Source organism: Rutilus rutilus (assembly GCF_951802725.1).
Source record: "Rutilus rutilus genome assembly, chromosome: 4".
NCBI lineage: Eukaryota > Metazoa > Chordata > Actinopteri > Cypriniformes > Leuciscidae > Rutilus > Rutilus rutilus.
Window position 1 is genome coordinate 10395436 of NC_140212.1, and position 71812 is coordinate 10467247.

At 37.6% G+C, this 71812-nt stretch overlaps 6 protein-coding genes across 7 annotated transcripts in view; all 6 read right to left on the reverse strand.

The window, feature by feature from the left end:
* Positions 1–1903, reverse strand: part of mgst1.1 (microsomal glutathione S-transferase 1.1) — a 2355-nt gene extending 452 nt beyond the window's left edge. The window contains exons 1-4 of the mRNA XM_084406207.1: positions 1878–1903; positions 1104–1230; positions 924–1018; positions 1–826 (exon numbers count right to left, since the gene is read on the reverse strand). The exon at positions 1–826 is cut by the window's left edge and continues 452 nt beyond it. Of these exons, the coding sequence (XP_084262333.1) occupies positions 580–826; positions 924–1018; positions 1104–1229 (468 nt within the window). The 5' untranslated portion in view covers position 1230; positions 1878–1903 and the 3' untranslated portion in view covers positions 1–579. The remainder of the gene's footprint in view (positions 827–923; positions 1019–1103; positions 1231–1877) is intronic.
* A 560-nt stretch (positions 1904–2463) lies between these two features.
* LOC311288691 (microsomal glutathione S-transferase 1-like) lies at positions 2464–5194 on the reverse strand. Of its 2 annotated transcripts, none has more exons than XM_084406208.1 (4): positions 4874–5194; positions 3761–3890; positions 3477–3574; positions 2464–3396 (listed from the first exon to the last, which is right to left on the reverse strand). In XM_084406208.1, the coding sequence occupies exons 2-4, from the start codon at positions 3875–3877 to the stop codon at positions 3150–3152; spliced, it is 462 nt and encodes a 153-aa protein (XP_084262334.1). In that variant the 5' UTR covers positions 3878–3890; positions 4874–5194; the 3' UTR covers positions 2464–3149. The 2 variants fall into 2 exon arrangements, with proteins under 2 accessions (XP_084262334.1, XP_084262335.1); XM_084406209.1 differs by lacking the exon at positions 4874–5194 and adding an exon at positions 4581–4680.
* Positions 5195–25383: 20189 nt separating this feature from the next.
* On the reverse strand, positions 25384–32377 carry dera (deoxyribose-phosphate aldolase (putative)). The gene is made up of 9 exons (XM_084408362.1): positions 32210–32377; positions 31641–31738; positions 31412–31559; positions 30002–30097; positions 29761–29895; positions 28875–29003; positions 26064–26176; positions 25831–25980; positions 25384–25556 (listed from the first exon to the last, which is right to left on the reverse strand). The coding sequence occupies exons 1-9, from the start codon at positions 32238–32240 to the stop codon at positions 25500–25502; spliced, it is 957 nt and encodes a 318-aa protein (XP_084264488.1). The 5' UTR covers positions 32241–32377; the 3' UTR covers positions 25384–25499.
* Positions 32378–32927: 550 nt separating this feature from the next.
* On the reverse strand, positions 32928–46115 carry helb (helicase (DNA) B). The gene is made up of 13 exons (XM_084407396.1): positions 45757–46115; positions 44507–44860; positions 43570–43799; positions 42415–43461; positions 41657–41834; positions 41404–41545; positions 37627–37763; positions 35847–35931; positions 35692–35751; positions 35355–35571; positions 35077–35223; positions 34357–34989; positions 32928–33765 (listed from the first exon to the last, which is right to left on the reverse strand). The coding sequence occupies exons 1-13, from the start codon at positions 45968–45970 to the stop codon at positions 33634–33636; spliced, it is 3576 nt and encodes a 1191-aa protein (XP_084263522.1). The 5' UTR covers positions 45971–46115; the 3' UTR covers positions 32928–33633.
* Positions 46116–47085: 970 nt separating this feature from the next.
* Positions 47086–55815, reverse strand: irak3 (interleukin-1 receptor-associated kinase 3). Its single transcript, XM_084406464.1, has 13 exons — positions 55603–55815; positions 53339–53521; positions 52723–52769; positions 52470–52536; positions 52127–52278; positions 50409–50473; positions 50213–50324; positions 50007–50125; positions 49728–49926; positions 49450–49512; positions 47993–48160; positions 47473–47917; positions 47086–47372 (listed from the first exon to the last, which is right to left on the reverse strand). Exons 1-13 carry the CDS (start codon positions 55715–55717, stop codon positions 47245–47247), a joined length of 1863 nt encoding a protein of 620 aa, XP_084262590.1. The 5' UTR covers positions 55718–55815; the 3' UTR covers positions 47086–47244.
* An 844-nt stretch (positions 55816–56659) lies between these two features.
* On the reverse strand, positions 56660–59167 carry b2m (beta-2-microglobulin). The gene is made up of 4 exons (XM_084406463.1): positions 58894–59167; positions 58004–58276; positions 57869–57911; positions 56660–57742 (listed from the first exon to the last, which is right to left on the reverse strand). Exons 1-3 carry the CDS (start codon positions 58955–58957, stop codon positions 57898–57900), a joined length of 351 nt encoding a protein of 116 aa, XP_084262589.1. The 5' UTR covers positions 58958–59167; the 3' UTR covers positions 56660–57742; positions 57869–57897.
* Positions 59168–71812: the final 12645 nt, after the last annotated feature.

Sequence of the window (71812 nt, forward strand, 5' to 3'; positions counted from 1 at the left end):
AATACAAGCACTGGTTTCTTGCACACTTGCAAGTTTAAAAGATTAATCGCAACCATTTGTCAGAAAAATTCTCATTTTTATTTTCAAACTTTATTTAATCCATTAATAACCTTTTTTTGTTGTTGTTGGCCAAACCTTCTTTAAACCTGCTGAAAATAAAATGCTAATTGAATATTTCCCCGTGCTTTTCTTTGCAAATGGTGTGAAAATACATGCACAAACTTATAAATGCCTAATTATCTGACAGAATCTAAAGCTGTTATTCAAAGTCTGTTGCTCATGATTAATAAGTAACAAAAAACAAATGTCTCTTCAATGTACAATCCAGGTCAAAGCTCATCCTCGAATGTGTGCCAGGGGTTTAAGATCATATTAAGTATTATCAGCAGTTTAAAGGCATAGTTTTAGCATTACACTATAAAGTGCATTAAAGGGGGTCTGGCACTGAAAACCAATAGAAAACACACTAAAAATTCTGTAAAAAAAGAAAGAAAAAAAACGGGCATTTTCTTTCACGCAAAACTGCAAAAAGCATGTAAACGAAAACTCAATTATTTTAAATGAAGTGAGCGCTATCCATTAGAGAAAAAGAGAGGTGGTGAGCACCCTGTAGGCCATAGACACGGTTGCACACAACCCCACACCAAAGGACAGACCTCTGCTAGGCTGGGGCAGAGCCATAACATAGGTCACTGTGTGGATGAAGCGTGACCCCACGAACACCCGGAAGTGCAAGAGAGCCGAGGAGAGATCCGGCCCAGTGAGTGAATACAGAAGACCGATCACCACAAAGGGAACAATGTTTTCCAGGTCATTCTGATGGCATCTGTGATTCAAGAACAAAGGCATCAGAAAGAGACAACATCATTCGAACCTTCATCGCTCACCCAGTGATATTGTCATAAAACGGTTTACAAGTTTACCGTCGCACTCTTTCCACATCCGGATCAGACCTGACCAGTTTCTTCCTGTCTTCTGTGGTCTTCGCCAAGGTGGTGTCCTCAATGTTTGCAAAAACCTAAAAGAGGAGTCATTAAATCTGTAAAAATAAGAAAATATAACGGTTTGTATAAGCTGTAAGTTGAGAACAATACGTAGTGTACCTGTTTTGTCAAACGATAGTATGAAGTCATGGGGCTCAAAAACATCATTTTGAGGATGACTATGGTTGCATATGTGGAGAAGGCCAGGAAGACCTCGCTGTCAATCATGTGCACAACTTCCGCCATCTTTATTCAAATTTACAAATGGGAAAAAACAAAAAGTAAACATACATAAAAACATAAACAAAGCAAAAAGATAATTCTCACAAAAGCATTACTAGTTATTTTGATAGAAAATGTATTATATCACCCTAACTAACCAATTTATACCAGCTTTGACTAGTGTACCATGTTCCAAAACAGCTCCCAGTTTAATCTTGTCAGTATCATAAAACCAAGTTTCAAATTTCGTATTCATAGAGTTTTCTTTACAGAAAGTGGACAAAAATCCCACCAAAAACAGTTATGGAAACGTAAGCAAATATTCCTTTAAAAGCATTGAGTCGTTAGTGTCCTTTCTAAGTTGGTATTAGTGCAGTTAAGTTACATGAACAGAACAAAATATGCCTTTCTCGACTGTTCATATAGCACAATTGAAAGGTTTTCATATTATAAACGTTTAACATTGTAACACCATGCATTTTCATGCAATGTGTCGTTTGTTTACGAGTTGGAAACAATAGAGCAAACTAGGACGCCGAAGGCGGTCTCTCTGGAATGTCAAATGAAAGGCACTTAATAAAACATAAGAAAACTAAACAAAACTACAAAAGCAAGAGGTTAAAATGAAGTCTGAGCATTCTAAATGTTGGCGCTTTGACGCGTTTCTCACCTTTTTTTTTTGACTCCACTCAGTTTCACAGCTCTTCTAACGTCAGATGGGTGGTAGAGTTTCAAGCCTCGCCCTCGCATGCAAATAACGTACACATTCAGACGAACTCTTACATTAATGCAACTGTCTGTTGCGCAATTTGGTGACCTCCTCAGGCACGTTGCTGTAGCTCAAACAATGGAGCATGACGGTAGCAAAGCCAAGTATCTCATTTTTATTAATATTTCTCATGGGTGAGTTTGTTTTTACTCTATAAGCACATACCTTAAGGTAATTAAAATTTCTCCAACAAAATATGTCCCAAGAAGAAAATACAGCTGACTGAACACACATTGCTCTTACATGCACCAGTAGTGTCTCCTGCCCTGCCACACTGCATGGGGTAAGTTGTGCCACATTATAGTCTATTTCATAGATTTTTTTTAGCTCAATTTAAACATGGAAACAAATATGGAACAAAACTTATGAAACAGCAAAAATGTTGCACACTGCATCGTTTGGCATGGCAAACTGTAATCGTACTGATTTTGTAATGTCTCTCAAAGTGTTCTTTGCACCCTCGAGTAGACCAAATAAGACTGTGATAGATATGTTGCAAAATGTTTAATAAAGAATCCTTTAAGTCATACACAAGTCATCCTTCAAGTCATTACAAATGATAATATATATTAATATATATTACAGCCTGGTTTCACAGACAGGGTTTAGATTAAGCCAGGTTTGGGCATTATAGTTTAAGTAGCTTTTATAAAACATGCCTAAGAAAAAATAAACATTACTGGTGTGCATCTTGAGATAAAACAATGGCACTGACATATTTTAATACACGCCGATGCAAGTTGCTTTCAGTTAAAACAGCTCAAACATGCATTTTAGTCTGGAACTAGCCTTGTCTGTGAAACCGGGGGTACAAATTATAAAGTTGAAACCTAAAATAAAAAGGTTTCACAAGTATTGAAGAAAAGCAGGTTTGAGCACTTGGAATGCATCCTAAACAGACTGTCAGCATTGATAACCCTCCTTTGAATGCTGAGTCACTGTGACAATGACTTGTTGACTGATAACAAAAATTGGGAGTTCAGCAGTGCCATTAGCACCTTTATAGACAGACGAATACGTGAATACCTGTAGTTTGGGAATTGCAAATTCCTCAAAAATAGAGATGAATTGTTGACAGTTTTCATTATGAATTGCATACAGTGTATCAAAAAATAAAGCAGGGACAATAAAAGATATGAAACAAGCCTCTCCCGTTCTGCAGAGCAACGGCGTCTTTAGAGATTGAGTGCTGTTGTGAGAACCCTGTAGGCCATTGAGAAAGTTGTGATCATTCCCACCATCCAGGACAGAGCTCTGCTAGGCTGGGGCAGAGGCATCACGTAAGCCACTGTGTGGATGAAACGTGAACCTACAAACACTCGGAAGTGCAACAGAGCCGTGGAGAGATCCGGCCCCGTCAGTGCATACAGGAGACCGATCACCACAAAGGGAATGATGTTCTCCAGATCATTGAGATGGCATCTGTGATTAAAGAGCAAAAATCACTGAGAATATATGCAATTAACAGGTTAAATGAGGATAGATCTGTCCTTTTCTATTACCTTCGGACACGTTCTACATCAGGATTTGTCTGGAGCATCTTCTTTCTCTCCTCTGGATCTTTTTTGGCCATCCAAGTGTCCTCCCAGTTTTGAAAGGCCTGTATGATGAACAGAAAGACATTAATTGCTGAGGAGCAACACGATAAAACCTTTACACTATAATTAGTGCTTTAGATCCAATGTTCAAGTTAATTGTAACATAATGCAGAATCAGTCAGTCTTTTTAAGTCACTTATTTCTTTATTGCAAATCATATCAAACTGAATTTTCTAAACCAACTGCACCTTTCTGGTCATCCTGAAGTATCCAGTCAGAGGAGACATGAGCATCATTTTGAGAATGACAATAGTAGTATATGTGGAGAAGGCCAGGAACACATCGCTGTTTATCAGGTGAGCCATTCTGCTAAATTTCCTTCAGAGGACAACATATAGAAAATGACAGAGCAATGACAGACATTAAGATATCGTAAAACACGCACATGCACGTAGACCTATAGCTTATTAGGCCTACTATTTTGTTCAGGTAGGAACATTTTATTTTCTGCTTTTATTCATTGAAGCCTAATAAAAGTTCCTAGCAGCATGTTATGTCTTGACCAATAGATGTGAGAACTTGTAGGAACTCATTTTTCTGTGAAACGGTTCTTTTGAACAAATCTTTTCAAATAACTGGTTCATAAAGCAAGTCTGCAATACAGCAGCCTATTACTTGCACGCTTTGTTCTGCTACAGCATGACATACAGTCAGTTACACTGTTTAGGCCTATTAAAAACCACTTTGTTTGTAGGCTATGTTTAAAACTGTCTGTCATCATAGCTACAATCATGATTTGTTTGATCATTTCTGCAGTTAGATTTTCTGCTAAACTTTATTCCCATTCGGATCGATTCGATTCGTAAACAAGTCCGGTTCAACCGGTCCATTAAAAGGATCCGATATCGTGAAAAATATATTCACGATTTGGACATCGTTATTATTCGTTATTGAATGAACATTTGAGGAAATACCACTACTGTACTTATCAAATAAACAAGTTCATTACAGATGCACATTATATCAAAGCCCTTACTTTACAAACACTGTAAAATTTTATTACCATACCATATTTTGCTCACTATCTATTTTTTACATCCCATCCACCCTGTTGCGCCGTTCACGCTGCATGCGAGCGACCCGACACAACATCGCCTCCATTTTAATCAACCTGTGCACTGAAACTAATAGAGTTTCTATTATAATACATTGCGCCGCTTCGTTTAGTATAATAATGGGAGTAGGCTATTCGATTTCGGTCCGCTCGATTCGAAAGCTCGCATGCTTTCACGCACACCCTATCAAATGCAGCAATATCAAACAAAATTGGGGCAACAAGGGAAATGTTGCTCCGTGCTTACCTGGTACAATTCTTGCGGATGACAAGTGTCACAGCGCTTTGAATCAATTGCTCAGTTATGGTGCAAGTAGTTCCGTATAGGACAGCCTACTTGGACCAGAGCCAGATCATTCCTTGTAGCGTGATTTTCTTGTCAAGTTAACATCTTAATTCTTTGGAGCTTTGTGGATCAATGACTAATCCTAGATTACTTTGATATGTACAGTAAGGTCTTCCAGCCAAATCAAACACAACAATTGCTGTTTCTTTTGTGTTTTGTCTTTTCTTTTTGCTGTTGGCAAGGCTTGCATTCTCATGGTGACTCCCTAAGCCTGTTTGTCACGTTATGTAACAGTGAGGGGTTGCAAAATATGTTGATTTCACTCCATAATTTATCTGTAATATTTTACCCAGGCAGTGAAATTGTGTGAATAGTCACTGGAACAAAATAGGATGTGTTATTCCCCACGTATTCAAAACGTATGCTTTTCTGACCACTTTTATACACTTAGATTGGTCTTAATACAGGTGCACAGGTCTTCTTGAAAAGTTTTATTTCAATTTAGAATCTACACAATGTTTTCTAAATAGTGTTTTTAAGCATTTAAGTAGGCTAATCATAAAAGTTATGTACATTTTCATTATGATCTGTATGCTACATCCAAACTTAATACTGTCATAACTGAGCACTTCATATCACAAAACTCTTCTAGAAATTAAAGTGTTATAGGTTCCAACCCGGTCTCATGAGAGTTTGTACAAGATGGCAAACTCATAAAAAAAAAAAAGTAGCCATTACCATAAAGCCCAACCTCTAACCCAAATTTAAACATAGGCTACTTGGCATTGTAACAGGACAAAAAAAAAACCCCAAAAAAACAAAAGTTTGAATGGTTGATATAATACCATGACTTCCATCTCCTACGAATTATTACAAGTTGTCATGTGAGTTTTTGTGAGTTTACATCTCGCAATTCTGACTTTTTCTCGCAGTTGCAAGTTTATATCTTGCAATTCTGAGAAAAAAAAAAAGTCGCAATTATCTTTTCAATTGTTTTTTTCAGTGGCAGAAACAAGCTTCCATAAAAAGCTTGTCAGCTTAACAAATATAGGTGTTTTTCTTCAACTTCTAAATAAAAGAGCTTATTTTTCAGGTGTTTTCAGTCACGCTGAACGCCGCATGGTGCATTGGCACTTAACCATTGCTATCTAGAAGGTATGTGTTTAAGGTATCCGCTTCGTTAGGCCTTATTCTGTTGACTGCACACATAAGGCATCATGCCATGTAAATTGTAGGCACTAAAGAGATCTAGTCATTCTCCGCTCCTGTCAATTTCCTCAGCAGAGGATCTCGAAGCGAGAAGTTGGTCTTGTCTCAAGCTGAGTGAAGAGCAAGACGTCTTCTCCCTCCTCACAATTACACCACTGTCACGCTAAACAGCTGCACGTCATGTCGCCATTGTGCTCGTGTTTTTGTAAGGCATTGCAGGTGCGAGAAACATCCTTATCGCTGCTGGAACATATTCTGGTCTTTACATATGGATGAGCTGCACGAGAAAGTGCGGCGCAGAGAACTAGTTGATAAAGAATGTGGACTGATGAGACATTCTCCTACTGACACGTCGCATTTGCCGGCTTCTCCGACTAATATGCTTTACCTCGTGTTTACCATTCCAGGGAGAAATGTGGGACTGTGCTGCTTTGCCAGAGGAGCACATGAGAGATGTCAATCAACGTGTCGGGACAAGGGATTTAAAGATGTCGTGCCGCAGTCAGAGATTTAACAGTGTGGTCTGTGTCAGGTGTCAACAACTTCACCATCAGAATTGTAATGCTGTAAGACACATATCATTAGTGTTTGATTTGCACCTCACCTGAAGAACGCTAACTGCTTTTTCTTCAGACTTGGAAGTAGTTTCACATTTAATCAAATATTTGACTTTGAACACTGCAAGCTGCACGGCTGCCTAGTGTTTCAACACTTTTGCCAAGACTTATGAATTTCAATTGAATTGGGTAATCTTTCAGTGGTGTACATAACATGAATTCAGAATAAATGCATTTCATTTAAGTAATCAGGTATTTAATTTTAAACAATTATGCACTTTTACAACTTTTGCAGTACAGTTGGTCAATGGCAAAGCGACGTTTATTAACATAGTCAGCTGGTTGGGAAGCTTGATCTATCTGTTTGTCCAAACAATGGTAGAAGGGTGAGTGTTCAGGAAACGGTCGGTATTCATTACTTTTTGCTACTTTGAACGTGGCTCGTCCAATCACAATTTAGAGTCAGAACGAGAGTCATTTTATAACTAGCATTTTCTTTTTTTCTTTCAAAATAAGTCATAGTAATTGAATGTCTTTCTTCGTAAGTGACATTTTGCATCATACATGGCTTGTAGGCCATAGCACACAATGCTAACAACATAGCCTACATGCTATTGCGAATCACTGATGTCAGGGCTGCACAAAGCAAAGCAAAACAAGGTAACTGGGTCTTTGGCTGTACAATCTCTTGTTGATTTGTATAATTCACAGTTTTAGAGCGAGACAGGGAAGGAGAGCGCTTCTACGAGACAGAACCGAACACAAATAATGCAGTATGATTTCCCAAAAGGACCTGTTAATGGCCAACACATGAATTGATCTCTCACCAGTCTCACCAGTAATTGGGATGCCGACTGTGGTGTCACTTTATTGATTTTTCACTGGTAGCCAACTTGCTCCCGGGTTGTAGGACAACGATGACTAAATAACAGCCAGACCAATGATCTTAATGCTAGGAGCCAAGCACAGCTATTGATTTCATTACTGAATGCCTCCTAGGCTCCAAGCACATACATTTTTTGTATCGACCCAAGGCGGCCTCTACATTTCTTCCTGCACTGTCACATGCACTGTGCCTGGGCATTCAAAAGCAGAACGCTGAGTAGGCCTATGTACAAATACTTGCTTGGATGCATGTTTACACCATAAATTTGCATCATGCAATCAGCATGTGAAGGTGACCCGCTTTGACAGGGTTGGCAGTTTTATGTCTGCAAAAACGCGTCTGAATTACCTCAGTTTACTACATGGCTCTCTGGATAATAAAGTGCATCATCCGGGTGTTTGAAGTGCACTTTTTCTTTTTGGAATTTTCAGTGTGAACACATTACTCACGCTATTTATACTACAAAATGGGATAGAATAGTGCACAAGTCTGCTGTGAATTGGGATGCACATATAGGATATCGTTTCTATGTCAACCAGAGCTTAACGGCAACCGCAGCCAAAAAAAAGTCATAATTATGACAAAAAAGACAATAAATCATAATTACAGTAAATAAGATAAGATACAATAAGATCAAAAAGTTGATATATTAAACCATAATCATGAGATCAAAATCCAAATTATTAAATACTAAGTCATAATTATGATAAAAAGTTAAAATTATTACATAAAAATTTGAAATTATGAGAAAAATGCTAAATTATGACATTAAAATGACATAAAAATTTCAGAAACATAATTTCATAATTTTGACTTTTGGGCTTCCATATAAAACCTTAAATAAATGACAATAAACACCGTAATTTAGATCAGAAGAACAACAAACCAGTAAGAGATACAAAGAATGAAAAAGTTAGGGAAAAAAGGTTTATTTTAGTGTCCTTGTTACACGTTACATGTACTTACTATAGTAACAACAGTAAATTATGCATAATTACATCATGCAAATAACCCTAAACCAAACCTAATTCAAACCCTATAGTAAGTATATGTGCTGTTAATTATTACTCATTACTTAAATGTATTAATAATTAGTGATTACATTGAAACAAGGACACCTTAAAGGTATAGCGGAGGATTTTCTTTTTCCGGGTGGATCATCAAGACTATTGGTCCTCCTAAGTGTCAATCATTCTGGTGATATGTTTACTCGTGCACACGATTCACACGATGGCGTGCGCTCAAAACACAGGTTGGGCTTCCCACTGATGCCTCAGTCGCGAAGTTTCTACTTGACAGGTAAAGTTTGGCATGCTATTTGGAGAAATCCATTTAAAATCACTGCTAGTAAAAGTTAATGTAAGCTATTATTAGCTCGTGCATGCTCTCTCGTGCATACGTTTAATAGGCGTTCCCTCTCGGGAGCAGGTAGAGTGTTGCGCATGTGCATTTTTTCAAAAAGTGGAGAGGGCGGTTCTTTTCTAAAATTCGGGAAAATCCTCCGCTATACCTTTAAAATAAAGTGTAACCAAAACATTTCATTATTTAAAGTGCCCCTATTATAATTTTTTTTAAGCATTATCTTTCATGTAGTGTGTAATATAGCTGTTTGTGAATGTGAAATGTCTGCAAAGTTTTTAAAATCAAAGTGCACGACAAATAAGTTATTGCTTCCTAAACGAAAGAATCGATTCTGAACTGGCGAAACGAGTCTTCAGCAATTCCAGTCTCGCTTCCTGTTACATACCTATGTAACTGTAACAATTTGCATAATGCCAGCCTACAGTCTTCATTGTGAACAAAGTCTACCTTGCCCCGCCCTCAAACACTAGTTGGCCTGGAAGAATTTGGTTCGTGTTGCCGACATTTCGAGAGACGCCGTTTTCAGCGCTGTGTATCAAGCGCTGAGGAAGCCTCTGGAGCTAAAAATCAGATATGGTAATAGCCATTTCATTTCTGACATGAGCAGTAAGCGGTCGACCAATCACAACAGGGCCGTCTGACCAATCAGAGGTATTGGAAAGGAGGGGTTTAGAAAGACTGTTTTCATACTCTTTCAGAAACGAGGTGATGTGCGATGTATTTATGAAAAAATGAAAGTGTTTTTTGATCTTGGATGCATGTAAACTTATTATAGGAAACCTCCAAAACAAAACTAGGATCCTTTAAAATAGCATAATAGGGGCACTTTTTACCTTGCTTAATGTTAAAGATTCTCTTAGTCCATCAGTACTTTAACTGCAAACAACAATGTTACCTAAGGTTACCAAAAGATATATCACAGAAACAGCATGACAGCTTCTGGTTAAAGGCCTCCTTGTGAACACTTGAAAGTTGTCTGCAGCTCCTGTAGGCGTCTGTTAAGTTCTTTCAGTCTTTAATAATCTATCCATCGACAATGACCCTTAACTAGCAGAGCCATTAAGAAAACAGGCTACTTGATCTGCACTTAATTACGGCAAACACTGGTGCTCATTATCGTAAAGAGCTTGATTCCCCATAAGCTTCACCTAAACTCTGAGTTTAATGACAAAATTAGTCAACCTGTACAATTGCTAATGATCTATTATGAAAATCAAACACACAAACAACAGTTAAGTGGAGACTCAAAAATCACTTTCAGAAAACATTACCATCACAAATCCACTCAAAATATGTCCAATGCATTTGGAAGAGGATGGCACTGGCATCAGGGTTGTGAGTTCATATCCCCTCTCAACTGATTAAATGTATAGCTGTAAATGACCTTGGATAAATGCTTCAGCCAAAAGTAAACGTTCATGGGGATTCACTAAGAAACAGAATCATTTGATAATCCATATAGCTTCTGTTCCTCATGGTTTTAAATTCAACAAACCAGTGCAGGTTAACAGATAAGTCTGGTTCAAGCAAGTTAATAGTCAAATTTTCAAAACTGTATCTACAGGCAAAGTTTTGCAAACTAAATATCTCCAATCTCAGTCAATGATCTCTCTCTGTTAATCATCTCACATTCCCAACAGTAGCTTGACACCTTTTTCGTGGCACGGGCCTACGAGTGAGTTACGTCAGAGTAGTCATGGGCGGAAGGTCTCATATCGGATATGGCTCCGGGGTGCAAATTAAGATAATTACGTACTGTGAATTCCTCGATAAGTGGCCCTCCAAACTCAGACGGTACCGTGTTCACGCTTACTTAATGCACATCTGAACAAAAGCTCCTGCTCCTGCTAGGCGTAACTCTTGGGCCTCGGCGCTCTGCAGGAGGGCTCGTCTCATTAGGATGCTTATTTTAACGAAGCGTCTCCACGCTGCAGATCACTGCGTGGCCCCATGGATCCGCTCTCCTCCTCACAAAGGGAAATAAATCTCTTTTCGGCAGGATAATTACCAAGATAATTTTATCCGTAATGATGCTTGTCAGTCAGGAGAGCTGATGAAATTAGAGATGTTCTTGTGTAAGGAAAAAAAAGAGAGAATCCCAGCAGATTTATCTGTCAAGAATGAAGAGAGATGAATAAAGAAACTAACGAAAGAACTTTCTTTTCTTCAACCTTACATATAATGGTGTTCAGACGAATCTCACACAAACATCAGTGTGTTGTTAAAGAAACGGTTCACCTAAATAGGAAAATTCTGTCATTATTCACTCACCCTTATGTTCCAAACCTATATGATGTTATTATTTCTGTGGAACACAAAATAAGTTTGTTTAAGAGTCACTATGTAGCTCTTACCATATAATAATAATAATTTGATACATTTATATAGCGCTTTTCTCAGCACTCATAGCACTACATATGGAAGAGGTGAATCTCCTCAACCACCTCATGTGGAGCATCCACCTGGATGATGAGACGGCAGCCATATTGCGCCAGAACGCCCACCCAATACCAGTTTATTGGTGTAGAGGAGACAAAGTGATGAAGCCAATCAGAACATATATATGGGATTATTAGGAAGCCATGATGGATGGGGGCCAATGGGCAAATTTGGGATTTTTAATCACCACAGACAGTCAGGACCTCGGTTTAGGATGATAGAATAATAATAATAATAATAATAATTTGTTACATTTCTGGGTACTCAAAGCGCTTTACATAAAAGGGGGGTGGGGGGGGGGGGGGGGGGTATCTCCTCAACCACCACCAATGTGCAGCATCCAGCTGGATGATGCGACGGCAGCCATATTGCGCCAGAACGCCCACCACACACCAGTTTATTGGTGGAGAGTGATGAAGTCTATCAGTATGTATGGGGATGATTAGGAGGCCATGATGGACAAGGACCAGTGGGCAAATTTTTAATGACCACAGAGAGTCAGGACCTCTGTTTAACGTCTCATCTGAAGGACGGTGCTCTTTTGGCAGTATAGTGTCCCCATCACTATACTGGGGCGTTAGGACCCACACAGGCCACAGGGTGAGCGCCTCCTGCTGGCCTCACTAACACCTCTTCCAGCAGTAACCTAGTTTTCCCAGGAGGTCTCCCATCCAGGTACTAAACAGTCTCAGCCCTGTTTAGCTTCAGTGGGCAACCAGTCTTGGGCTACAGGGTGATATGGCTGCTGGCAAGAATGTCTGGAAAGATCCAAAATGGACCAAAAAAAAATCCAAAAAATCTCCATAAATGGCTCAACACGACTACTGCGTTATATTTCAAAACTTTTGAAGTCATCCGACAGCTTTGAGTGAGGAACAGTTACAACAATGACACATCAACACCATTGGCAGCAAAATGGCATTGGCAATGAACTGGAACATTATGCAATCTTAATTTAATCTACAAATATTTTTATTTTATTTGTACTATTTTTGCATAAAAAAAAAAAAATCACTGAACTGGAATAGTACAGCGCTAGATAATAATTGATTTTTTAATGCAAAAATAGTAAAAACTATTTTTAAAAAGTCTATATTTTTTATGTTTGTAGCTGCTTACAATAATTTGGTATGGTACTTATATTGTGTCATACACATGGTTAATTGCTTCTGCTTGTATCCTACAAGTGGATTTGGATAAAAGCATCTGCTAAATGAATAAAAGTAAATTAAAAACTTGAAATATAGCACACAAAGTCATACGGGCTACTTTTATTCTGGTAAAAAGTAATTGCGACTTTATATCTCACAATTTGATTTATTCTCAGATTGTGACTATTTCTTATTTTCTAATTATCTCAGTATAACCTTTTTTATTAGTTATGGGTTCAAACACTTCCACACTTGACAGATAAAATGTCAAACATAAAAGAGAAAATTAAATATTTCTCATTTTGTGTTTCATGAAAGACAATAGAACATACAGGTTTGGAACAAAATGAGTGAGTAAATGATGAACTTCTTTTCTTTTTTTTTTGCACTAACCATTTAAATCTATCTAAAGTCCGCTGAAGTGTTGACATTTACATTAACGTTGGTGTTAGAGATAAAGCAATCTTTTGGCTGGTACATAATAAACGCCTGCTTTCCATTGGTGGACATCATATCTTGACACTTCATTAGCTGTTCACACACACACACCTGGATGTAAACATGTAGACATGCTCAACTTTATAGTCGGTGCTAGGAAAAGCTAGCACAGCCTTTTAACCACAAAAAAAACAGCACTTGATCGCAACATAGAAAGCTAGAGAGCCAATACTTACTCCAGTGGCACTGCAACTGCACAGCTTTGATCTTAGATGTGAATTCTCTTAACTTGTCTGGGCTTTCAAAAAAGGGCTACTTAAATAATTTCAGAGATGCCGCTTTTCTTCGACGTGGCAAAGGTAGAGCCCTCCTGTGGATTTGGAAAGATAAAAGGTGTTCAAACAGACATCACGACAGGTTTATTATATTACTTAGCATAAGCACTGCCAAGCATCCCTTAAAGGAATAGACATCTTGTGTTTTTTCCTTTAAACAACAAAAAATTAACAGTGAGGAATTGGGACCTTGCTCTTGTGTTGTATCACTCAACAAAGGCGCGTGAACAATCGCTTATTATGTCAAACTTTGACAATGACAGAATTGGAACAGGGCTTCTTCAGCGCTCTGTCCCCCACGGGGAGCCCCCCCCCCACCACACACACACAACTCTGGAAAGAAAGTTTACTTTCCCTGTCATATGAAATTACATTCACATTTGTGGAGCGTAACAGACCATCAGAACGGAAACAAGTAACAGTGTTGGGCGTAACGCATTACGAGCAACGTGAGTTACATAATCAGAATCAGAATCAGAATACTTTTCTTCAAGTAACTAGTAAAGTAACGCATTATTTTTTAATTTACAACAAAATATCGGAGTTACTTTTTCAAATAAGTAACACAAGTTACTTTGTTTTCCCATTTATTGACTAATTTGCATTTCCTTCAGTCTGAGGCTTCTTCATTTCACTTTTGGCATGAAAGGGCAAAAAATAGAACTTTTGTTTTTGTTATTAACGCATTGCTTTCTATAAAAATTAACCAAGTAACGGAAATGAAAGCTTTAGCGTAAGTTCTGCCAGGAAGACTCAATCAGTGCGTCATGTATTACCTCACTTCTAACCAATCATATGTTAACACTCGCAGTATAAAAGATTGGTACATACATTTGTCTGAGTTCGCAGATGCCAATTACCTCCATCCTCCCCAACCACCACCAAGATGGTACCTTCCCCTTCATCCTCCCCACCACCACCAGGATGGTCCCTTCCTTTACCTCCAGGGGGTCGGCTGTGCCCTTCGTCTTCAGGCAGGATATGCAGCTTTCGCTACCCTCGCATTGCGCGCTAAGGACGGGGCCTACGCCAAAGAACTTTAATACATTTATGCTTGCTGGGCTGTTAATAAATTTGCGCTTGTTATATCAATTTATCTCCCGAGTCTTTCTGGTAGAACTGATTTCTTTCTTTTTTTTCAGACATTTGAGTGGATATTCTCTTATAAGTACATTAGCATTAAAGTTCAACAGCCCCAGGCCGAGTATCCATGCTGATATTCCACACAATAGCAATTGTGATATTGTTTTTATGCAAAAGTTCAACTAACAAGTTAATACCGAGCAACTAATATTTTAGACACAATATTTATTGTTCTGCAAACTAAAAAAGTTACACACAAAACCAAAGCAGCAACAACACTGTTTTTATTCCGATTTGAGTAGATTGAGTGAATGATCCAATGACTTACTAATAAATAAGTTAATAAGTCAATTGTGTGTGTGTGTGTGTTTGTTTATATATATATACTGTATATATACACTTACCTAAAGGATTATTAGGATCACCTGTTCAATTTCTCATTAATGCAATTATCTAATCAACCAATCACATGGCAGTTGCTTCAATGCATTTAGGGGTGTGGTCCTGGTCAAGACAATCTCCTGGACTCCAAACTGAATGTCAGAATGGGAAAGAAAGGTGATTTAAGCAATTTTGAGCGTGGCATGGTTGTTGGTGCCAGACGGGCCGGTCTGAGTATTTCACAATCTGCTCAGTTACTGGGATTTTCACGCACAACAATTTCTAGGGTTTACAAAGAATGGTGTGAAAAGGGAAAAACATCCAGTATGCGGCAGTCCTGTGGGCGAAAATACCTTGTTGATGCTAGAGGTCAGAGGAGAATGGGCAGACTGATTCAAGTTGATAGAAGAGCAACTTTGACTGAAATAACCACTCGTTACAACTGAGGTATGCAGCAAAGCATTTGTGAAGCCACAACACGCACAACCTTGAGGCGGATGGGCTACAACAGCAGAAGACCCCACCGGGTACCACTCATCTCCACTACAAATAGGAAAAAGAGGCTACAATTTGCACGAGCTCACCAAAATTGGACAGTTGAAGACTGGAAAAATGTTGCCTGGTCTGATGAGTCTCGATTTCTGTTGAGACATTCAGATGGTAGAGTCAGAATTTGGCGTAAACAGAATGAGAACATGGATCCATCATGCCTTGTTACCACTGTGCAGGCTGGTGGTGGTGGTGTAATGGTGTGGGGGATGTTTTCTTGGCACACTTTAGGCCCCTTAGTGCCAATTGGGCATCGTTTAAATGCCACAATGCCTACCTGAGCATTGTTTCTGACCATGTCCATCCCTTTATGACCACCATGTACCCATCCTCTGATGGCTACTTCCAGCAGGATAATGCACCATGTCACAAAGCTCGAATCATTTCAAATTGGTTTCTTGAACATGACAATGAGTTCACTGTACTAAAATGGCCCCCACAGTCACCAGATCTCAACCCAATAGAGCATCTTTGGGATGTGGTGGAACGGGAGCTTCGTGCCCTGGATGTGCATCCCACAAATCTCCATCAACTGCAAGATGCTATCCTATAAATATGGGCCAACATTTCTAAAGAATGCTTTCAGCACCTTGTTGAATCAATGCCACGTAGAATTAAGGCAGTTCTGAAGGCGAAAGGGGGTCAAACACAGTATTAGTATGGTGTTCCTAATAATCCTTTAGGTGAGTGTATATATATATATATATATATATATATATATATATATATATATATATATATATGTATATATATATATATATATATATATATATATATATATATATATATATATATATATATATATATGTATATATGTGTGTGTGTGTGTGTGTGTGTGTGTGTGTGTGTGTGTGTGTGTGTGTGTGTGTGTGTGTGTGTTTGTGTTAATAATAGTGTTTTCTTAGGGGAGGTTTGTATATACTGTCGTTTTAGGCATACAATATATACAGTATAAACTCAGACCATTTGAACTCATTGACGGACCTCAACTGTTGTAAAATAAAGGGAACATTTCTATAAACTGCACAAGTTAGTTTCACTCAAAATATTCTGTAATGTTTTGCTTGCAATTCGTACTAAACTTAACCTCCGTGGCAGCAATAAAACTTGAAATGACTTCAAAAGAGAAAAGCACAGACAGGATGAAGTCTGCTGTGGTAAAATGAATACACCTCAAACAGAGTCATTAGCAGGAAAGGGTTCACAAATTAAAGCAGTAAAAGAGACTAAAGATCGATTGTTGAGGATTTCGGCTGGCATCTCGGCGTGAGAACGGCATCCGGATGGTTGCGTGCAGTAAGGAGGGGTCTGGATCATACGCTAACCTCCATTCAGCGTGCTAGCTGGCGGCCCCAGTCATTGACAGGAAGGAGTGGGCCGCCAGGGCATTGATTGATTAATCAAAGCTAATGTGCTTTTGATCAGCGGGGGCTGCCCTATTAACCAGCGAAGGAAAGAGGGGGAGAAATGCTCCATCTTTTATTTACCCACTTGCAAGGTCCCTCGTTGGCTTCCATCGCTGACTTCAAAGGAGACTGTGACAATTCTGTCACAGTTTTGACTGATAGAAAAAAAAAAAGTTTTTTACACATTTTCCCTCGACGGTAGATTTTGTTTAATCGTTTCCAGCCTCGCTCTGTTTTAATATGTGTCGAGGAAGAGAATACAAGTCTCATGTTTTCTTCATGACTGTTTCCTTTCTCGTCTAGTTGTCTAGTGGGTTGTCCTCTTTTTCGCACTGTGCCATTTAATGCCATGCACTGCCTGTCACAAGGACACCCAGGGAAACTTCATGCAACTTTTTGTTGTTTGCTATAATTTATCCCCTTGTTCCAGGTTGGAGTGCACACACTTTTCGGTGTCAAGCATGTGTTGTGCGAGGCCTACAACGACAGTATATAGAAACCTCCCCTAAGAAAACACTATTATTCATTTGTTTGCACATCAAATGATGGATATTTAGAAATAATTTCAAAGTGAATGTAAAATAGACCTTTATTCTAACAGAAAACCATTTATTTATTTAAATACTATATCGTTTTTAGATTTTTTTTTAAATTCTTTTTTGTGCAATGGCACAGTAGTTTTCTGACCTCATACATCCACCAGAAAATTACTTTGGAACCAGTTTGTTAATTAATTGCAAAAGTTTGGCTAAGAAAATGAAGTTAGATCATAGAAAAGGTCTGACATTTGTATTATATTGTATACACACTTTTATCAAGGCACAACTTTATATAATAATTGACCAATAATAATAACTACCTACATGAGGCCTCACAAACAATTTTTTTAAGTCACGTGGCTCACCTTATATGCGTAATATACGCCATATAATAATATTTAGGCTATAGCTGCTACAAAGAGCTGTGCAAATATAGTGCTGGTAGCACAATTTGATAGGTAGCATTATTCGGAAGAATTTATGAGCGGCCCATCGGGAATTCTCCCGATTCCCCCAATGGCCATTCCAGGTCTGAGGACGTGAATAGTCATCACATTATTATGGTAATTCTGACATAGCATACATTTTCACAATACACTACAGCCTTGCGCCTTATTAAAACTAAGAGTAGAGAAGTTCAACTAAGAGAAACTTACAAATACATCAACTTCAAAACTGAAGGGCAACTTCTTGGCCACAGCATGCTTTTGTGGACACAACAAGACAAACCCACCCCAGAAGGCACGTTTGCTAGCCTTGTGGCGTTTCATATCATGTTCAAAGTTCCTAAAAGTACACTTGTTTCTTTCTTTACATTCAGATGAAGGGAGACCCACCTGAGTGTAGACTATAAGTGAGGTATCCTTCTACATCTTGTTTCATGTTGGGTGACTCTCAAAGTCAAGGAAAACTCAAGGTCTTTTTGCCGGGTCCTTCCGAGGTCTCTGAGGGAAATACATCTCATATTTAATAAAAGAAAAAGTTCAGAAGCAACTCTCTCAACACGTATACAAACACACACAAGCAACTTATTACACAAATGGCACTTTGTGTGAAGCCGCCTTTGTCTTTCCTCTCTAGTTCTCGTTCCCTCCCCTCCCGTTCTCATTTGAGAGCCTGTTTCCTGCTCAACCCCTGCCCTTGAGTTTTTCCCAATGTCAGTGCACACTTCAAACACCAGCTGACAAGCTCAGAGGAGTCTGCTGAGAATCCCTATTCGAAACAATTATTCTGTCTCCTTGCATGCTGGCAGATCTCTTCCCAGAGCATTACGCCTTATCAAAAGGTCCCTTTGACCCATCAACAACTCCACGGACGTGCTGATAAATTTGCCCCTCGCCGGTAGGTTTAAATATAGTTACGCTCATAATGTTTAATATATAAAAACAAGCAGTGCAGATGCTGATTTCTTCACCGGGAACACCTGGAGAACATGTTTGGGTCTCTCAAACTCTCTCTCTTTCTCTGTATCTTGAACCTTCAGGCAGTCACTGAACCTAGGAAAGGTTTTTTAAACAAACAACGGGCTTTCATCTTGTGAAACTAAATCATTTAATATTTAAAGCTGGGGTAAAACACCTCAGGAAACTTGTTCGTATTCTGGATGCGGAAACGCAGCTCACACAAGATACAGACGCTCCTGTGAGGAACCCTCTTTACCAATGTAATTCTCAACCTTTACAGTCCCGTTTGATTTTACTTTAGGATAAGAGTCGTCATTGGAATTCCAAAATAGCCAAACTGGTCCAATTTGACCCTAAATCACGATGTGCAAACCTGCATTTTAAAACGGCATTTATAAAATTCCCCGTACAGCCTCACAGGAGTCAATAATTACACTCCCTGATTAGAAACAAGACGATCAATAAAGATCACCGCCATGTTTTTGGAGTATCCATCAAATGTTGTAATCTGCGAATTCAGTGCCCCTCCCTCAAACTCATCTTCACCAGCTGAACCTCCTTTGCGAGCTTTTTTCATTTATTTGGAGTATTTTCATATTGATTGTGCTGCAACTGTGGCCTTTTGTAAGGTCTGAAATATGGCCTTGTTAATGTACATCAGATTGCAGAGGATCAGTTTCACCTCTCAAGAAGCTGAAGACTTGAATTCGGACACTGCAAACACCAACTAGTAGTGGGTTCAGGGATTTCAAAAGGGATCTTATTACCTATTGATATACTATTAATCAAATGAAATAAGCTTAATCAACAACCTTTAGCTGTGAACATTAGCCACTTAATTAAGCTTAAAAAACTAACTTTTTCAACTTTTACAGTTTTCTATTGTCGACATGCATAACCTTTTACTTGAATGAGGATTTATTGATATCGGGTAAATGCCAACAGTTAAGCTCACGTTAGTCTTTGTAAAAGCCATTCACCTTCCATTTCATCAGCCCTGTAGCGTTTTAATGGATTATAAATACTTGGCTGATCTGTCAATGACAAATAATTTATCCACTGCAGATCTGAGAGGGATCAAAGCTAATTAACTTTTCCTCGTTAATTTCAGCAGTGGGGTTTGACAAGTGTGGCTGGAGCAAAGGCTCTTCGGAGAGTCAAACATCAGACCGGCAGTGCCAGGTGAGGCCCGAGCGCATTTGATCTCGTATACATGTATTCCTTCACTACTCGGTCGCAAGGGAGCTCCGTGCCAAGGTCAACATTCAAAGACATTCAACTGCACGCAACGAGAGACGCTCCTGCAGTGGCTTTCTTTTGTTGCGCGCATCACAGCAGCATCAGAGGGTGCGGACTGACACTAGTGAAGTCCCTGGATAGCATCGCTACCGGTTTCCGTCCCCTTCACGGGAAAAGCTGGTATACCTTCTAATTGCATCATTAATATCATTAGGGATTAATTGTCTTCTCCGCCTTGTTCACTCCCACTGTGTTGATGAGGTGCAAAGTGTGAGTTTTGATGACCTTCAACCCAAAGTGAATAAAAGAAAACTTGTCTCCTGTGGCTGAATGGAATTTCTTGATGTGTAGTGAAGGACAGCTTTTCTTATGTGCAGGATTCATTTTCCCAAACTATTATTCATTCTAGCTCTCCCTTTAACCTTTCTGGCAGATCTGACGCTTTTGAAGGAAATATTGAGTCTGAGAGTGTGAAAAATGTAAGATTTAAAATCGAATTTAAACCTGGAAATACTGACAGATTTTTCAAAACAAAACAAACAAAAATGAGCTTATATAACTGAAATGAAAATAAAGCAAAAAAAATTTGCTCAAATAAATACAAATAACAAAAATAAAAATAAAACATTGGCTCATATAACTGAATTTTTGAAAGCTTATATGACTGAAATGAAAATATAAATAAAATATTTAAAGCAATAAAATACAATATAAAGTAAAAAGTGTCACAGATAGAGTAGCTCAGGTGGTCAAAATTAAAATAAAATGTGAATCCTCAAGCAAAAAAAAAAAAAAAAAAAAAAAAAAAATTCATAAAGAAAGAAAGAAAGAAAGTTTATTTTGAACTCCTCACAGGAGAAAAATAGATAAGCAACAAATTGATAGCTATTTCAGCAAGAGTAACTTGACTGTAGCTAAACTATATTAGATTATGACAAGCATGTAGCTTGGAAAGTTCCCCAACACTGTGCACATACCATACGTGCATACATGGACAATATCTGTTTTGTCAAGACTCCTAAATCGAGAATGTCAAAACAAGCATGTTAACATGCAATTGACACAAAACTGTCAGGCTTCACTGTCATATGCAGCTCAATAAATGCAGCCAATTATTCATAATCTCACCGGCAGCGTTTCGAAGACAACTTCTGACATCCTGTCACAGATCTTTTTGCAGTCGTTTTGCTCTCTTTTGTCTCCGAGCATGTTAAAATTCAGCAGCCGAGAGATGACGTGCCAATGATAAGCAATGGCACCCTATCAGAATGAATGCGGCACAGCGCTGGATGTTTCTGTTTAAGCACCCTTGAACAACTCTCAGACAAATGAGAATAACATAAGATGTGTGTATGCTATTAATCACACAGAATAACATGTTTCCATAGCAATTGATTACGAGGTAGGCTGCTGTTGCCGCTGGGTAATATGTGAAAAGCACACACACACACACACAAAACCTCCAACACGCAAAAATCCTGACCTGTGATGATGTAGTTGACAGGTGACGCACGTGTCATTAAAAATGATACATATATTTTTTTTTTTTTTTTTGCCTGGAAACGCCACCCTGAGCGCACCATTTTTCACAACCGCTTCAAGGAACAAAGAGAAAGAAAAAACATTTATGAATAAAACAGCAGAAAAGCAATCAATCTGAAAAAAGACATTTGTCAGAGAGTGAGTGAGTGAGTGGCGACCGGTTCAGAAACCGGGTTACAAGAGCGTTTACATAACGGCATACACACTGAATTAAAAATATACGACAGATTGACTCCTATAAGTTTATTGTTGAATCAGGGCGCAAATGTACTTTTTGCCACACATGCCAATAACAAGTGAATTAAGATTTATGTTCAGTCTAATATACCCGTAAATGTTTATTATTTATGATTAATTAATTAATTAAGAATAAATTAGTAAAATGCATATAAATAATTATAATCTTACATAATCTCTAATTATACCGTATTTTTTTCATCTTTGTTAATGTTAGATAGTAAAAATAGTCGTTATTGTTTGTTCATGTTAGTTCACAATGCATTAACTAATGTTAATAGATACAACATTTTATATTAGTAAATGTTGAAATTAAGATTAATAAATGTAGAAGAGTTGTTCATTTTTAGTTTCATGTTAACTAAAGTAGTTAACTAATACTGTAAAGTGTTACCATAATAATTTAGCATAATTGTTTGTATTCATTTATTCAGTTAGTCCTCATATTATAATTTTGGCATTATAAGAATATTCTACATGTTGCCACAAGTCTTTGATTTTCATCGATCGCATCATAAGGGTCAGATACCGCTCTTAAGCCATGTATTATGTCAAAGCTCAAAATAAAGTTACCAGCCAACTACAGCGTAGGTTTTATTTACTCGGCAAAGGCAGTTTTGACTTGCATTTGGCACGTTTTGGACCCCATTGGGAATGCTATTGTGAACCACAAAGTTTTCCCATTACAAGATTTCCATGGGATGTTAAGAATTGTATCAGATTGTATGTCAAATGTAATGAAACACTTCAAATGCAAAACAGCGCCTTGAACAGCAGACCTACATATTCTAATGAATAATTCACATGTAATTCAGTCATTCCCTTTGGCATTTCAGCTGTTTCCTTGGTTCATTTACATTTCATTCACTGCATGACCTCATAATCAAATTAGACTGCTAGAACAAATGGATGTGTTCATAAAGATTTGAAAGAAAGAAAATGTGATAAAGGGTGGAAACGGATGCTAAAACTTAACTATGGCTGGCTGATATATCACATATTCACAATATATTCACAATACTTTTGCTAGCAATACAAAATACAGAAGACAAACTTGGTGTTAAAGGTTGATAAGTTTCAATAATTTTTGTGAAATTTGTTTGCATCAGCATAAAATAATATTCAGTCTTCATTTGACATTTTTATATATTAAACATATTAAAATACATGTTTCTGTTTATTACTATGTTTTACTATATTATATATATATATATATATATATATATATATATATATATATATAAAACTTCCTGCTGTTTATTTAGTGAAAAACACTGGTAAACTTGTTTTTTTTTTACTATATTTTTACTATATTTTAGTAAAAATCTATATTTTACTATATTTGTCTCTTGCCATACGAGAGAGACTGTCCATGAATTTTCAGGGGTGGGTCACCAGGTCTTTCCCCAACCCTCCCCATGACACGGACACACACACACACACGGACACACAAACACACACAGGCCACTGTGCCGCCCTGATAAAATTTACTGGCACGTTAGTAGACAATATACAATAATATATTTCTTCTTATGCATTAGTCAAATTTGTTTGTTTCAGCTTGAAATACATGATTATAGCGTTGCTATTGTGTTAGACAGGTGGAGAGGACCGAGATTACTAAAACTCACATATTGTATTTTCCAGCTATACGAGTTCGTAAGAAATACACATGCCTGAAGGAGAGAATGTGATTGAGTAAAAGAGAGGCGAGAGCTAGGAGAAAAGCAGGGAAGAAAGCGAAGGAGAGGAAGTGTTGTCTGTGGAGGGGAGAATCAATCTAAAGGCTAACTCAATCCCTCAGCGTTATCTGGCTTGGTGGCGTGGGCCACGGGTCCAGATTGCAGATGATCTACATGCCTTTATGTAAGTGAAGCTAATCTGTCATGGCCTCGGGGAGCACTGGAGCTCCATCACTCTTACTCAGCCCTGCCAGTGTGGCCTCATAAACCACTACAGTCACTGCTAATGAAACACAGGCACAACACACAGCTGACAATCAGCTGAGCAGCTGATCAATGTGTCTCAGATAAAACTACAGATAGAGTCATAGACAGGACAGACAGACAGAAATGAACAGAAAGATAGAAGGATATATGAACAAATGGATACTCTCTATGGATGGACGAACGAACAGAAGGATAGACAGACAGACAGAAAAACAGACGGATATACAGACAGATGGATGTATGGACGGACAAACGAACAGAAGGATAGACAGCAGACAGACAGAAAAACAGACAGATGGATGTACTGTATGGACGGACGAACGAACAAACGGATGGATGGACGGACGAACAGATGGATGGATAGATGGATGGAGGGACAGATGAACGGATGGAAGGATGAATGGATACAGAATATGTGGACAAATGGATACTGAATATGGATGGACAAACGAACAGAAAGATAGAAGGATAGACAGACAGACAGCAGACAGACTGATATATGGACAAATGGATTTATGGACAGATGAACAAACAGATGGATGGATGAACGGACGGAAAAACAGATGCACAAACAAATGGATGGATGGATAGTAGATAGATAGAAATTAAATGAACAGAAGACTAAAAGGATATATCGACAAATGGATACTGCATATGGATGGACGAAGGAATTGATGGATGGATGGATGAACGAACGAACAAATAGATGGACGAACAAACAGATGGATGGATATATGGATGTATGGATAGACAGAAATGAACAGAAGGATTGAAGGATATATGGACAAATGGATACTGCATATGGATGGACGAACAAACCAAAGGATAGACAGGCAGACAGACGGATGGATGTGTGAAAGAACGAACGGCCTAGATAGATAGATAGATAGATAGATAGATAGATAGATAGATAGATAGATAGATAGATAGATAGATAGATAGATAGATAGATAGATAGATAGATAGATAGATAGATAGATAGAAATTTCAAAAGTTTTTTTTCTGGGCTTTAATCAAGTTCTAAATAATTCTTTTTGAGCATTAATTAGTTCATTCTTCTGGATCCCGCTGCTTGTGGATCTCTTAGGAATGCTAATACCAGTTTACCATAGTGCTTATGCAGGTATTATTAAGCTTTTGTGAGAATAGCTTTTACTGCTTCTCTGTGAATACAAATCTAGTTGTGCTCCAGTTTTCCGACTGAATTTACCGAAGTTTCAATCTCGCTGCACTCGCACCTCTCGGCTCATTCCCCATTCCGCAATTAATTCAGTCATTTATCCTCCATCCCAGTCAAGGGCACGGCCCGAGATCTCTTAATTAAAGAAGAAAGAGGGAGAAGAAAAAGAAAGTTCAAGTCTTCAAACGAAGCTCTAACTGGCACGCGCTTTTATCTGATCATTTAAACTCTCTTAACCCCTCTTAATTAATCCCAAACACACACTTCTGACATCCAGCGCTTGATTAATGAAATTAGCTCAGCGGAAGTCAAATAACATCAGGCTCGGACAGTGATAGCGTAACCCCAGGTGCAGCTTACGAGATCTGTACGCTTGTCTGAGGAACAACTGCTGCTGGGAATCGCAGATATGAGAAAGTGATGCAAGAGGCCTTTGCGCTGACGTAAAGCGAGCGCTTTTACTTCTGACGGTTCAGGTTGCACCATGTCATCCAGAAATGTTCTTGGGTTTGCATTTTTTCTACAAGATAACTTGAAAAAAGACAATATAATAAAATATATTCTTAGTTTAGGACAGATACTGTGCTTCATTTCACTTCTTTTCTTTATAATTCTTTTCATAATAAACAGGTGTGATGTCTTTCCATTGTGTCACTGAACAGCTTTCATCGGCCCAAATCTGTGATTTTTTTTTTTTTAAACTCAGGCCATAGGAAGTTCATGATAGGCGGGATAGCGTCCGGTCACGTAGTGGTAAATCTGTAACAATAAAAATTTTAGATTAAAATAACGTTCAGCTTCAATAAAACTATATATGATGACAAAGCTTTGTCACTGCAGCTGCATTTAGCCTAATACATAAATAAAAGAGCTAATCTATATCCTATTCACCACAGGTGACCTGGGTCACGATGCCGCACTCCCTGAACAGTGTCTGTTTCCAGCCATAATGGATGGTAATTATCACTTTATCACATCTGAAGCCAGAATAGAGCGGCTTTGCGTGAGTGTGAAACAGTGTTGGTTTAATTACCTGCCGCTCGATGTCAGCTAACAGGCTACTTGCTCCTAGTCTGAAAAGGTGAGGATCGAGCCACTCGTCTCCGAGCTCTTCCTTCATCAGGGTCAGCCACACAACAGACTCCTGCGCCGTACGGATGCCTCCTGCGGGCTTGAAACCCACCTGAGGACCCACAAATGATCAGTCAAACAGGCTGGATGATTCCAGTTAAAGAAGGTGATTTAAGGGTATAATGGGTCCTTTACCTTATGGCCTGTCCTCAAGTAGTAGTCACGGATGGCCCGCACCATTACTATGGCAATGGGGTAAGTGGCATTGACTGACTCCTTGCCGGTTGAAGTTTTGATGAAGTCCGATCCTAGTGGTTAGAAAATACAAAGCCTTTTGACTACTGGCATGAAGTATGGTCCACTCTGATCCTCATTCAGGCAGAGAAAAGCCAACGTAGACAATTTTTTATTTATTTATTTTTTTTATGTAAAATTTATATTGATATTTTGGAGGGCATGAAGTAAACAAATGTCAGGGTGATATTTATTTATGATATATATATATATATATATATATAAAGAAAACCTTTTTAATTATTTGGCATTAACTTTAATAGAATTATTAATTTAATTAAAATATTATTCATTACAAATATTGGAAACTATTTTGTCCAAATTATCCAAAAAGTCATGTGGTGCAACCAACATGCAAATAAATTCAAATATATAAAATAAATATTGACAAAGGACAATATGTCTCTTAAAATATCAGATACTTTTTTATGTACCTTCTTATGGCAAAATATGTTTAGTTAAGGTTGTTAAATGTCATGTCGAGTGACTCCCAAAAACTATGATATTTATGAATTAATAATTCATGATAATTGTAAATGTTTTTAAAAATCTTTTTGAAAATGACAAAAATGATTAAAGGTCCGTTTACACCAACTATGACAATAACAATAAAGATATAGTTCAAAAAATTGTTCTACATATAAAAGAATAGCAGAATCCACACCACAACTATAACAATAACGGCACAGAAAGAAGAACAATAGCGTTGAAGTAATTTTTTTTCCAGCTGATGAATGATAAAACCATTGACAGCCAATCAGAATCCATCCTGCTTAAGATGTGTACACTTATTCACATGTATTCAAGGTGCAAGGAAAATGTGCTTTTAATTTTTACTTAACGGTTACACCACATGACATTTAGAGTCATCAAGCTAAAACCTCTCTTGAAATTATATATACAAGCTTTTCAAAAGCATATGAAACCAAGATGAGAGCACAGAGTACATTTCAACGTGGTTTAATACATCTGCATATTTCAGGTCACACCGGTTAGTATTATAATTCTTCGTCAATAAAAGCCAAAAACTTGCATCTGACACTTGTTTGGCTCAGACTGACTGGTCAAAGTTCACTTCTTCAAATTAGAAAGTCCAGCACATTTTTAGCACCTCCATTCAGGCACTTCAGAGAGGCGTCAGATTCTGAACCCCGACAGGACATTAGTCGCGAGGGCAGGGGAGGCTAGACAAGAACATATGGTCCCGTCGGCAGGGCTCAGAGGGTGTGCGTTCCTTCATCAATAAGAGCTTTCATTTCTCCCTTCCTCTCCTTCATAGCCAATTACGGTTTATCAGCGTTCCGATAAAAATAGAAGATAAAATGACGCTTCTAATGGATGAACCACAAACTGTGGACCAGCTCTAACCCCCAGCGCCCGAGTCCCGCCTGCCCTTCCTCATGTCTAATGACTGTTCATTACCGCACAGAACAAGATGAACATTTTACAGTTCATTAAAGATACGTTCTATGTGTTTTTCCACTCTTTTTCCCACCCCTTCCCCTTTCCTCCGACACTCTTTCACTCTATTGCTCACCCTCTCCCTCAAACTGACATAATCCTTGAGATTCGTTCTGGGGAGTCTTAATTACACGATAATGGATAACGGTTATTAAACGCGGGCGACAGTAATGAAGCTCTATTCATTTGCGGCGGAGCGGGGGGACACTGCCGGAGAGCGTGGGAGTAAAATAGCTCCGGCGTCGCAGATTAATAGGTGAAATTATCATTCAATTTCAGAAACCTCATACGCAATTCATAGGAACAAGGGGAGATTAAGGAATGAGCGCGGCGACAAAAGCAATGCATTTTAATAACGATCCCTATCAGAGCCGCTGACAATTGGGTACAGTAATCGGCTTAATGTGCAATGGCTATTTAAGCATACAGTCACTGGCCTGCTCTGTGTGTGTGTGTGTGTGTGTGTGTGTGTGTGTGTGTGTGTGTGTGTGTGTGTGTGTGTGTGTGTGTGTGTGTCTGAGAGATCTGGATGCTGAGTGCGAAAAGGATGAGCAATGGCGCCACACTCTGGACAAAATATCAAACTTGCTTAAGGCAAGCATCACTTTTGGTATTGATCATGAGCAGTTAGTCCCTGCTGGTGGATGTTGTTACTGCACAGACACTAAAAAGTGTGCATTCTTCTGAGGCCCCGTCCCAAATGGCACCCTAAACACTACGAGTCTGCACTTTCGTGATGTAACGCCGCTTTGACTACTCAGGAAGAAGTCTCGCTTCAGTGCGGGCTCGGCAAACGTGCGCATATCGACCGCAAAGGGGGTGCTCGTGAACACCATTCTGACACCTAAAATGACAAATGGAACACCCTACTCTCATGGACTTAACGGACACGAGACTGAAAGTGCATATGCCATTTGAGACAGGGCCTGACAAGGGTAGAAAAATTACACAATACGGTAAAATCAATACATTTAAATAATTATTTAAAATTAATTAGACAATAATGGATAATGATCATTTAAATTATTATATATTTTCAAAAAAAAAAAAAGTTCTTCATTTTTAAATTAAAATTCATTTTGATATTATTGAAGGGCGTGAAGTCAAAAATATCAGAGTGATAGAACTGTCCTATTATCATAATATAGAAAAAAACATTTAATAATAATTATTTTCTGACTTCAGGATTGCAAGCAGTTCTGCGAATTAAAACTAAATGTTTCCTCTTAGATCTATGCTTAATGTCCTCACCTGCCATCATGGACACCAAGCTGGCCTTGTAGACGTTTGTGAAGGTTCCCAGCTCTCCCACTGCCAGGATGGTCTTCATGTGGGCGTCTTCACAGGCCTCTCTGAACTGCCGGATCTCATCGTAGAGGGCTGAGGAGATCATTTAACAATGAGAGACAAAAATGTAGAACTGAAGAAAAACGTACTTTGTGTACTTGTGATGGTTACGGCCATTGTCAGCTGATCAGTTTGGAAGAGAGCAGCTTAAATAGGACCTATTATTCCCTTTTACAAAGTCTTAATGTTGTTTTTGGGGTCTACTAGAATTGGTTTTCATGCTTGAATGTTCAAAAAACACCTTATTTTTCACATATTTGACATTGTTGCAGCACCTCTCTTCCAAGTCTGTCAGTAACGCTCTGTTCAGTTCTTGTCTGTATGAAGCCCCTCCCTCTGAAAAGCTCACTGTGCTCTGATTGGCTGGCTGGATCAGTGTGTTGTGATCGGTCAACCACTTAGCGTTTCGGAAATGTCACGAATGTTTCAACAAACTACTAACGTAATTCAACCATGCCTTTTTTTGTGCATACCTTGGGGCGGGAATTATTTAAATGAGGAATATTGTGACATGTACGTTCCCAGAAGAAAACTCAAGACTACAATCAAGGCGTTACAGGGAGTTCAGAAACAGTGCTTGCTGATATGGAGAATAACTCTGTTTGGAGTGGACATTGTATCTTTGCAGACCTTTTTCATGCTCAAACAGCAACATCACACACTAAAGAAAGTTGAACTGTAAAAAAGCATAATTAGGACCCCTTTAAACCAACAGAAAACAGTCTGGTTTAAGAGGATTTTTTTGGTAGGAACTGTATCTGCATTCCCTTAGTACCCTTGTTACACACACCTGCCCATTGTCCAGTGAGTGCTAAAGTCCGGTTTATGACAATATCAATCTCTGTAGCACCATCCTTCACAGCCAACCGGACCTCCTCGAGACGGGTCTTCAGTGGCGTCTGTCCAGCAGGGAAACCAGTGGCCACTGAAGCAAAGAGAGTGAGGTGAGACAATGCGGTTGCACCCTCTCTAGGATGATGTCTATAAAGGATTGAAATGTGTTTAAAGATAAGCAGTTTCAAATGTCTTACCAGATGCAACAGGAAGACTAGAGTTTGCTGCCTTCAGAGACTTTACAGCATCAGCCACCCGTGATGGGTACACACAGACAGCTGCAGTCGTGATTCCTGGAATTACACACACACGCACACACAGGCACACACACACAGTGTTTAAAGTCAAAGAAATCTATAATTCATTTCATGCAAAGACTACATTTTAATAAATACATAAAAGTAAATAAAACGCAAAAATACAAAGAAAACACATCTGTTAACGTTTAATGTTTATTGTGTTACAATTTTTTTATTCAGTAAAATGTTGAATTTAAGTTGTTAAAGTCACTGATCTCTTCAGCCAGTAACTATCGGTGAAAAGAGCTTTATCTCCCTCTTGTGGGCAGATATACAGTGACACGCTTATGTTACTAAAACTGAAAACCATCAATACACTAAAATATAATATATAACATAAAATAATTAACATTTATAAACATTAATAAAATAAAAATAATATAATACATAAAACATATACACTATTCATTAAAAGTTTGAGGTCTTTTTAATGTTTTTTAAAGAAGTCTTATTCTCACCAAGGCTGCATTTATTTGATTAAACATATAGTAAAACAAAATTATATTGTGAAATATTACTACAATTTAAAATAAGTGTTTTCTATTTTAGTACATTTAAAATATCATTTATTCCTGGAATGGCAAAACTGCATTTTCACCAGCCATTACCCCAGTCTTCATTGTCACATGATCCCTGAAATATGCAGATTTGGTGCTCAAGATGTTTTTATTATATATATATATATATATATATATATATATATATATATATATATATATATATATATATATATATATTATTATTATTATTATTATTATTATTTTTTTTTTTGTGTGTAAACTGTAGTCAAATAATTTCAACATTTATTATAAATGTCTTTAATGTCAGTTTAATTCATCCTTGCTGAATAAAATGATTTATTTATCTCAAAAAAGTACAATCCTAATGACCCCAAATGTTTGAACAGTAGTGTATTATGATACAAAATTAAGGTATAAAATATAATACAATATATAATAATAATCTATAAATTATAAAATATAATAAAGATAAATTTACAGACAAAAAAAAAAAAAAATCTACCACTTTGGGAACAATAATGAGTTTTCAAGACTTTTTTATATTTTTCATTAAGCTGTCATTAAATATACTAGTAATCTGTTTGGATCCAAATTTCTGGAGTAATTAGTCAATTACTATGATCTAAAATGCTTCTAACAGTCATTTGTTTAATGGGTGTAAATGGTTGTAAGCTTATTTTATACTGCAAACGGCAATATGAGTGACAGAAGATATAAGTGCACCTGTGCACGGCACCAACAGGGATGATGTGACAGATAAATACGTGTATATGCAAAACAGCGGCACCTTTGTCGTGCATGTCCATGCTCTTCAGCAGATCGTGACGGATGGGCCGTGTGGCCTTCATACAGAGTCGATGGACATTGGAGGGTGTGTCGTCACCAGCGAGGGTCGTCAGATCAATGCATGTGACAGCCTTCAGCAACCAGGCAGCCTACAATACCAATGCAGGTCAATAAAGATGGCATCAAGCAATAGGAGTGAGCATGTACCATAAATATTGTAAACAGTTTACCTGCCACTGTTTTTTGGCCACTTTGCGTCCCTGGATCTGCTGGGCTCTTTTAAGAACAGCCTGAGTGTTGACTCTGACTTTTGACACCCATTCCAGATCTAAAATAAAGCAAGAATAAATAATGAAGGATGTTTTAAAATCAGTTTAGTCTGGTTATTTCCCTCTGCTCAACTTGTGTCATGAGACACATGGGTCATGTGATATTCATTAAATGCATTTTATTTAGAGTTTAGAATCAACTGTTTAGGGAAAGAAGAAAGAAAACCAGAATTAAATTTAGGATTAACTACACAGGCCGTATGAAGGTTGAATTATAAATATAGTGAGTTTCAACTGCAGATTGAGTTAAAGATTAACCACACATAACACGAAGAATATACGTTGCACTTTACATGTTCAATGTATAGCTTACGTCATATCACTATGTCTGTTGCTCATTAGTAGCTTGCAAAGAACTTTAATCTCTGTCTTCTGTCCTTTTTAATTAAATGCCTGTCCTATCACGTGAAAAAGTAGCAGTATTAATTAACGTTAAAGGTTTTTTTAATTTATTTTTTTAAACAACTTACCAAGATGCATTCCTGGATTTCTTGCGGACATGGTGAAATATAACTCACTGGATGAAATTAACTTTTAAAAATCGGGTTGATTTGTCAAGTAGCAGCTCTGCACAGCACACTCACTGACAGTTTTCACGATACTGCGCGTCTTCCGGGATTGCTCGTCACTGATACGCCGACGTAGAACAATTCAAGCCAATCATTTCACCGCTACGCAAGGCGTAGAATGATGACGTTTTTTGTATTTATTAACGAACGTGTGACCACTATTATAGCAGAGGTAGTTCCTTTACAATGTTCTTATGTTATTGAACATTTATATAAAATAAAATAAATAATAAACAAAACCCTATAGCAGAGGGGTCTTTACCGGTATATTCAAATAGAAATAATCGACTTATTTTGAACAAAAGTATAGGTTCTCTTTGACAAGAGAGTATCTAAGATTGTTTTTTCTTGACACCCCCCAGAAAAGCAGAAAAATGCACAAATAAGTGGAGTAAAACCCTGAATATTTTGACCAATAACACAAAAAGCACTCGATGTGCTGTTTTCATGAACTTTATGGGTATTTTAAATGTATCTACATACAATATATTAAAAGAGATGAACGCTGCATATTAGATTTGAGAAACAAGATGACATTTAAGATGAGAAACATGAGTGCATGTTTAATATACATAGATCAAACATGCAATTGAGCTTGAATAAACAAAAAAGACTGCTATTGTTCAGTCTGATTTATTAGATGATGTGATGTTAGACAACCATCATACTGAGCTTTTGAAATAAACCTGTCACATGCTTCAGGTTTAAAATAAAAAGTGAAATTATGCCAACAATTACAACATCCAGTCAAACCTCAAATGGATTTTGAATTGAGCCTTAACGGTTTTTAAGGTATACTGAATTGTGAAGTCTAGAGTCAAACAATTGCTTCAGCCCTAATACAAACGCTGTGATTCATATTATATAAACGTGGACATTTAAAAAAAAAAAAAAACTGCATAACATGTTTGAATCTGAACAAGTTTGTCAGGAAAGATAAAAACATAAAAGTGACTTTAAAATGATACGGTAATAGTTATTACTTTCATTACAAATATGGTCTACGTACAACATACGTTTTTTGGATATGGCAAAAATCGCACTTCAGTTTCATATTTAAGCCTTCTTTTACTCAATTGTTATGATTTAAGAATTATACTTTTCAAAGTATGTCTAGCGGAAATTAGAACTCACACATCTCTTTCACAGAGCCATAATATATTACAAGATATTGTTGTTCTCAAGGGTGAAACTAGCAAATTATTCATAATTATGTAAAAAGCTAATTCAGGTTTATCCAAATCCTCTGAAAAGCCAAATAACATGCACATTTGGACTGATTTAGCTCTTTCCGCTTTGGCATGTTGGGTCTGAGAATGACCCCTCTAAGGCTTTTCAACGTGAGGGTATGAATCGTCTCGGAAGAGCTGCCTGCCGTGGGTTTTGGAGCTGGGACTCGTAATGGACATAAGATTCAGTCTTGCGCTGCACAACGGAGACTCTTCTGAAGTGGTTTTCTGAAGCGAGAGGAGATCACAGAACGTTAAGCACGTTCAGCCTAAAACATTCAGTATACGACTTACATTTCCAATAATATCACTGTTGTCTATGGATGGAGTGCCAATTTTGCATATTTTGATCCTAAATGAATTTATAATCATAAATATTAATATCTGACACATTAAATTTTTTTCTGCACATCCAAGAAGACTTTAATAATAAAACTTCAAAATATAAGTTTTAGTAGTAGAGAGAGGAGAGGGGGAAGAGGCTGTGAAGGGAAGGAAATGCAGATAAGACAATACTGAGGTGTGATCTACTCAGTGTGATTGTGTCTCGGATGAGGGTGTTAATTTTGCAAGACAGAGTTCAAATGTTAATTTCCAGAAAAGTCTTTTGTTTTCTTAGAGAGAAGCCCTCTCTGGGTCCAGACATCTTGACACCAGCTTTGACACTTGGCATTTTTCATAATGCCATTGCACCAATAAAGCTTTGAGCTCTGGTATGACATCTTAATGATCAAATATCCAGTAAAATTGTTTCGTGATCAATTACAAAATAGCACATTGTTTGTCAATCATTTCTAAATGTTCTAGTGTATGTGTTACCTTTGGTAGTTTAGTCGGCGTACTGCAGGTGTCCACAGGAATCAGCCGTTTAGGACCCCTGCTGCTTTCATTTGGGGAAGAGCTGATCGTCTCTAACAACGCTGCATCTTCAACCTGATTGGATAATTCGGACACATGTTCATTCTGCACCATGCTTGGCTCATCACAACCATCCATGGGCGACCAAGAGTAGGTTTGACTGAATGTCATGTCATCTTGTAAAGAGGTATTGGATGTTTGATGGTTTTTTTCATTTTCTTCCTTGTAGAGGTGTCGTATACATGAAGGTTTTGTGCTGGAGAACGACTGGGGGAGGCTGGGGCAATGTGGAGCCACGGGTGTGGACTGTGAAGGCCCGAAACTGTGGTTCACAGGGGGGTCTACTTGACTCTGACTGCAGGGAGACTGAGTCAAAGAGTCTTCAGGACCTTGTTTGGCAACTGTTGTTTTGACGAACCAGCACAATCGTGTGTTACGTGGGGTGATCCATTTCTTGATGGCTCCTTCTATGTCACTCTCTGTACCCACCACATACACTCGCTTCTGACCGCGTGTCACTGCAGTGTATACATGCTGCCAGTTTTGAGCAATGCTGTCTCCAAGAACGTACACAATAGTTTCAGACTCTGAGCCCTGAAGTGAGAAAACAAATAAGCAATTTGCATGAAGCAGAGACAAACGCTGTGAACAGGGCCGTAGATGAACAAAGAGCATCGATACCTGAAAGGTGTGAATGGTTCTTGCCCAAGCATGCCGCAGTTTACACTCTCTCTGTAGTTCTCTGTAGTCACACTTCACCACGCGCCCATTTACATCATCTAGTGTCAGGTAGCGCCTCTTTTTTCCTCCCTCAACATTCTCAACATCCTGGGATTGGTGTACAATTACAAGGACAAGTTAAACCAACTCAGGTCAAGCATTTTGAATTTAAAAGCATAAAAATAATTTTGAGATTATCAATAAATGCATAAATAAATCGATAAATAAAACTCCAGTACATCTTCAATAAAGAAAATTTCCCCATTGCACAGGCGCTCTTTCTTCGCCTGTTCATCTTGTCTCTGTTTTCCACCGTTATCATGGGAAGATCTGGCATAATCATGTGAAGCTCCGACAGTCACATCTCTCTTCTTCTCCTCGTGGTCTAAGACATAGCCATTCTTAGTGCAGCAAACTTTATCCTTTCGTTGAAAGTTGAATTTCTTTTTGGGAGTTCTGTAATTGATTACACTAAATATTAAAACAGAAATAAACTTCTAAAAAGGCAACCTATGGAAGTGGTTTAAAGTGGAATAAAATAAAGTGTCATGCTTTTTTATTTGTAAGAAAACTAACTTTGTAGTATGCTGAGAATAATTCTTGCAGCAAAGCTCATTGATCAACTCACAGTCTTTCCTGTGAACAATAAAAACAACAACTTTAGCAAACTCAGCATTTTCTTAAAAAGATTGACATCTCAGCATAGAGTGATAAAGCTAAATCTGTCTTACCTCCTGAAAGCCACAAATTGTGACAATTTATCACTTTTCAGTCCAGGACCTTCCTTAAGTAAGAATGTAACGGCATCCTGGAGGTCTAAGCAGCGCCAGAAATTTGTTGTTATTGCTCAATGATAGATATATACCATTTTGCTTGACAGTTAATTGGTGCCTCAACAATGCATTTGACTTGTAATTAGGTTTTTATTCATAATTTACCATATCGGTATTGGCCGATATATGTTCATTTTTAATGTTCTCATTATCGGCCCAATATATATATATTTTTTACCTATATATATATATATATATTGAAGCCGATAAATAATGGATTATTTCCTTCAGCTGAGACATTTCAGATGCGTACTGTTCGCCATGATGGTTTTGAATTGTTTGAAACATGATTGAAATCAATTAAAAAAAGAAATATATAGTCTGTCATATGTGACCCTGGACCACAAAACCAGTCACAAGTCGCACAGGTATATAATTGGCAATAGCCAACAATACATTGTATGGTTCAAAATTATCGATTTTTCTTTTATGCCAAAAATCATTAGGATATTAAGTAAAGATCATGTTCCATTAAGATATTTTGTAAATTTCCTACCTTAAATATATCAAAAATGTATTTTTGTGAGTGGATGCAACAAAATCGCCAACAGAAATGGACAACTTTAAAGATGATTTTCTCAATATTTAGATTTTTTGCACCCTCAGATTCCAGATTTTCAAATAGTTGTATCTCAGCCAAATATTGTCCTACTGTCCTAAATATTGTTCTATCGGAAGCTTATTTATTCAGCTTTCAGATGATGTATAAATCTCAATTTAAAAAAATGTACCCATAAGACTGGTTTTGTGGTCCAGGTTCACATATAGGCTACATAAAATTATAATAAGAACATCATTATAAGTGTGTGCTTGGGACATGGCTTTTAATAGTGAGACTTTTATTTTTGTAATCAGGCTCTCAAAAATTATATAAAAACTTGGATTTCGATTTATCGGCCAATATGTCGGTTATCGGCTTTCAAATATAAAGAATTATAGGTTATCGGTATCGGCCAAAATGTTCATATCGGTGTGCCAAAAAGTTGCACTAAGGTGCTTATGGGGGAGTAAAATGTATTGAAGGTGGCTGTGTAGCCACCCGAAGTATGAAATGAGTCACAGACAACAGTAAAGTGTATTTTCAGGAAAACCTGCAGTACAACAGACACACAGGAGCCCACACAAATGCCCTGAGGACAATACAGTGATTGGTTTCCTTTTGATCAGTGTGTTTCTTTTGTTATTCAGATTGTCTGGGCCTTCAGGTTCACAGTTTTACTGCAAAGAATGAGCTTCTGCAGCACAGTGACAGAGAAAACACCTCACATAATTCTTCTCTTCCTGGATTCAAGCGCGCAGCCATCTTTAGAATATTGTCTTTGAACTTCTGTTTTTGCGGCCGCTCTGTATATCTCTATGGCATCGCTGTCGAGGAGTAATTAGCTGGTGAAGTGGATTTTCTTATTGTAAAGTTAACAAAAGTTATCATGAGGATTGTAATGTTTAAAGCAGGAGTCTTAACAAATGTCAGTAGACCGGGAAGATTTTAAACGAGCCGTTCATTCATAAATACGCAAGAACACTGTGAAAATACAGACCGGAAGAGAAAAGACAACGAGCGCAGCGCTGAAAAGGGGCGGAGCTACATAAGGTCTATACAAGTGTTGCGAAAAGAATAAAGTACATTTTTTAAACATAAATAAAAAATTGTTCACATATTTCTTGACTGCTCACTTACCAAAAGAATAATTTTCCCCACTGATTTTGACAAATATAAACCTTTTGTCAGATGGCACTGTGGAGGGTCTCACCATTTTTATGGTGGCATCAAACTCCAGAGGACTGTAAAGCTTTTGTTTACCCATCGCTGCGATGCTGAAATATTATGGAAATAAAAGCAGTATGATTAATCATCATAATGTCATTAGGAGAACATTTGTACAAATTACATATTTGCCGCGAGTGAAAATTAATATTGCAGTCTAATTTGCACTTAAGCCTTATTTGCTCTCAGCAGTTTCGATTCGGCACATTGTCACGTTATTTGACTTAATTGCCCGAGCGAAACAGCTGTACTCACTCAAGCGGTGAAGCATTATCTGTATAACTATGTAATTTGCGCGCTGTCGCGGAAGCGTCAGCGGAAGCGTTCAGCTCTCGTGCTCAGCCTCCTCGTGTTCAGACCGACTCGGGTAAAGACCAGCGACTCTACCTGCGCGACTCCACCGAGCAAGGACACTAGAAAGGCACTTACGTATCTCCTTTTCCCCTCTCCTTCCCTCTCTTATCTTATTGTTGCCATTAATCAACATGTGCTTTCAACACATTACTGTGATCTCTCGCCAACGCCCCTTCATCGCGCGCAAAAGACAACGCAATACTGCCAATCTGCGTCCAATTCTCTCATCCTCACACATTCCACTCTCTCTTTCCGTGGGTCTATGGAATTGTCAGTCAGCAGTCAATAAAGCTGACTTCATTCCAGCCTTCGCATCTCATTCTACTCTTAGTATCTTGGGCTTGACTGAGACCTGGATTCGTCCAGAAAACTCAGCAACCCCTGCTGCTCTCTCTAGCAATTTCTCCTTCTCTCACTCCCCTCGCCAGTCTGGGAGAGGTGGGGGAACAGGGCTCCTCGTTTCTAACAATTTCAAATACTCCGCACTCTCTTCTCTATGCAACAACAACTCATTTGAATATCATGCTATTACACTTACAACTCCCACTAAGATCCATATTGTAGTCATTTATCGTCCCCCTGGTCAGCTGGGAAACTTTGTAGATGAGCTGGATGTGCTGCTGTCCACTTTCCCTGAGGACGGCACCCCACTTCTAGTCTTTGGTGACTTCAACATCCATCTCGAAAAGCCGCATGCAACAGACTTCACCTCTCTCCTAGCCTCTTTCGATCTCAAACGACTCATCACCACAGGTACTCACAAATCAGGCAACCAACTGGACCTGGTTTACACACGCAATTGCATCACAGACAACATCCTGGTGAGACCTCTCCATGTTTCAGATCATTTCCTCATTACTTTCAGTCTACATCTCTCTACCCCTTCACCACCAACACCCCCACCAGTCACTTTCAGGCGAAACCTGCGCTCACTTTCTCCCTCCCATCTTTCCTCTGCCGTGTCATCTTCTCTTCCCCCACCCTCACAATTCTCATCTCTGGATGTGAACACAGCAACGGACACCTTATGCTCCACTCTAACCTCTTCTCTAGACATTATCTGCCCTCTCTCCTCCAGGCCAGCACGTGCTACTCCCCCTAACCCCTGGTTATCTGAGGTTCTTCGGGAACACCGGACTGAACTTAGGGCAGCGGAGAGGAAATGGCACAAATCAAACGACGCATCTGACCTGAGTATGTATCAATCTCTCCTCTCTTCCTTTTCTGTGGATGTTCATGCTGCAAAATCTTCATACTTCCACAACAAGATCAACAGCTCCTCCAACACACGTTCACTCTTCAAGACATTCAACTCTCTCCTCTGCCCACCTCCACCACCACCCTCCTCCTCCTTAACTGCTGACGATTTTGCGAACTTCTTCACCAACAAAACAACATCTATCAGCAGTCAGTTTTCAGCTCCACACACACAGGAACCCACACTGACCGCTTCCACAGCCAATATCCCACTGTTCTCCTTCTCCTCGCTAACCGAGGAAGAAGTATCTACACTTCTCCTCTCCAGTCATCCTACCACCTGCCCTCTAGACCCCATCCCCTCACACCTTCTACAAGCCATCTCTCCGACACTTCTACCATCACTCACACACATAATCAACTCATCCCTCCATACTGGCACCTTCCCTACAGCATTCAAGCAGGCTCGGGTCACTCCACTGCTTAAAAAACCAACACTAAACACATCATCTGTAGAGAATTACAGACCTATCTCCCTCCTACCATTCATTGCGAAGACACTTGAAAGAGCTGTTTTCAACCAAATAACATCCTTTTTGTCTCTAAACAACCAGCTGGATGTCAACCAATCTGGCTTCAAGAAAGGGCATTCAACAGAAACTGCATTACTGTCAGTCACAGAAGCCCTACGGATCGCTAAAGCTGCTTCCAAGTCCTCAGTCCTCATTCTCCTGGATCTGTCTGCAGCCTTCGACACTGTGAATCATCAGATCCTTATGTCCAGCCTCTCATCACTGGGCATCACAGGAACTTCACTCCACTGGTTTGAGTCCTATCTCACAGGTAGGTCCTTCAAGGTCGCATGGAGAGGTGAGGTATCCAGAGCACATCAACTGACCACAGGGGTTCCCCAGGGTTCAGTTCTTGGTCCCCTCCTCTTCTCCATCTACACTACATCACTGGGACACATCATACAGGCACACGGCTTCTCCTACCACTGCTATGCTGATGACACACAGCTCTTCCTCTCGTTTCAACCAGATGATCCCACAGTAGCTGCACGGGTCTCAAGCTGTCTGGCAGACATCTCCACATGGATGAAGGAACATCACCTGCAGCTCAACCTGGCAAAGACTGAGCTTCTCATCCTCCCTGCCAATCCGTCTATACAACACGACTTCACCATCCAGCTAGAGTCATCATCAATCACCCCATCAAGGTCGGTCAGAAATCTCGGAGTAACGCTTGATGACCAGCTGTCCTTCACAGATCACATTTCAAAGACAGCTCGATCATGCAGGTTTGCACTGCACAACATCAGGAAGATCAGGCCTTTCCTAACTGAGCATGCAACACAACTTCTGGTCCAGGCCCTGGTCATTTCTAGGCTTGACTACTGTAATGCTCTTTTGGCCGGACTTCCAGCATGTGCAACAAAACCTCTACAGATGATCCAAAATGCTGCAGCTCGTCTTGTCTTCAACGAGCCCAAGAGGGCCCACGTCACTCCTCTGTTCATCTCTCTGCACTGGCTACCTCTCGCTGCTCGCATCAAATTCAAGGCATTGACGCTTGCTTACAGATCTATCACAGGCTAAGCTCCCTACTATTTTCACTCACTCCTACGAGTCTACATCCCTACCAGACGCCTACGATCGATCAACGAGCGACGTCTCGTGGTTCCATCACAGAGAGCCACAAAATCACTTTCCAGAACATTCTCATTCACAGCTCCATGCTGGTGGAACGCTCTCCCCGGCCTCATCCGGAATGCAGAATCACTGGCAACATTCAAAAAACAGCTGAAAACCCATCTCTTCCGTGAGCACTTAACCTCATAAAAAAAAAAAAAAAAAAAAAAAAAAAAAAATCCTTTGAAACATCACTTATCAGACTTATGCTACTCTGAATAATGCCTGAACTTTGTATTCTGAGCACTTCTTGCGTTGTTGTTGTTTTTGCCTCTTCATGATGACTCGCTTTATTTAGTCCTAATTTGTAAGTCGCTTTGGATAAAAGCGTCTGCTAAATGACTAAATGTAAATGTAAATGTACATAAAAACATATACGCACAGCCAACAAACCAATAAGGAACCAAGTTCCTAATCAAACATTACAGAGTACAAGCTATCTGCTCACAGTCCAGCATTTCTGACGATGAGCTCAGACTCGGCACGATGGTTGGTCTTCATCTCAATGGCCCACTGGACCTTCTTGAGGCCTTCAAACAGATCGTACAGCGTGTTTCCAGGCTCAATGCTGGGCAGCTGCCTCACATCTCCTGCAGACACAAAATAGTACTTAAGTACTTTAAAACTGCAGAATATGTCGCTGATAAATACATTGCAAATACACCCTAAATGAGAAACTATTATGCATGCAATATGTCTACCCAAAATAATGAACTTCTGGAGGTCTGCATGTTTGGTAAGCATGCTGAGAACGGAATGAAGGATCTGAACAGACACCAGACTCCCTTCATCGACCACCAGCACCCGCACCTTTGAGAACTTCCAAACCTGAGGATTTCCACTGGGATCTTTTCCTACATTCATGAAACTCCATAAAACCTGAAGAAAGGGGGGTGGGGTTAACCATGTAAATATGTGTGGAATTAAAAAAAGGTAACAATAGCAACTGAGACACCTATATTCGCTAAAATCGAAATGAACAGTTTGGAAGACATATTGGAAAACAGAAAACAAAGCTTTAATTTAATGCGATTCATTTATTGTTAATCAAGTGTAATGTGAAGTTATGTAAATGTAACTCTTGTTTAAGCCATGTAATGCTGTTATGAAGTATTATGTAAAGTTATACAATGCTTAAGACATTACATTCTGAAATGTTATGTAATGTACAGTGAAGTTATGAAATGTTATGTGATGTCTAAGTCATGCAATGCTATGAAATATGTAAAGTTGTCATGTTTGCGTTTTTTAATGTTATGTAAAGTTGTGAAATTAAATGTTATGTAATGTCATGTAAAATTATGTTATGAAATGCTATGTACAATTGTTGTTTAAGTTATGTAACATGTTATGAAAGGTTATGTAGTGTAAAGTTGGGTTTAAGTTATGTAACATTACATTGCATAACATTACATTATGAAATGTAGTATCATGTAAAGTTATGTTATGTGAACTATACCTGGTGCATAGTATAAGCAGTGAAGCCGGTTCTCTTAGTAAGAAGTGAAGAAGCTCTCCCCGTAGGAGCAGTTAGAAGAACTTCCACAGGCTTTTCATCACTGTCACTCGCCTCACTTTTTTTCTTCTCCTCGTGTACGTCTGACAGCAGCCCATTACCGGACCCCTGAGAGTCATTCTGAAAGACCTCACAGGCCTTCAGCACCTCTTCCCTGTCACTCGTCTGTTGCTCCATGGCCGCCTTAAACACCAGGCTGACCACTGTAGTCTTCCCACAACCTCCCTTCCCACTGATCACGGTTACTGGGTTGGCGCACATCATTTCTGCTGCTCGCACCTGATCGGGGTCCAACTCTATAGTAGACGGATCAACATCCATGTAGCTGGAGTCATCTGAGTCGCCGGAGTCTGAAGTGTGACTTTCCTCTTTAATAGTGAGCTTTGTAATTTCAGGTGAATTACAACGTGTTGCCGTTCCTCCATTGTGGACCAAGCTTGAAGCATCAGGCTGGGCAAAATCAAGAAGCATCTGCTCACACCCGGCCTCCTGAACTATGTCATTTTGGGCCGCTGAAATTGATATTTTTGCATCAGCCTTAGATTTCCTCAAATTAGCCATACTGCGTTTTTCACAAGCCTTTGCTCTTAATCGATCCAGCTGCGCTTTGCGAAGAACCTTCCTCACATCCAAGTGGATCTTCCAGGGTTCTCCCTCAACCAAGCCCCTCAAGCATTCGGCAATGCCTTTCTCATAGCCGAAGAGGTTCCTAAGTGCCACCTTTTCGACCTCCCTGATCAGCACCCCCTGTTTCTCAAGAAAATGCAAAGCATTCCAGGCACCCTCATCTCCGGTCTCAGGCGATATCTTATCCTGCAACATCTGCCGGTCGGCATACGTGCTGCCAGTGGCTCTGCAGTGTCTTTTCAGTTCCGCATACATGAGCAAGGAGTCACGCTGGAGCACCGGGATACTAGAAAATAAATTACAGTCTTTGAAGGCCTCCACTTTCGCTTCACACCGGATCAGATGCAATTCTTTAAACATAATCTGTTGAAAAAAAGCGGAAAAATATTCAAGGATATCAAATAGTGAAGGAAATAATGTGAGCTTTAGATTTAGAAACCAAACAACAAGTGTCCCGGGAAGCAATCTTACATGGTTGAAGCCCAACTTCCATACATCAGTCTTAATGAGCTCCTCAAGTTTGGCCAACACATTTGTATTGTTCTGCTCTTGTGCAGTAGGATCATCTTTTTCGGAAGTTCCCGGCAAGTTTTTCATTCTTCCTTTGCTGATTATCTCCATAAACTGACCCGGCAGCAGTGTTGGCAAGTATTTCATGATTCCAGGGTACGAGCTGGCGACTCTCACGTGTGTCCAAGCGACTGTGTTTAAAAAGACAATTAACAAGAACAAGGTTTGTGATTATGATTTCGGTATCATTATTTTAATCACTTTTTTTCATAGTTATTATATGTGCAAAAGTGTATTTTAGATTTAGATTAGGTTAAGGCTTAGGAAATTACCAGCATTTGTGATGTTTTCTGTAGCTATGTTTCCATCCACCAATTTTATGTGCATTTTGGGATATTGCATTAAAAATATCTGGATGGAAATGCCAAGATGCGCATAAATTCTAAAAATGTGAGTAAGAAACGTATGCACTCAATTGAGGCCGATACATTATTAATACGAAAAGAAGACATGCGCATAAACTACGAAGGAAACACTTTTACCGAATACACTTTACACTAACAAAGAAAAGTAATCATATGCTTCCCAAATTGCAGAGACTTCCATTTTTATTACAGATATTTTGTGCCAATTTCCGAGAAAGTGAAGATCCTTTTTTTCTTGGGATGGAAATGCTGCATTATTCGCAAATGTTTTATGCTATATTATAATTCTGAACATAAATTAAATTCGCCACTTTGGATGGAAACATAGCTTGTGTCTTTGTTTTACGATAAAACATATTTTTCAAAATGTTGCTAAATATAATATTCTACCAAAAATCACTTCAAAAGCAACTCTGATATTGTTTTATGTGTTATGCATATTATACAACTAGACATGGTATACATTATCCAACCTGAGCAACTGACATGTGCCTTGAGCTGTTCAGCCACAGCTTTATTCTCAGGCGATGAATCTTCAAACTCCTGCAGGACGTCCAGCACATTGACAAGCTCCACATGTCTGTCATTGGGCAACCACTGCATGAACATGTTAACGAAGTCAGGTTGTGCTCTACATGCTGTAAGAAAAAGAGACACAAGTGATCGTCCCTCTGATCTCAGATTGGTGCGGAGGCTGTAGGAGGGATAGCCTTTGACGAAAGCTTTGCGTTTGCCTTGGCGAACTTTGCAGGTTACTTCCCACCAGGGATCACAGAGGAGAAAACGGCCCTCAACCCGGTACGTCTTTTTACCAGCCATGAATGACACTGCAAAAGAAAATAAGACATGAATAGTTCGGTCCATAAACAAAGGATATGTCTATAAACAGAAATTCCACAAGAAAGTTAACTGTTAAAATAAGCTTAATGCCTCCTGTAGGAGTGAGAAACAATGGCTAGTTGATTTTAATTGAAACAGTGTAAACTGTAAAAATGGTTTGACATAGTGTGAACTGTACTAAACATGATTGTTTTTACTAACAACGATGTAATCTATAAATATGATTATTTTTCCTTGTAACAGTAAATTGTAAACATGCTTTCTTTGTAACTTCTGACAATGAAAATTAAATATCGCTTCATATGGGTAAGGGATGTTCAAAATAAAAAAAATAAAAAATCATAAAATGATATAGCTTTTACATGATAATTTTAATTTAAAACTCAATAACAATTTAAGAAAAGAAATTACAATTTAAGAAAACATTATGCTTGAAGTTGGAAAAATGTCCTACAAATTTTTTTTAAATAAAATCATATATTAATATAAATGGCCTATTACTGACACGTCACATAAATATAAAACACTTTCGACATGTAGTACAAAAAGGATGTTTTTATTTAGGCCTATTCAAATGTTATGTTTTAATGTCACTTTTCAGTGACCCTACGTAAAACGTAAACAATCAATGGACACTTTGTTTCATACCACAATGTAAAATACAAACATGGCCGCTTTCTTACTTGCAAACTTGTGAAATGAAAACATGGTTACTTGTACCAATGTGAACTGAAAACATGTATATGTTTACTGAACAAAACTATGTTTACTTGTTGAGTCTGCTGTTATTGCATACAATTTTAGATCTGCTAACTTTGTGTTCATAAAACCAAAAGATAACCAAAGGATAAAACATGTTTGCTAAAATATAATGTTGTTTTACCTTCTTTTGACGCTGGCACGGAAGATTTAAATACGTTTGCCCCAGATGAGACGGAGTCCATCTCTTTCATGTCAAGAAATTCAGGCTGTATTTCCTCCTCTTCTTCATCTTCACTTCCTGAAACATCATCTTGGTTTGACTGGACAACCTTACCTTCTGGTAAAATGTAACCAATTATGGTTTTTAATCCGGCGGAGGGACTTTGCAGCGCCATGTTTACTCATGCAGTCCGTTTGAAGATGTGTCTGTCTGCAGTTCGCGAGCGCGGTTCAATTTTTGGACTCGTGAGTCATGACTGTAAACATGATCAACAACAGCCAATCACACAACACCAAAATAAAAGTCCGTTCAGTTTATGTGCTGCTTCCTGTCAATGGAATCACTAGTAAAGGGAACTGTCACACCTAATTAGATACTACTGTACATCATTTATTGTAAAATATTAACCTTAATTAATAATATAAAATAAAAATATATAAAGTATTGTATAACAAAAATAGAAAATGCCATTAAAAAATAAGATTTTCTATAGTCAAAATGTAGTATGTAGATGGGTCTAAAAAGAGCTGTTGGTGTATTTTATGTGTATTCATATTCAATAAATTATTAGATATACATTTAAATTAATATGACCACAGTACAAGCAAACGTGACCGTGGTCACATTTGTAGGATCCACAAGAACTTGGAACGGAAAACAGAGCGCTATTTTAAATAAATAACTGATTCACATTATAAAATGACCACAAATATTAATACCAATACAAAATAAAATGTACACATCAACGTAATACTATTTAAATCAAATGAAAATACATTTTAATTTCGCGGTTCTTATCGATGATTATATTACTGCACCACTCAACAGCCATCAGATGATTCCAAAATAAAAGTCTCGGTAAAATTATTATTATTGTAGTTGCTTTCGTTCTCTTTATTATGACAAAAAACGGTAGATTAATTGCATGGGTTAAAATAACTACGCACATAACATATTAGATCAAAAGCCCCTTATGTTTTCTTAATTATACTTAAGTCGTAAAAAACGTAAACTACATTGCATAGGGATTTCTAGACACTATCGGGAAGTGTTTTAACATGCAATGATTTCATCTTTAGTCATTAAAATAATTGGTTTAACAAACAGTCAACTATTATAAATGACCTCCACTCCCTTAAATGACAGTAGTTGCAAGCATCTGCATAAAAATATATTAGTTATAATATACAACATACACATACCCACTTTTAATCTTCTTTTTTATGTTAAAACACAGTTTGAGGATATGTTATAAAGTATAGGCTATCTCTAAACTCCTTTCATTTTAAGTAGATAAATATAAAATTATTGTTAAAACATATTCAAATATTTTTAAATACAGCAAAAAAATAAAAATAAAGTATTTTTAACAAAATGTGCACCAACACTCCCCACTGCTGATTGAACTCCCAGAGTAAATTTTTTATAGAGATATCCGACCCGGGTGAATCACTCTGACTTATTTGATAGAAGTTCATCTGTATTTATAAGCCCCTGGTTGTACAAGTGAATTTTATTCTTCATTTTCTCTTTTGCTGGATTCCTGACGTCACCCTTAGAGTGCAGGGCATCATCATCTGAAACAGAAAAATGTTGGATATTATTTCTGGACGTAGATTAGTCAATGAAACCTAATACTTCCAGACAGATGTCCAAGTGTATTCTTCCTTGACTTGCCTAGAGTGACATAAAAAACCGACCGACTGAAGCCATTAGCGCAGCAGTCCTCACACCCCTGCACTTCGGCTCCGGTGGTACAACTGCACTCCACAGGCAAACTCCCATATAAGTCCAGGTGAGGTGCAGAGTCGGCCTGCACATTTTGTGATGCTGAAACCACTTTGTCATTTTCCTGGAGAGATTCCCTGGGGGAATGCGACAAGTCGGGATCTCCCACACTCAAGAAAGTGACTTCAGACTGGCTGCACTCGCAGGGTTCTCCCAGTTTGGGAAGTCTGGCTTCCAGCGGTGGGCTGCACATTTCATCATCTTCAGTAGGGAGGCTTAGACCCGGACCGTGGCCGTTGTATGGCCACTGAAGGAAGATCGTATCGTCTAGGGTGTGTGGTTGGTCCTCAGTGGGTTCAGGCAAGGGAAGAAGTTGGCTTAGTTTCTGAAGCACCTGAAGACGAATAAAATGTTTATACATATATGTTTATATGTGTATATGTTTGAGTAAATGAGGCCATTTACTAACCATCTCCATGGTCGGTCTGACTCTCATTCTGCTTCCTGTGCACTCTAGTCCGATTCGGAGCAGACTAAGTGCCACCGCAGGAGGCCAGTGCTCAACTTTGGGATCTAAAAACCGCAGACAGGCATCAACAGAGCCTTTTTCCTCAAACTCTGAATGCAGTACGTCTCTCTAAAGAAATGCAATGGCATAAGTCAGCGAAGGGCACAGTTATGTTGTCATCAATTCTATTAATGTAAAATATGAAATGGATTAATATCATGAGGAATCAAAATTTTCTTCGATTTAAACCATTAAAGCATGCTGTAAACAAAACTCAATTTCATAAAACATTGATCAATAAAGGGATAGTTCACCCAAAAATGAAAATGGTCATCATTTACTCTCCCTCAAGTTGTTCCAAACCTGTATAAATGTATTTCTTCTGCTGAACACAAAAGAAGATATTTTGAAGAATGTTGAGGGTGAGTAAATGATGACAGATTTTTTAGTTTGGGTGAATTATCCCTTTCAATATAATTAAATAAAAATGTTACATATCATACATGTCTCACAGTAATACTGTCAAATATTCAAAATAATGGTTTTCATTTTTGTCCTTTAGAAATCATTTTAATATGCTGATTTGGTGCTCAAGATTTTGAAAACAGCTGTGCAGCTTAATATTTTTGTGGAAAGTGTCATACATTCTTTTCAGGATACTTTGACAAATAAAACAGCATTTATTTTAAATATTTTTTTTGTTATAATGTAAATATGTAAATGTGTCACTTTTGATCAATTTAAAGCTCCTTTAATGAATAAAACTATTATAATAGTATTAAAGGGGTGGTATAATGCCCCTTTTTACAATATGTAAAGTAAGTCTCTGTTGTCCCCAGAGTGTGTATGTGAAGTTTTAGCTCAATTTTTTTTTTCTTATTAAAGTTGTCCCTTTTTGAGGGTCAGTAAAAACGTGTGTGTCCCTTTAAATGCAAATGAGCTGCTGCTTCCGGAACAGAGGGCGGAGCTTCAACTGCTTGTGTGTGTGTGTGTGTGTGTGTGTGTGTGTGTGTGTGTGTGTGTGTTAGCAGTTCCGATTACCTCACGCTGACAAGCACTAAAATGTCAGAAACTGTTCTGCCTTTTACGTTTAAACTGAGTCGGACAATGATGGAGAGACAACATGTAGAATGTAGAATGGTTAGTTGATGAATTTATGTTGCTGATGTGGAGTTAACTATCTTCATGCCTTTGAGCATATTCTGTCATGATATTCTTTAAAATTGCTCGAAATTGGGAACTGTTGTAAGATGCCAACAGAGTGACATGCTATTGTATTTGTGTTATATAATGTATTGCATGTGAAAAGACGGATGCGACAGCTTGAGCAGACTCACAAATGTATACACAATATATGTATATATATATATATATATATATATATATATATAAAAAAATTTTTTGGAATGGATTCTTACCAGAAACAGGTTCTTTGCTTTCTCCTGTTTCACCTTCTGTCCTGTACATGTCTCTAATATCACCTTCAAGCATAGAAAATTTAATAAACAAAACATAAGAGCTGAATTATGTTTGGCCTGTCATGACTGCTAAGTAATAAATGAGAAGGACATATTAATGAACAGTATTCTGCAGCTTGAACCGAATGTTTACCATTCAAATTCTGACGTAAATCTTTATTTATACAAATCGTACCTGGCTCTGGAATATCATTTTTGAAAAAGGATGCTGAACTCACCATGCCAAGACTGTAAACGTCAAGTTTGACAGACAGCTTGCCATCACGCATGTACTCCTCTGGGAGATAGCCAAGGTTGCTATGAGAGCCGGTATCCATGACGATGGTGAAGCTCTGGTTAACAGAGTGGGGTCTCAGATGAGCTAATCCAAAATCTGATAATTTGGGCTGCAGCTTCTCATCCAAGAGTATGTTTGAGCTGTGAAACGAACACAAAACAAGCTCATTTCAATGCATGACCTTTACTCCAAATGTGTAGCTATGGCTTCAAAGTGACACCTCGTAATGTTTCCACAAATAACCATGCACGGTTGTGCAGTATGTAGGTGGTGGACTGCCTTTGCGGTGCCTTTTATGATGTTCAGTCTTTCCTGCCATGATAGAGGCCTGTCAACTTCCTGTAACAAATGCAAGAGTAGAGCCTATGAAAACTTCTTTATATATTACTACTATAGCATGTTACAGTTTGCTGGCAGATGATTTACCTCATGAAGCCTGTGGAACAATGATCCGTTACGAAGGTACGGATAAACTAAACAGAAGCGATCAGCCTCTGAAAAGCTGCCCCATAACTCCAAGATATTAGGATGCTGATACCTAAGCAGACAAAAATGAGAACAACTGACAACATGATAAAAACACCATTTGAATATGATCGAGCAGACTGTAGACTGAACCTACAGTTGTAGAACTTCGATTTCTTTGGTGAATTTTTCCCACAACGCCTTCCAATTAGCTTTATTTTCCTGTTAATATAACAAAGAATTTGATAAGTGTTTTTTAAAAACTGTAATGGCATTATATCTGTATGTAAAGTCAGACATTAATAGGATAGGACCTGTTTGAGAAAGATCGGTTTCCCCATCTTCCACAGTAAAATAATTTCCATCAGTTAATTCAGTAAATAATTAGTACATTACATACTTACATTGTTATTATTATTATGTTCTTATATTATTTACTATTTTATTATTATTGTTATGTATTTCTAGTATTTTATTATTAATTTAATATAGAACAACTGCCAGAAAAGAACATAGTAATGTAATGGCAAATGAATGTGCAAATACAGGTAAACAAAATAAAAATGGGTCTGTTAGAAGATGTAGATAAGATGTAAAAAGATGTTTTGAGACACATTTTAAGATATTTATGAAAGTTTGTTTACACCACGAAATAAAAAATTGATAAGGGAATTGTCGACTTTTTGTCGGACAATTTTGACCTTATTTCCCACAATCGCAATTCTAAGAAAAAATTATTTTCTAGCATCTCAGACATTTTAACTGCAAGTTTATATATACAGTACTGGGCAAAAGTCTTAGGCATGTTAATATCTCCGGGAACGTCTCCAAGATGCTTGAAGAAACCTTCCTGCAAAGCTACAGTACTGTGAAAAGTACTGGCACTTGTGTTAAAATGCTGTTAAAGGAACACTCCACCGTTTTTTGAAATAGGGCTTATTCACCTTCTTTCCTACATTTAGATAGGTGGGCAAATGCATTTTTGTCTCAGTGCATGCATTGTTTTAGTTTGACAGGGTCGGCGCTAGCTTAGCTTAGCATAATGAATGGAATCCTTTGTTGCCAGCTAGCATGTCCTGAGTAAAAGTGATATAAAAAAAAAAAACCCACCTAATTACTTATTGTGGCCTGCGTATTCACAACAAGTACAAATAGCGATGCAGATTAACACTAGGTGATTTCCTATGCAGATATTGACTTATATATTAAGGACTATATTAGGGGGAAGCACAGGCGAAGCACTGCTACTTGGGCGTGATATCTCTGCGCCCAAGTAGCAGTGCTTTGCCTGTGCTTCCCCCTAATATAGTCCCAAGTCAATATCTGCCTAGGAAATCACCTAGTGTTAATCTGCATCGCTATTTGTACTTGTTGTGAATACGCAGGCCACAAAGTAGTAATTAGGTGTTTTTTTTTTTTTTTTATATATCACTTTTACTCAGGACATGCTAGCTGGCAACAAAGGATTCCATTCATTATGCTAAGCTAAGCTAGCGCCGACCCTGTCAAACTAAAACAATGCATGCACTGAGACAAAAATGCATTTGCCCACCTATCTAAATGTAGGAAAGAAGGTGAATAAGCCCTATTTCAAAAAACGGTGGAGTGTTCCTTTAAGTGAGAATGCTTTCAAAAATAAAATCACAATTTGAATTTATTTATGATTTAACTTCTAATAACTAATTCAAATCAATATATGGCGTAACGACCCTTTGCATTTAAAACGGCTTTTGTCACTTGCGCATAGTTTTTCATCATTTACATGGAATATTAACATGCCCAAGACTTTTGCACAGTACTGTATATACAACAATTATTCCACGTTGAATATTCCATGGTGGAAACAAACGTCCATAGATTTGAATAGGTTAGGACCTGTTTGAAAACTTTCACAGCAAAAGATCTGTTTCCCCATCTCCCACAGTAGACCTCGGCGAACACGCTTTCTCCTATTTTTAGGTCCTGGTGGAAATGTCTCGTTCCCACTATGACGTCTGAATATGTGATGCAATACTTCTGTTTTTCACCTACGAGATGGACAAATAAGGTTTCATCTCATATCCTCATGAGACCACTCAAAACAGAAATGAAACTTTTTACGTAATATCTAGAATAACGTATAGTTAGTTCTTGTATTACCGCTACATGTACAACAATACTAACTAAAGCAAAGGCAACAGTCAAATACAAATGTGCTCGTACTTTGAGAGCAAATTACCTTCAACAGAAATAGACTCTGGATGAAGAGCTGCAGTTTGACAGAATTTCTCAGTATTTTGCAGATGCTAATTGAAAAAAATGTAATAAAAAATTATATATAGATAGGGTAAATGTAAAAACATATGTAGAGTTTGCGGGTATTCAGGCTTTTGCTTTCTAACAATCCTAAACCACAAAAAAGACAAGCATCTGACCAGAATCTTTACAAATCTGCAGAAATAACAACATCAAACAGAAAAAAACACCATTACCATAGCAAAGAGAGGGGGCGAGGATGACTTCAGCACACATGAAAAGTCTAGAATAGAATCAAATAAGTTTGGTTACTGTTTGTTAAACTGTGGCAGTTTCGTTAGAGCAGTTTCATTACGTTGTCTTTCCTGTGGTGTGTGGGCTTGTGGGCGATACCATTTGTTAGAACTGTGGGTTACATGCACAGCTGCTTTTTTAAATCGCATGCTTTGTTTTTGCATCCAGTTCACAACATATTTAGGCTTGTCAAGTTCCTCTTTAAAGTACAATATACGTTACAAATTTTAAGTAACACTAGCTGATATAGAAAGCTTCAGTGACTAATAAGAGAAAGTTGGAGAGACAGTAAACTGTAAACAACCCTTACAAGATTCCCCTAAAATATTAGTTACGACAGTTATTGCTAATACTAAAATAATAACATTATTAATAATAATACAACATCTCCTTTAAAGCTTTCAGACTCATTCATTTATTTTCATTTATTTGTTTCTATATTTACTGTAGTTATTGTGTACAATTACTGTAGCAACCATTTTAGCATACAGTTACCATGGTACATTATCATAAAGGGAACATCACAACCAGAATTAGCTATGAAGATGAGGATGTTACCTTGTGACTGAAAAAGACTGGTGGCTCGAGAATGACCCATCTCATCCAGAACCTTCAGCAGATCCCCCACTCTTTTATTCTGCTGGGCCCACGACCACATGAGCTCTTGTGTTGGACTTTTCCCAGCAGCCACGTACATTTCAGTACATCTCACCTCCAGCTGACTGGGAAGGATGCGGGCAGCTGGAAGGAATCAGACCGGGATGAATGTCACAAAATTTTTCCCACAAGAAGACCCTCTCTGTTGGAAAATCCAGCCTAAGCTGCCTGATAGTTGTGTTTTGTATTTCTAGTTGGTTCAAGCTGATCATTAGTTTGTTGACCACCGTTTGTGGGGACAAATTACAAAGTAGAAGCTGGATTGTTGATGGTAGATCTTCTTGGACCAGTTAGTGACCGTATTGTACCAGTTTTGACCAACTAATGCCAATCTAATTCCTAAAAATAAAGGTTCTTTCTTTATTGGCATCTTTTGTTATTAAAGGGATAGTTCACCCAAAAATGAAAATTCTGTCATCATTTACTCTCCCTCAAGTTGTTCCAAACCTGTATGATTTCCTTTCTTCTGCTAAACACAAAAGAAGATATTTTAAAGAAGGTTGGTAATTAAACAGTTGCTGGTCCCCATTGACAGCCATAGTATCCCTACCTACTAGTAAAACCTACTAGTATCTATTTTCATGCTACTAGTACTTATTTTTTAGATACTAGTGTCAATTCCATTGAGTACTAGTACTTATTCATTAGCTACTAGTGCTTATTATTTTGGTACTAGTGCCTATTCTTTAGATACTAGTACCCATAGGTGTAATTTGCGGGTGGGACATGTCCCCACCACTTTTTAAAATATCTCGCAGGCTCGCCGCACGAATGTACCAATTCTACAAATAAATAAAACATCTCCAGTTAACAGTTAACCTACTAGTACTAAGTCATTAAATACTAGTACCTATTAATTAGATACTAGTACCTATTAAATATATACTAGTACTTATTCATTAGATACTAGTACTTATGGATTAGATACTAGTACCTATTAATTAGACACCAGTACTAATTAATTAGCTACTAGTACTTATTCAATATATACTAGTACCTATTTATTAGATACTAGTATTTATTCCAAATGTTACTAGTAAGATTTTTTATTTTACTAGTAAGATTTTTAATTGAACTCTGTGACTAGTAAAATAAGAATAGTTACTAGTAACAATTACAAAAGATACTAGTAGTGTCTAATAAATAAATACTAGTACATAATGAATAACTACTAGTATCTAATGAAAAATAATAGCATTTAATAAATAAGCACTAGTATCTAATGAATAAGAGTAAGAAAATATTAAGAGATATCTTCTTTCAAACAGATCATTACATAAACATGAGTATACTCTCAACCATCCAATCAGAGTTATGGTAATGCAGGCTGAACTAGGCTATAGAAGATAGATTTTTCATAAGTAACTGGTTTTGTTGGTTTATCTAGTTAATTGGTTAGCATGAACGCAAGGAAAGATATACGTTTAATATGACATTTATTGTTTTGGATGTACAGTAGGCTATAATAAAGACTTAACTGCCAATAATAAAATCCAAACAATAGTTAAGTAGATCCAAAAACGGATTCATACCCACCAGCCAAACAACCACAATGGAACACAATTGGAACTTTTGGAGAGCATTCATAATTCCTTAATCAAAAATTCTGAATATTAATCTTTAATATTAAATAATACAAATATTAAATTCAAAAATTAATCTAATATGTTATTAATCAAACTGAGAATGCGAGTCATGTCAAAATAAGAGTATATATGCACTATATTACATATAGGCACTAGTACCTAAATAATAAACACTAGTATCTAAAGAATAAGCACTAGTACCTAAAGAATAAGCACTAGTAGCTAATGAATAAGTAGCCTAGTACTAAATGGAATAGATACCAGTATCTAAAAAATAAGTGCTAGTAGCATGAAAATAGATACTAGTCGGTTTTAAGGATTAAATGTTACACCGGCTTGCCATACATCGCTGCGAAAACCCCATTTTAGAACCTTTATTTTTAAGACTGTACATTGTGGGGAGAAAAGAAGCTTGAACAGAATATTTGAACAGTATATTCCAGCGGCTATAATTTAACATCAACACATTCCCAAAGAAGATAAATGTAGGGAAATTGCTGAGATGATTGTTTGCTTAACTTCATTCTAAGGTAACGGTAGTACGATGCTACATTGTTATGATAAAGTGCGTAGTTTTACCTAAAGCTCTCCACCCCAGACCGTCCACCCCGCTGTCCATCAGTCTACAGAAAGTCCTCATGAGCACCGGCGGGACGTCGAAGAGGAACGTCGACGGGTCTATTTTACCTGACATCTTCCTCTAGTCGATACCATACACAGGTGTGTCAAGTTTGGTTAGATGTTTCATGTCCTTCGGACTGTTGACTCTACACTGCTCTCTTGTGTTGATGGCTCTTGCTACAATTTGGAAATTTCCAAACCCCACCTACTTCCTCTAAATAATTTCACAAACGCTCATACTATTTGCTCGTAAGAGAAAGGAGAATCAAACAAAACAAAGCAATTTTTTTCCCCAGCAATTCATTTAGTAAATAATTAGTACATAAGCCTATATATAGCCTATCTATAACAACAACAATAATTATTATTATTGTTTTTATGTCATTGTATCGTTTACTATTAAATAATTAGTAGCCTATAGGCCTACTTCATATAACAACAATAAAATATAATAATAATTATTATTATTCTTGTATCATTTACTATTTTATGTTTTATCTTCATATAAAATTATTTTATTACTAATTTAATATAGCCTAATAACAATTTACAGTAAAAAAAAATACCATAATTGAATGGCAGTTAGATGTACAAATAGGCCTACATGTAAACATAAAATTAAAAGCAATTGGAATGAGATCAACACCAGATCATCATCAGTATCTAGTACTTCTGAAGGCTGCTAAATTGTATAAAACTCGTTTTGAGGCTCTGTCAATCTTTCTCACAATAATCAAAGATAAAGTTCATTTATCATTTTCACCTCATGTAGGCTACAAAAGAGAGACTCATAAAAGTGTCTCAAAAGAGTTAATAAATAATCAAATTAAATCCTTGAACACACACAGTAGCCTAAAAAAAAAAAAAATTAAGGACGTAAGTTATTCATCAAAAATGTCAATTATCACTCTTAATAGAATTTGTAATAAGACAGATATTGCACATTTACATAGGCTACTGCATTGCATTCACAGAACATGCAATGTGCATCAATAAAGGTCCATTCTTTTACATCTTTACATAAAAAAACACAGCTTTATTTACAAAAGGTCTCAAATCAAAAAAGCTGGTGATTTTTACAGCATTTCAGCTTCACGGTTACATCATCAGTCAGTGTTATTAATATGACTAGTTCATGCCAACTGAGCAACGCTTGCCAACCAGAGGGAGGCTTGGCTTGTCACCATCACAGGTTTTTTCCGGGAAGTCATGTGACTTTTTTTTCAGCGCGCGGCAGACTCGTCAAGGGCGCGAGATACAAAGTTTTGCTTTCAAACGCACTTCAGTCCATGAAAACAAATATGATAAAAGTGGAGATTTAAAAAACAAAAACAAAAAAAACCTCGGCGCAAACTTGGAGCACTTTTCATTTTTAATAGAAAGCGAAACTCTTACATTTTCCGGGTTTTTTTTTTTCCGGATTGTTTTTTTCTTTTTATCCAATCACCGTCTTGATCGCTCAGTTGCTAGGCAGACATGTATGATTTAGGTTAGCCAAATAACTGAAATTCACTACAATCACTATGATGTTGATTTAACTTCAAAGTACAGGCAGTAAGATAAGACAGTACAGACTATTTGAAGCAAATAAACACAATTGTTTCATTAGATTTTCTAAATTTTTATTTCCTCTCTAAAAAATTACATTTTCTCGATAGCAATTTGTCAAATTGAATTATTCATAATCATTAATATTCCAATTTGTAGTTGTGAACATATGTAGATTAACAAGAGGATATAACAACTGGTTTGAAAGAGATAGTTGGTTGTAATATTTGTAATAAGCCTAATTTCAAAATAAAGCCAGAAATAGTCACAGGATTTACACAAAGAGGAATGAAATCAGTGAAAAAGACCCATAAACTAATTAAAACCAATCCAAAAATACATGTAGCAGCTACTTTGGTTTAAATGATCTTACTCTTGTGAAGAAAAATGTCAACTCAAGGAAAGCTAAAATCACGGAAGTTGCGATGTAATTTGAATGAATAGTGCATCTTGAGCAACATTAGCTTTGTGATATGGGACAGTAGGATAAATATGGTCTCTGTAGACGATGAAAAATGTCCAAAAAAAAAAAACAACATGCCAAATTATCCTAGGAAAAAGAAAGAAAAACACACACCTTTATTCCTCTTTACATCTCTGAACTGACACATTTTAATGGTAAAAAACTTGGTATTGCTATATTTTTTTAATTGATAATCAACAAGGTAACACTTACCACCCTTTGTCTGCCTTTGATTGTTAGCTTTACATGTTGGTCTCTGCGGAAAAACATAAGATGTTCAATACAAGTGCTATGTCATGTAAACCAAATACACAAGATATCTTCTAGAAATACACACATAACACTCACCCCAAACAATATTCATTGTCTTGCTCATGTGTCGAACGCTGCAGGAGTAATCTTCACCTTTCTGTGGTGTGAAGGGGGCGCTCTTGGTGAGGTGAAACTGCCAGCCCTTTTCGAAGGCCAGGTCAGTCTGCTGGGCGTCAGACATAGGCGCTCCATTTTTCAGCAGTTCGATGGTGATATCAGGAGGGTGGAAGCCACTCACATAACAGATCAGGGTATTCGGTTTTCCATACTCTCCTGGAAAATGGCTGTACACCTGAATCTTGGGAGGGGCTGAAAATAGAGTTAGAATTAGTTTACAAAGATAACGCGCAAGTAAAGTAAATTTGATCATGAAACGAGAAGATTGTTTATTTGAAATAGAATTCTGGAAACATAATCAAAATTAAACACAAACTTCCAGACTTCATTTCATGAATTGTCCCAAACGAAACACAAATTACATCAGAATTCCTCATTCACTTTGCAGACAAAAAAAGAAAAACGCAATGTCTTTACAGGCCTAAGGTCTGTTTAGCTAAAGAGACCCTACAAATTATAACCTCGGTACAGTAGGCCTAACATTAGTTGTTATATAAAACATACTAATATGCATAAATTAATTATTTTCAATCACAATAAGACATAACTTTGGTTATATATAAAAAAGATTATCATTTAGGCCTAAGTGACATGACACATTGTTTTGTAAATGAAGGCTAGGAAAAATACAATAATAATAATAAAATCAATTCTATAGATACATAGTGACATATTATAGCTAACAAATATATAAACATTTTAATCCTCAAGGGGAAATCCAGTTGCAAGTCACACGACAGAATCAACAATACAGCACAATAAACAAACAATAAGATACAGAATTCACATAAGCAGTTTGAATTACTTACAGACTTTCCCTTGTACAGTGACGTACAGTACACAGAGCAGGGCAAAACACACGAGTCCTCGCATTTTTACGGATTTATTCGAGAGTATCAAAGAGAGAACCTGTACCTCTCAGGTCTAAAGAAGACAATATTGAAAGTAAAACACCAGTAACCTTAAATGCACTGTCACCACCGACACCAGCACAGCCTCCAAGATGACAGGGAAGCCAATAGCAAAATTTCTACAAGCTGTTGTTGGGTAGATTTGATCTAGGGAGGTTATACAGACTGTGGCAATGATCTGGTGGAACAGTCCCTTTTGGAAATACCCGAACTTACCTAAACAAAAATAAGACACCTCCCTCCTCTTCCTCATCAACAAAACCGATCCACCATTACGTAAAATCGCCATGAACCAAAACAATTCAATAACCATTTAAAATGTAAAATGTTAGGTAAAGAAAACTTGGCAAATATCGGTTATCCTAATATTAAAAGAGCACATGGGTAGTGAACGGAGTTAAATAGAAAAGTGACATGCTATACTGCACTTCTAAAACAATTTTAAGCATTTTCATTTTAATATATATATATATTTTTACATATAAACTACATTATATTTGTAAAAAAAAAAAAAAAACTTTAGGACTTTGAGATAATATTTGCTTATATGTTAAGGAGTTCTCACACCAAATGACTATTTAAATAAAGTGCATAAATAAATACATAAAATATAATTATATAATCTTATACTATATATATATATATATATATATATAGCCTATATATATATACAACTCACGAATAGAATTAAACACAATTTAATTGATAAGCAAGCTACTGCAGGGAAGGAACCGTAGGGAAGTCCCCCAAGCAGATCTAGGCAGGTGGTGCTGGGGAAAGTGGGGGTTTCGAAAAATTCCAATGGCGCTCTGCACTGAGTTGAGCTGCTTCGGGACGGAAATAAATAAATATATCGAAAAAACAGATCAATTGGCCTTAGCCGTATACAGAGATGGGCATATACATGGAAATGTATTTAAAATACAAATACAAAATACTGTGTGAATTTTTATTTATTTAAATACAAATACAAAATACTGTGTGAAAAAAAAAATATTTAAATATAAATACAGTATTTTGTATTTTGAAAATACACAAAATACATGTGAAATTGGCCATCCAGTGCAGGTATAGGTCACAGTGAATGAAGAAACATAAGCCTACTGACTTATCATTCCTAACCTCATCTCTGCTCTCTCTTTCTTTCTTTCTTTCTTTCTTTCTGACAATTACAAATAAACTTATGCAAAATAGCAGCCATTTAGGCTACTTATATCTGGTTACAATGTATTACTTGTAGTTAACGCTATTAAAAAATTCATATGTAAAACTGTGGGAACCTTTTCTGCTATCTAGCAAAGAATATGGATGGTTTTCGATAGGCGATATGACCAAAATATCTATTTTACTTCACAGTAACAATATCATGGTTTCACAATTCTCAATATCAGTTTTGATTCCACAGCATAAACTGAATTTCAAACTCTTTTGATTGTTTTTTTTTTTTGTTTTTGTTTTTGCAGGTAGTCCAATGCTTTTTAAGTAATTTTATGTTTATTTTATGTAAAGTTTATTTGTTTCTCTAAGTTTATTAAAATTAGAAAGTGTATCTAAAATTTAAAATTAGAATTAATTTAGATTCATTTGACACCATTTACCCCTTTTTGATTATTTTTTATGTACAATAAAACTAAAAGCTGAAGATTTGTGTGGTGTATCATTCATCAGTGCTTCTTTTTCCACTCCAACGTTCCAATAAATCCTGCCCACTAAAAGCTGCACGGATAAATTTGCTTACCCCACTAACAGGCCCATCTATGTAAACGATTTAGAAAAAGTTCCATCAATTCAAACTTTATATCATCGCTATGATATGTAGTGTCATATCACCCAGCCCTAACATGCAGTAATGCTTTAAATACATTTGACAAGCTAGTTGATAAAAATCAACAACCGGTCAAGACTGATTGGCTAACGCTATTTTCCCACTCGTCTGTGCTCTTTTATTCTTTCATGTTAACTGAAGTGAATAATGCACTATTTTAACTTTAATCAACAAGTAGAATTTATCATGACATTCTCACCTTATAAAAAAAAAAAAAAAAAAATCGCTGATCCAATGCTGAGCTAGTGAATGCCTGAACTAGTTGATGCACAAAATCAGTACCTTGATAAAGAGGTTGACTGATTTTTTCCAAAGGCTTTAAAATACAAAATAGTATTTTGCATTTCAAATACATATTTTAAATACATGTATCTGAAATACTGCCCATCCCTGGCCGTATAGAGTTTCATGACCGAACAATGTATAGGCTAACATATAATTACCTTTCAACAGAGACTAATTCTGTTTCAGTACATGAATAATCAGCTTAGTGTATACTACGTAAATAGTTGGATTTATGTCAAGCCCTATGCAGTAAACCAGATTCTAATGTAATATTGTCCTTGATTCCCTAACATTTCCATATGTCTATTACTGGGGATACCGAATTGTGAGAACATCACAGATTAGAAAAAGCAATTAATAAAATATTCTTTTTGGGGCAGAGTGCAAAGTGAAAGCCTACATCTGTAAATCTGTGACTGGTAAAAAAATAAATAAAAGAAATGCAGAGCTAAATAAAGCATCAGCCATTGGAATGCTTAAGTTATCCCTGTTCCTCAGGCTTTTGGGTTGTATGGAATACAGTGGTGAGCCAGAGCAATAAAGAAACGCATATGAATTGTGGCTTGGCCTGGATGCCAGATTCCCTGCCACAACATTCTTCATCTCAGTCTCTATGGAAACTAAGCACAATATTATGACACTGTGCTTTGTGTAGATCTGTAATCCAACGTATTAAACCGCTGGAAAAAGTAAGTCTAAAACTCTAGTTTATGCACCTTTTGTGCCGTCTGCTTTGGAAGTGCTTTCACTTTAAGTTCAAACATGGAGGATGTTTCCTTGTGCATTGGTTTGTTTGGGCAATTAAATAAAACCAAAGCAGATTTACCAGCCTGGGCACATTTCGTCTGTCTTCTGATAAATAATTAGCATACGAGTCAATATATGTATGTATACACATATACACACATCTTTGAGTATTGTCGCATTAGACAACTACATATCAAATCAAGTGGCATTTTGACCATTCAAAATGAAAACAAAAGATATTTAGATTCTTTAGTTGTTATTTTAATTAAATCTATAAAAGCATTAAATTATATGACTTATATATATATTATATATTAATTTTAATTTTCAAATTTTATTTTTGAAATTAACTTTATTTGAGTGTGGCTTAAGTGTCCAAATACAGTTGGGCCCACTGGATAAACAAAAAGTGAAAGTAGATTTCAAGGCTTGAACAAAGCTTGATCTCTGGGAAATCACGTGATAAAGTCTGGGATTTTTTTTTATTATTATTGTTACATACACGGAAGTAAATCTAGAACAATGACTATTGCCCAATATTGACTATGTCTAAATCGAAAATGAAAAAATTGTACATGAACATCATCTGATAATCTACTGGTTTTTTTTTCGTTGCTGTTTTGTTTTTTTGTGGCACTTTTGGAGATCTCAAAATATAAGGCAGCTTGCAATGGCACAATCTTTCCCACTAGCTGTCAGCATTGTACAAGCATTTAAGGTGAAACTGAAGTCATGCACAGAATTAAAGGGATAGTTTGCCCAAAAATGAAAATTCTGTCGTCATTAACTCGCCCTCAAGTTGTTACAAACCTGTATGGATTTTTTTTCTTCTGCTGAACACAAATGAATATATTTAGAAGAATATGGCTGATCAAACAGTTGATGCACCCTATTGACTTCCATATAGGGGTGGGTGGGGCGTGAAATACTATGAAAGTCAATGGGGTCCAACAACTATTTGCTTTCAGACATTCTTCAAAAAAATCTTCTTTTGTGTTCAGCAGAAGAAAGAAATTCATACAAGTTTGGAACAACTTGAGGGCGAGTAAACGATGACAGAATTTTCATTTTTGGGTGAACTATCCCTTTAAATCTGGAGTCAGGCAGTGAAAACTGAGTTTGATGTTTGGACCGGCTGCTGAAACACACCTCAGATTTAGATGGATTTATATCATTGTGTCACAAACCTTTATATGATTTGATAACGAGTTAATCATAAGCTATAAAATCTAATGATTGACATGCAGCACACATCATGTGACAAATATAATATATTTCTTTCCCCATCTAAAGTCTCAAATCTTAAACTGTAGCTAATTAAAGATCACTTAGCAGCCTTCAGTTAATGTCAAATAGACGAAGCCAGGATTCTCTGCTCAGATAGACGTTCACTCAAACGTAACACCACCTTGTTTTGACTCATTTTGCACCTGTCTCATTTTTCATGTCTCTATCTAGAGTGCACCACAAATCTTGAGAGTTTTGCGGTGTAGCCGACCGGGGTTGAGGTTCGAGCATGTGGTAGCGTTCACAACCTCATAAAGGCTGCAGACACTCAGAGACAATAACAAAACCATCAGCCTTTATAGGAGGGATTTTACTGCCTGCAATGACAATAGAGGCGTACTTTTAGTCTGTCTGTACATAAATAGATCTTTTCACTGCAAAAAAAAAAAAGAAGTCTAGACTTCTAGCACATAGCTTAGCGGTCACAAATCTGCTAATGTCGTACAAATACACATTCCAAAAGTCCCAAAATAATTCTGCCTACATGTGCTATCGGAATCATCGAGTTTCCTAGTTGAAAGTTGGACATGCGCCCTTTCAAGTCGTATTTAATACTGGGAAGCTGGGGGAAAATTCTGATAGGCCTTCCAGAGTTTCAGAGTTGGGTGCGCCATTTCATCTCAATATAAACTGTGAGATTTAGTCAGTCAAAACAGTGATCTATGACATTGTATTATGCTGAATGTCAAAGTTTTTTGTGTCTAGTTGATAATGAGGGATTTGTGGACGCATTAATGTTTTGGATTTGCAGAGTGAAGGTTATAGTTTTTATTTTGAAGTAAAAAGACAAAATTAGACCCATGGGGTAAGATGACCCCAGTCCCAGACCTGGTTTCCTCCATAATTCCTATTCTTTCCGACAACAAAGCACTTGAACGAGCAAGCTCATAATCACGACTTCAGAAGTCCGACATTTCCGATAGCACGTGAAGGCAGCATTAGAAGAACCATTTTGTCCTTCGTGAAGAACAATTTGAAGAACCTTGTTCCATAGTAAAGAACATTTTATGCATTTGAAAGGCTCCATGGATGTTAAAAGTTATTCACAGAACCATAAATGCCAATAGTATTTATAGTAGCTAGTGCCACATCTTAAATATCTCTTCTTCATTTTACGTAATGGCATTTCCTTGTTTTAAAGGTTAAAAAACCCTAAAACGTTGTGTTTATTTCCGAGATTTTGAATCCCAGATTTTAATTGTCCGACTTTTGGACCGCACTGTGTACGTTGTCTCCTAGTTTATGGGACAATGTAGCAGCTCGAGCCACAGAAAGTAGTTTTATTACATGGTTTTGTTGTTGCTATAAGCGATGGAATGCAATCAAACATTTGTCGTGGAATTCTTGGAGTTACTCTAGAATTCCCAGACTTCCCGTTCGGTTCTATTAGCGCTGGGAATGAAAGCCAGATTCTGTAGTACAGGGTGGTTTAGAGAGATGGAGGGAGGGAGGTTCCAGCCATGCGGTTTGGTCTCCCCGCCAAGACTGTGCTTCATTAAAATGAGGTCATTTACAGAGCCAGGAAGGAAAGGGAAAGAGAGGGAGCGGAGGAATGAGACAGGCGAGTGAAAAGAGAGATAGACCCATTGAGGGAGGAGGCTGTAATGGAGGCGAGTTGGGTGGCGGGTGGAGGGGGGCGGCAAAATGAAACCAAGATGAGTCACAGAGACCAAGAACAAGAAAGAAAGAGGGAGAGGATGAAGGGGAAATGGTTCCTCGATGACTGTGCGAGCGCGGCCGGATTGTGCGGGGCGGCACGCGAGCTCACGGTGCGGGTGACGGCGGGATGAGTCAGGACCGCAGGCGTGAGTCAGTGACACTCGGGTCAGACACACCCTCAAACAGAAGCGCACAAACACTGATCAGTCATACAGAGTAAACAAACACTTATTCATGCAGCCTGGTGCACTAAGTAGAACACACTGCTCCAAAACCATTCATAAATACACACCAACACGGAAAACCAGACTCATATTTATGTAGCAGTTAAAAACAGTTTAATACGCCTAAATGACACACTGAGGTTACACTCTATGGTTCTGTGCTCTCTTTCAAAAAATTATAAATATGTTTCGGAAAAACTTGATTCTTATTGGTCGATCACGATCTGTATTTTTATAACCAGTAGTTGTCTCCGGCAACCGATATTTTATTTCCATGTCTCATACCACTCTGCACTCTTTTTCTTATGACATAATAAAATAATTTAAACTTGAATCAATATTTTGTATCATTTTTTTTTGGTAACTAGCTGTTATCCCTTACATAAACACACAAAATACAAATAATAATAAAAAATCGACTTAAAAAGTAAAGTAACAGAGTAAATTAAAATTATAAAAACAGTGGCAGAAACAATACATCCATCTTAATTATTTAGTATATATTTCTTTTATAATATATATTTATATAATATTATATTTTTTAATAATTTTACATTATTTTAGAGATTAAGTTAAAAGATTTATTTGAAATCGATCATTTTAAATTATAACGTTTTTGGACATGCTATGTATAAATAATTATAATAAATTATAAAAAATGCTGAAAGTTACAATAAAAAAAAAAAAGTATCAAATCATGGTTAATCAATTATATTAAAAATATAACAAATAATTATAAAAATATTATATAATAAATATTATAAAAATAATAAGTTATTTAAATATATCTTCCAAATTACATGGAGACGTCTATGTATATTATAGCCATAGCATCTAGCAAATGCCCCATTTTACCATGTCTCATGATATTCTCATGCACACTTGCAGTCACGAACATACTCAGTTTCAACAGATCCTAAACACACTTGGAATGACACCCACACACATAAACCCACAGCCACCCAGTCGTTCCATTCATCCCGTCCACGCTTCCACACACGCCCACCTTGAACGCAGCCCAAGCTGAGCTCCGGCACAGATTCGGTGACGGCCGGCCTTCTGACACACACGGGCTGGGGGAAACCAGACACGGTCACATCCGCAGGCTGGATTACACACCCTGAAGTTTTGATGTCCAGTGTGACTCATTCCTATAAACAGACACTTCTGGAGGGTGTTGTAGGGCCTTTCAAAGTCTACAGACATCTCACCACTGTAGAATGTAGTGTACATATGTGCTGCTGACTCACCTCGATTTGAGCTGTTTATATCTTTGAAGGCTTGAACGAGGCCAAGGTGGTCCAAATGTGCTGGGATGGATCAGAAGACTTGGAAAGACCCTGGACTGCACTTCATGCACAACCAATAAACCATTTGGAGGAATGTCCTCTTAAGTACACTGCTTAAAGCAGCTTCTTCGTCATGCTTTCACTGTAAAACTTAAGTCGATAATTGAAAAAAATTAAATCATGATCTTGATCACCTAATTAGTGTTTCCTAAGACAAGCATTACTATTACTACTGCAATCTGAACTAAAATTGCAGTGGTAAACTCCAGCTCATCCTGCACCGGCTGTATACAGACATGAATGAAGACTCAAAATAACTGGCCGAGGTCATCCAGTCATAACTTATATGTATAACAGGGGTGTGTGATGCACAAAGCAGCTAATTGTCCTCTATGTCATCCCCTTAAAAAAATTGTAGCACCTAAAGTATGTTGCTTCAGAGGGGTATCAGATTGTGTTTTTTAATTTTTATATATTTATCTAGATGTAGATGGGATTGCCAAAATAAAAATAATGATTTGGGTTAAAAGTTTAAAACAAATTATATATATATATATATATATATATATATATATATATATATATATATATAAAGTGGATATTCAATTTTTCAACTCCATTTATAATTATATTAAATATTAAATATTGCCTATTGAATAGTCAAGATTGCAAAATGGTCCTGCAGTGCAAATTCATCTTTAAAACTACTACGTTTAAAACAACATATTCGTTTACACTTGTACACAATTACGAGGCATATGGAAAATATGCTAATATTTGAAAAGGCTTATACGTAAGATTATATTGTGATATCTGGGTGTAGGGATTACATGGAAAAGCATGAAATGGGATTTATAAGGATCTGAGGCGGATAGCTGAGTCTGCGCCAGGGCTACAACAGCTGCACCCAGACACACAAGAGAGAACAGGAAGTGTGTTTTATTTGCTCAGCAGAGTGGACGGACATCCTTTAGTGTGGAAGATACAAGAAACGAACAATTATGTGCCACTCAACTCAGACAGAGAGAGAGAACGGGGAAAGAGAGAGGCTGCATCCTAAATGGCATACTTGTCTATATAGTAGGGGAAAAACAGTATGTGACAAAAATAAGTCTCTGAATTCACAGTACTCATAAAAGAGTAGACACAAAGTACCAGGATGACCTACTACTACTGAGGATTCTGAAGTGTGCATATGATGGACACTTTACTATCCCATGAGGCCACGGGAGAAGATTTGTGAATGGCTGTGAAGTGATGTAACTGACCCTGGCAGGTCACATGGTAATGACAAAATGGAATGTAGTATTTATGGATTACATTCATACCACACACTATCATACTATATAGAACACACCTTTTAACACGTCGTAAAGTAAATACTTATTCAAAATAAGTACCAACTTAAGAGAGTATGCGATTTCAGATGCAGCCAGAGAGAGAGAGAGAGCCATTCAAACAAATTCGTTCTTGAATTTAAAGTCAAATCAAAATAGAGTTTGAGAAGCCGGTTCACGTGGATATACAGTACATCACAATAAGGGGGAAAAAAGACTTTCGCAACCTGCATTTCAAGCCGATTTTAAAATCATGATACAGTGTGTGAATAAGTTGGCATTTTGTTGGCAAAAACTACATTTTTACGTTACGAAAATGAAAGTTTAAGCAGAGCTTGCATATGTTTATTTTGTACTCGTACATTTAACTTGAAATATTTGAGTAAGCTAATTCATTCAATTTAAAATTATCATGTAATCTCAACATAAATATTTTTTGTAGAGGAAACTTGGCAAGCTATAACTAGCCAATTCAGTAAATGCTAACTTGATAATTAACAATGTTTTGATAGCATAACAATTGCTGAATGAGTACGACAATATAGATAAAGCTCATGCTCCACTCGTCGCCATGATGGAAACCCCCCACCCCCCTTAAATTTTACTGAAATCCCAGCCTGCAGTTTTAGTTAAATTTAAGTTTGTCTACATTAAAAGAAACAAGTTAATAAAACTCAAAACAATTAAACAATTCAGATTACTTAAAATGTGTCAGATCTGTGAATTCAAAAGAAAAAGAAAGTTCTAAAAACTCATAACGGTTAATTTGATTGAACTAATTTGATTAATTTAAGTTTGCCCTACTTAATAATTTTGAGTGTTAGGGTTTACGGAATGGTAAAGAATGCAAGGTCTCGAGATGCATTTTTAAAACTTGAACTTCTTGATATGCCGTCTTAAATACACGGCACTAATGAGCGAGATCTTAAAAAGTAAGCAAAATGAGCCTAACGCATGATTACATAGAAAACTGTTTTTTTTTTTAAATGCAGCAGGATTTAGTGTGAATTACGCACACAGTACAAGCTGTTGTTTACATTACCTTTACATACTGTGCGCAAACGGTCCAATCAATTCCCTGATGGACAAAATCAATGGACAAAATCCAGTGCCGCCTTACATTTTTGTCTCGTTCAAGAAGCTGTTTCATAAGATATACATCACAAAGAATAGGAAGGAAAACTATCACTACTTCCGTTTTATGCAGATTTTGAGAATATTCTACCCGTATGCCAAATATGCTAAATCTCTAATTTAGTATGGTTATTGTTGAGTTGCAAACTCAATAGACGTGCATAGATGTTACCTAATAAATAAAGTGTAAGTAAAACAGATTTTTGTCCGAGGCCTTGTCCCTGAACAGCTGGATGATTGTTAATGAGAGAGCAGGAAAGAGGAGGGAAACACTCTCACACAAAGGCAGACCCTCTTTACACGGAAAAGAGGAAGAGGTGGCAAGACCACCTCTGAACGTGGTTGTGGTAGCAGTGAACTCCCTCTCCACCCAATCCTCCCTCCCTCTACGTGGGTCAATCTGGCGGAATTACTGAGCAGCTTGATGATGAGAGCTGGCACTAACAACCAAATCCTCAGCACTCTGGTGGGTTGGGGCACATAGCCGAGGTGAGTTGGGGGGGGGGGTTGCACAAAGGAGGGGTGTGAGTGAGGCGCCCTGTCAGAGTGCACAGAATGGCGGGACTTTGAAGTGGGGGCCGCCGTCCCATTCACAGAGTCTGCTGCGGAGCAGAGGTCAGGGGCTCCAGGGTGGGCTACGTGTCCCCCGTGAGTACACCAAAGAACGGGAGTTAAAGAGATGTTTTGAAATTGGGAAGAGGGGGAGAGTCTGTGAAAGAGGAACAGGGGAGAGAGGAGGGAAAAAAAGCAGTCGTCTAAATTCCGTAACATTGTGTACCTTGAAGCTCCATACATAGCCTCTGTGTTTCTGAATGTGCAATCCCACTGTCCTGCCCTAGAATGACCTGTGACACTTCAGTGCTGGCTTGTATGTGTATGTGTGCCTTAAGGAATGAATTATGGTTCCTAATAAAATGTGCAAAGGTAAATTTTACCCATAAAGAAAAGAATAGTTCTTCAGACAAATGATTTAAAACACATCAGTTGAAGACTTGTGGGAACCTCACTGCACACTTAAAGTCAGCATGAAATGAAAGTTGTGTGACGTATATTGGCTTTTCGAACAAGAAAAATGAAGGGCGCGCCATGATTTTGTCCATTTGGATTTGATTGAAAGCAACTGGATATCATTCATATTCAAAGAGAAACGGTGAATTTCGCCAATTTGAGTAAAAGTGCGGTCACATTTACCATAGCTCATTTTAATAGGAATTTGCAAGTCCGAGAGTTTCGAGTAAGGGCTGAAGAGTCCCTCACGCAGATTTCGCTCAAGTTCAAGTTGACCAAGAGAATTTGCCTGACCAAAGCTGCTCACTTTGAAAGTGCTTCGGTACACTATTGACAATGAACCCTTTTTTGCCTGCAAAATTTCACTGTAACTGCAACTTAAAAAGGTGTTTTCACATTAATGAAAAAGGTCTAATTGTCAATAATGTCTACTAAGCAAGGCTCACAGAAATCTCTTTCAAATCCCAATTTTTTTTGGTCTACGCAGCAAAATCGGCCCAAAGAACTTAAATCCGATGCAATATCTGAAAATGACTGGATTTCGTCATGACTTTTCTACGAGTAAAGGTAAACGTGACCGCATCATAATAGAGATCGGTAGCACTGTGAGCAGAGCTCAACTTCATGCAAATGAGAGCGAAACAATGCACCGACTACCAATGGGAGTACAGACAGAGTACCGTGAGGAAACGCCTGAAGTCAAATGGATTCTGAGTGTTTCAGTTTATTTGGTTAATATTAGCCTTTTAATCACAGTCAGTGTGAAAGGGGCTTCAAAGAACTGAAAGTACCTTGAATGCAATGTAAATAAAACCAAATGAATAAATCCAAAGGAGATGTGGTTGTGTGAAAACAATTGCTATAGATGACATTTGTCGATAAAGCATGCAGTGTTAATACTGACTTCACACACAACAATGATCACAGGCACCTTTTTTTATTGTGCTGAATAAAGAGGTGGATATGTATAAAGAGGACTTTTTTCTAATACGTTTCTTTTTTTGTCCTTTTTTTTTTTTTTTTTAAACAAGCAAGCAATTTTAAGTGAAATCACAAACAGCAATACTAAGTGAAACAGCCATAATTGTTAGAAAACAAGTTATATCAAGTGAAGTAAGCTGAGAGTAAACACCTAGTGATACTTTTCCATCTCCACAGCTGCAGAAATGACAAAACATTGCATAATGTAAGACGTTTTAAAAACAAGTCAAATTGTCCAGTCTTACCTAACTTGTGGCTGAGAGGCAGAGAGGTACAGTCTTATATAAAAAAAAAATCCCCCCCAAAACACACACAAATAAACTATGAATATATATTTTATTTATATATAAATTTAAAACTTTACGCCGTTCTCTCTGGACTCAGGCACCTGAATTTAAGCAGATAGTAAGTTTGAAAAATGAGGTAACAGGAGGCCCTCTTGGAGGTAGAAAAGTGTATTCGATTGTACTAGAACATGTTGTCATAAAAAATACAACTTCATCTTCATTAAGACACCCAGAGCTGAAAGCACATGAACAGTGGCTCCTGTGGATACACATTCAAACCAACATAGGAAGCATATGAACACAATGCCAAGTTTCAGGGCTGAAAGCGGTGCACCTTACGACAGATCGCTCTGCTATAACAGTGCCATTATACGCCGATCTACTGAAAACGACCTCAAAACAGCGTTTAAAAGCAACCACTGCTGAGGTCGGGCCGAGACTAGCCGTCCTTCCACTTAAGCGAGCGACTGTTACATCTGTTGAACTCGTAGGAGAGTAAAGAAGCGGTCCGATTCGAAAACTGACACTTTTAAAAGAACTGTAACCATTTAGGTAGTAGCATTACAGTGTTTGAGCAACGTTTAATGTTGGTTTGTGGCAAAAGCCAAGCTGCCGCATATAAAGACGGTCATTACATGCCATTGTAAGTTCAAGGGGCATGCCAACAGTTCCATTAGCTTCCTCTGAGGCTCTACCTCAGGCCCAGTTGAGATTACCATGTTAACATTTCTTAAGGTTTTCATGGTGACAGGCT

What these genes read in the sequence shown, in the direction of transcription:
- LOC311288691 (XM_084406208.1), bottom strand. Translation starts at nt 3,877, where the DNA reads ATGGCTCACCTGATAAACAGCGATGTGTTCCTGGCCTTCTCCACATAT. An exon ending in ACTTCAGGATGACCAGAAAG is followed by an intron (nt 3,575 to 3,760) that starts GTGCAGTTGGTT and finishes TTCATCATACAG; the next exon opens with GCCTTTCAAAACTGGGAGGA. An exon ending in GATGTAGAACGTGTCCGAAG is followed by an intron (nt 3,397 to 3,476) that starts GTAATAGAAAAG and finishes CTTTAATCACAG; the next exon opens with ATGCCATCTCAATGATCTGG.
- dera (XM_084408362.1), bottom strand. Translation starts at nt 32,240, where the DNA reads ATGTCCGCAAGAAATCCAGGAATGCATCTTG. An exon ending in ACTTGAGGACAGGCCATAAG is followed by an intron (nt 25,981 to 26,063) that starts GTAAAGGACCCA and finishes GTGGGTCCTCAG; the next exon opens with GTGGGTTTCAAGCCCGCAGG. An exon ending in TAGCTGACATCGAGCGGCAG is followed by an intron (nt 25,557 to 25,830) that starts GTAATTAAACCA and finishes TTATTGTTACAG; the next exon opens with ATTTACCACTACGTGACCGG.
- helb (XM_084407396.1), bottom strand. Translation starts at nt 45,970, where the DNA reads ATGGCGCTGCAAAGTCCCTCCGCCGGATTAAAAACCATAATTGGTTAC. An exon ending in GGCACATGTCAGTTGCTCAG is followed by an intron (nt 43,800 to 44,506) that starts GTTGGATAATGT and finishes TTTTAAACACAG; the next exon opens with TCGCTTGGACACACGTGAGA. An exon ending in TGGGGAAAATTATTCTTTTG is followed by an intron (nt 35,932 to 37,626) that starts GTAAGTGAGCAG and finishes GGCGCTGCTTAG; the next exon opens with ACCTCCAGGATGCCGTTACA.
- irak3 (XM_084406464.1), bottom strand. Translation starts at nt 55,717, where the DNA reads ATGTCAGGTAAAATAGACCCGTCGACGTTCCTCTTCGACGTCCCGCCG. An exon ending in CAGTCTTTTTCAGTCACAAG is followed by an intron (nt 52,770 to 53,338) that starts GTAACATCCTCA and finishes ATTCTATTCTAG; the next exon opens with ACTTTTCATGTGTGCTGAAG. An exon ending in TCAGACCGACCATGGAGATG is followed by an intron (nt 47,918 to 47,992) that starts GTTAGTAAATGG and finishes ATTCGTCTTCAG; the next exon opens with GTGCTTCAGAAACTAAGCCA.
- b2m (XM_084406463.1), bottom strand. Translation starts at nt 58,957, where the DNA reads ATGCGAGGACTCGTGTGTTTTGCCCTGCTCTGTGTACTGTACGTCACT. An exon ending in CACTGTACAAGGGAAAGTCT is followed by an intron (nt 58,277 to 58,893) that starts GTAAGTAATTCA and finishes CTCTATTTTCAG; the next exon opens with CCCCTCCCAAGATTCAGGTG.